The sequence below is a fragment of the Nuphar pumila genome, chromosome 7, assembly GCF_984573655.1.
Source record: "Nuphar pumila chromosome 7, dmNupPumi1.hap1.1, whole genome shotgun sequence".
Classification (NCBI taxonomy): Eukaryota; Viridiplantae; Streptophyta; class Magnoliopsida; order Nymphaeales; family Nymphaeaceae; genus Nuphar; species Nuphar pumila.
The window spans coordinates 111,737,915-111,799,367 of record NC_143255.1 but is presented as its reverse complement, the minus strand read 5'-3'; the positions used below and the strand labels follow the sequence as shown (position 1 = coordinate 111,799,367).

Here is a 61,453-nt window from a genome sequence, read left to right as displayed (position 1 = left end):
AACGTCATGTGAACCTCCTTTAACTAAAAACTCACATAAAGTGTGGACGTACATTCACAAATATATGTCCAACCTTCCTGTTAATATTATATGCAAAAGTTGGATATTCACAAAAGTCTCACATCCGCAAGCATTTTATATAGAACTCCTGTTAATGCAAAGTAAATCTATTTAACATGTAAATGTCTTAAGGTTATTTTGTAAAAGTACTTATCTTCACATGTTTTATGGTTCTAGTTCGGCATGTTCATGTCATACATTTGTGGACATCCTCGTGACATAGAAAACAATGGTGTGATTCTTAAGTTATTTTTTCATATTCAATAACTTATTCTATTTTTTTATTTAATTAAATTTCATATGAGTCTCATTTACCTGCATTTTTTCTTAATCTGGTATGAAAATTTGGTTGTTTATCTTTTATTGTAAAGATGACGAGGGAACAATAGCATGAACTTCAAGTTATTTTTGTATTTTTAATAGCCTATTCTATTTTTAAAAATTTAATTTCACGTGAGTCTCCTTTGCCCACCTATTTACCTCCATCATTGAATTTGGTTGTGTAAAAAATTATTTATCTTGCATTATAAAGATGACAAGTGAAGAAAGTGTCATGGAGGCATAAACACCTATTGGTCGATCAAGGAAACATGTAAGATATGTACATACTATAAATAGGCCGATTGAAATTTCTCTCTACCATAAACCTTGTATAATATACTAAGTTGCTTTCTCTTGAATACTTATTTTTTCATAAAAAATACCCTATAACTGATGGTTCACACATTGTTATATGAAAAAATATTGATACATAGATAGACAGAGAACCTACTCTATGTCCATGAGTATGAGTTTTCGATGTGATTTACAAAAAATGCAACATTAGTAAGATGAGGTCGAGATTGCTGCTATCAAATAAGCCTAAGAAATCACTAAAACTAAAAAAAAAAAAGGTTGTTAAATTTGTTTTTATTATTATGTCTCTCAAATAGAAGGCATATAAAGAGGAAAATGTTAATAAGCAGTCAATGGGTAAGAAGTGTAAGGAGCTCATGACTTTTGATTTCTTGATCATTGCTATCCTGTAGGCTCGGTTAGAGTAAGCAAAAGACATAGTCACTTACAATGACAATTATGAGATTGAGAGAGGGTGAACACCATGAGAGTAGAGAGGGTAAAGGAGAAACCTTAGCAAAAGGAGGAGACCAAGGTTGAGGTGGAGAGAGTAGAGAATGAAGAAGATCTACCTTAATCTAGTAAAAAAGTCAATGCTGATGTGGAGATTTAGAGTGTGGGTGGTGAGAGTGTAAATGAGGAGCCTCAACAAAGAAAGTAGGTCAATGCTAAGGTGAAGTCCTAGAGTGTGGGTGGTGAGAGGGTAGAGGAGGAGCCTTAGTAAAGGGAAGAGGCTGAGGTAGAGGAGATGGCGGAAAAGGAGGATGACCCATTTGAGGTGGAAGATGACACTGAAAATTTGGTGGAGAAGGAGGAGGGAGAAGATCATCCGATAAAGGAGGAAGTACATGCTCTCATTACGAGATCATAGTGGGTCATAAGGTCCAATGATCATGGACATACACTTTCTAAATCTGTTGATGTGTATGCAATAATTGCAAAGTTATTTGTTGGTGTGTAGTAATAACTAGTGTACTTCGATGAATCGATTTTAATGTTATATTCAATAATTAAATTATGATATATAAGCATATTTGAAACATGTTTGTAAGGAAATCAATTATATATTATAATTCATGATCATATATTCAATGATTGACATGTATAGAATAGTTGATTAGTTATTTATTGACGTGTATAGTTGTAACTAGTATACTATAATGAATCAATTTTAATGTTATATTGAATGATTAAATTGTAAAATGTGAGTGCATATGAAGTATGTTGTTTGTAAGATAACCAATTATATATTTCAATTTATGATCATGTATTCACTGATTAATGTGAATGCAATAGTGGATCAATTATTTGTTGATATTATAACTAATATACTTCAATGATTAAATTGTGATATGTATATGAAACATATTTGTAAGAGAACCGATTACATATTGCAATTCATGATCATGTGTTCAATTATTAATATGTATGTAACAGTGAATCCGTTATTTGTTGATGTGTGCAATTATAACTAGTATACTATAATAAATCAAATTTAATGTTCATTTAATTATTGATATGTGATTGATTTCATGCAAATTCTATTGCCATTGCAAGATTCGCAACCATAAATAGTAGATGATCAACAATCATTGTCACATAGGTTCTATTGGTTCCAAGCACATGAGTAGTTTGTAATGATATCAAAGGAACATCACCTTTGAAGATGTGACCCGCATCACATGATTAAAGTGTCATAGAGAGCTAGTAAATGTACAAAGATTTGAAAACTTATGAATGTCAAGTTTTATTAGGAGCAATCAATGATGCATTTGAAGGTGACAGGATTAAGATGTCATGGTTGAGGAGGATATATAATAACAACAAAATGATGAGACTTAAGGGGAATATACCTTGTGCGGGAGGGATGGTCGATTACAGAGAGACAATGAGTTGAGGGCAGGTGAGAAGACCATTCTTCATTCATTTTACGTGCAACTTATGCATGACTTGGTTCATGTTGATGACTTTGCGTGGGGGTAGTTTCACTTGCACACCTATTTTCAAGTTTGACTCAAGTGTAACAAGGCAGAAAAACTTAGATGGCATGCTAGTTTTGTTGAAGGTTCAGAAATTAATATCTTGATTTGATTTGATTTATATGAAAACATGAATTTGTGATCATTGATGCAATTTATGTAGTACAACTTGCCCACTTTGTAGGTTTTGATATGGAAGCACATAAACATTGGAAGACCCCTTAGATGTGACCCAATGCATGAGTTTTCACGTATGATAATGTAGAACATGTTACGTAAGAGAGAAAACAAAGATGAAGAGAAAGAAAGGAAGGGAAATGATGGAAGAGGGAAGGGTCACACTATAGGAAGAACCTGGTATGCAAAGTTGAACATGCTAATCAAAGCTGAAGTGAGTACACATGAAGTAAAGGTTTTTTTATTGTATACATATTGAAATATAGTTATTAATGAATGAAACTTTATTATATAGTAATGTGGTGACCCTATAGAAAAAATGAAGATGATATGTATGTGGTTATCCATGCAATAGAGCTCGTAAAAAAGGACATATGAATGCACAACGTGAATGAAGTCAAAAGATAAATGACAATAGTGAGGTAGCTGGACTATGGTCAACCACCACCCAGTCACCTTCTCTTTAAAACTGCAAAACTGATGCGACAGTGAAGATGACATTGCATACAACTTCAATGTAGGTGTTCTCCCAGAGCATGTAAATGCTTATATGCAATAGTTGCTTGGCAATTCAAACATCAAGAGGGGCAGTGAGATGATAATAGAAAATGCATACTTTGATTACCTTGTACACATTGTCATGACACATAATATTCATAATTTTAGTATCAAACATACACACATATATATATATATATAGATAGATATATAGATATAGATATAAAGAGAAAAGAATGAAAACCTATCCAATGGATGTTTTATTGGAATTTTGGTATTTTTTTCAAAATTCAGATGTGATCTACATGCTTGTTTTTATAGGAATCAGTTCATGGAGCATTTGATTTTGATGCATGGATAGGATTTTATAAGTTTAAAAAATCAAAACCAATGTCATACATTTTTTATAAATTTTTGAGGCTCCAAATACCATTTTTTCTATGCAAAATGCATAATCCAATCAATTTCTAGTAAATCAATGATGTTGAACACATCTATATGGTCAACATTTTAAAAAAACACCAACAATTTTTCATTGGGTAGGTTTGGGACCATTTTCATTGAGGAGGTTTTTATTTCTCTCTCTCTCTCTCTATATATATATATATATGCCTACTTTAATATCATGCACAAAAGGTTGTTGGACAAAAAATACCCTTTAACTTTTTTGTAATTTTTGCTATGGGTTTTTGGTCATTCTGCAAACTATATTTTAGCTGTCAACAAGCAATCTACCCCTACTCAATATCATCGAATACCTTGTGTATGCCCAGTTGCCCATCTTTGCATTTGTCAACTAGAAAAGTTACCAGAAATATGCATATGGCGTTCGTCCAAACCCAAAACCTATCGTTCATCATGGCTACAAGTTTGACTGAATGGTGTTTTTATCAGCAAATTCATGGCATGTTGTAGAAGTCATTGTTTAGCTGTTACAATTAATGGATTGTTTATAAGAGAAATCAACATGAAGGGCTTTACATTAGTTAGAGAAGCCAAACAACTAGGAAGAGAGAGAGAGAGAGAGAGAGAGAGAGAGAGAGAGAGAGAGAGAGAGAGAGAGAGATGCCCATGATGATTCTTGATGGCATGATTTTTAGTAGATCAATGTACTTTTGATGAGTTTCTCGATGAGCAATCCATAGGTTAGGGCAACAAACAAACTGATTTGGGTTTGGACAAATTGATCGGGTTTTCATGCCTCAGTGAATTTTTCAATAGATATATAAAAGGTTGAGCTATGGGAAGGTATATGCACGGACAGGGAAAGTTAGCTTGGCATTAATTGTTAAAAATAAGCAATAGTATGGAAAGAAAATGACCAAAAATCCAAAGAAAAAACTATAAAAAGTTACTTTTCAGGGTATATGTTGTCTTAAAATCTTTTGTGCATGATATTAAAATGCACAAAAGGTTGCACATTGTAACATTCTCCATATATATATATATATATATATATATATATATATATATATATATATATATATATATATATATATATATATATATATATATATATATACTTTATTTACAAATGCAAGGAGGCCAAGCAATTCGGGGAAGGAGTCTGAAACACAGGACTTTAAGTGGAGTGGGAGTTGCAACTGATCAAATAAAAGGTAAAATTGACAATTACAATTATACATGTTGAAATCTCTTAACAACTCTGACATGCATGAATCAATTACTTGCTACAAAGAAAAAAACTTTTAGACTCAGAAAGAGGTGCTCACTAAGAAAGAGAAGCTTCTATAGGTCCAGGAAGAGGTATTTGCTATGAAAAAGAAGCTTTTGTATGCCAAGACAGAGCTGCTCGCTATAAAAAATGAGTGTATGAATGTACTTACAACTACTTAGAATATACATTTTATACTATTGTAATTCTTTATGATTTTTTACAGAAACATGAGATATCATATAAATAATAAAAATTTTACACTGTGTTTGAATACATAGATGCATTGGCAGGATTTGAATGAATGAATATATTGGAAGTGTTTGAATGTATGAATATGTTGGCAGGTTTGAATATATTGATAGAATTTTAATGTATTTTTACATAAACATATTGTGTAAATAACAAAATTTTTATATTGCATTTTAATGTATGAGTGTATTTGTAGGGTTTGAATGAATGAATCTATTAACATGGTTTGAATGTATGAATGTATTTGCGGAATTTGAAAAAATGAATGTATTGTAGGGTTTTCATGTTAAAATGTATTGGTAAGATTTGAATATATTTTTTGCAGAAATATTAAGACATTCACACAATAACTTAATATCTCAAATGATGTTGTTTGCATATCAGAGTGTGCGAACATTACGACATTGATATAGTAATTTAACCTCTCAAATAATGATGTTCATATATCAGTGTGTGCGAACATTAGAACACTCACGCAGTAACTTAACCTCTCAAATGATGATGTTTGCATATTATAATATGAAAACATTAGGACATTCGTAAAATGACTTAACCTCCCAAATAATGGTATTTACATATCAAAGTTTGAGAACATTGAACGTACATTTGTGAATGCACATCCACATTTTATGCAAGTTTTTTGTTAAAGGAGTTTCACATGGTATCTGTGCGAACATCGTGACGTCTACAAATGTGTGATGCAAAACTGTCGAGCTGGAATAAAAAAATATGTGAAGTTAGGAACATTCATAATACACATTTGCAAAGGTTGGACATACATTTGCGGATGTACGTGCATGCTTAATACAAGTTTTTATTTAAAAGAGGTTTTCTTGATATTTGCGCGAATGTTAGGACTGCCGCAGATGTATGAAGTGAATCCACTGAATTCGAACTAACTTTTAAATTCTAAAAGGTTTGCATCAGGCTCGCGAATCTAAAAAAAATTACGCATTTCATATATTAATCTCCTCTATTGGGATTCAAGTTAGCCATGCTTGCAAATATTTTATGATATTTTCATCTGCAAAATGTTCACATGAATCTCTTTTTTATTGAGATGTTACAACCTTTGGATGGTGTACATATCTATCATGCGTACATCAATAGGTTTGCTTGTGCGAATTGTAAAAATATCCTACAAAAGTCTGGAATAAAAAAGTTTAAACATGAGGATTTATGCAAATTGTGAGGCATTTCCAAAAATGGGCTATTTTACAGGAACAGTACAGTCATTTTTCAAAAAATAAAAAGACACATTTGCACGTGTGTGTGTGATAATCAAGCCCAAGCATAAGACTGAACACGTCTCACCTTCACATATAGCAACTAGGGATGGTAAAGCCAAACGAACCGAACATAATGTACGTTTATGATGGATCTTTCCATATAGTCAGATCCATCCCACCTCCAATGTAGGGATGTGAACAATTCGGATTTGGATGTAGCCAATACTATATCCGACTAATGGAATGTTGTTAAACGGATTCGGATGGTGGAAAGCTCATATCAGTTCTGCGTTTTTACATGTAAACGGATTCAGATATCCGTCGAATAAGAATATTTGATCGATTCAGTAACAAAAAGTCAAAACCATATCCTCATCTGATTAGAATTGGATATGATTTTGGCTTACCAAATTCACCTAAACGGAATCGAATTTGGTGGGATATCGAATAAAATCCGATTCATTGACATCCCTAATACGGTCCTTTGATTTGGACCGGCAGAGATTTGCTCCCCTCGTCCTTGAATACTAAGCGGGTCGGAGCTCGAAAAAAATATTTCGTTGATCTTCAGCGTCTTAACTAACAGATAGAGGAGATATTTCTGCTCTGCAACAAAAACCATCGAAGAATCCGACGGCAACTACGAGAAACTCTTACACCCATCTCCTTGAAGCCATTCCCGGACAATTCTTGACCACGGTAGAGAGAAAAGACGGATTCTTCATGTTGGTTAGCCTCAAAACCTCGATTCTTTCTTGTTAGTAATTTCTCTTCTTTCAAATATTTGAGTTTTGAACGTGCTATTGCTCCCCCTTCCGTTTCAGCATTCCACCACTCTCCGTTCAACCCTGCTGATGATGCCTCGTCTACCATCTTGCTCACTGTCTCTTAATTCGACACCCGTTTCAGGCCATCTGCTACGAACCCGCTATAGTGTATGCAATCCTCGTATTTCTCCTCTTTTTTCCTTTATTGATTCAAAGTATCATGTTTGGAAACTGTGAATCTCGGTGACCATGGTAAGAATTTCTCACCATCTGTTCGGAATGTTTGCACCAGCGGCGTTCATCTCTTCTCCTTCCAAAGATTACCAAGACGCCTTGTCGATCGATGTCTGGGACATCTTCTGATTCTAGCGCCGATTTGAAGCCGAAACCATGGTTACTTGTTGGACTTGGCAATCCCGGAAAGAAGTTTGAGGGCACTAGGCACAATGTACGTTTATGATGTTTGCCTATTCATTTTGTTTGAACGTTTTTCTGTTGACGTTCTATGTTTTCCATTGGGTTTACAGACTCCTTTGATGTGTATTTTTCCTGTTTCTGAATGACCCAATTCCAAAAACGCAATTGTTTGGAGAGGGCAATTGATTTTTCTTTTGTATAGAAGGAGAGGATGTTGTTGCAGTAATTTTCTGTACATCCACCATAGTAATGGCGGTGAGGATTCTAATGTTAATGTATTCCGTAGCTGATCCTTGCTTGTTTCTATATTGGTATTTTCATCTTTGTTAGCTCAAATTTTCTTTCAAGAATCTTTTGATAGTTAAATACAATGTGGACTAGTTATAACCCTTCAATTTGTAATTTGCTATTCTTCTTTCATTTTGATGGCGTTTTATTTTTTGTGGTAACTATTTACAATAGGTCGGGTTTGAAATGTTAGATACCATTGCTCAAGAAGAAGGAATCTCTGTTAATAGCATTCGCAACAAGGCTCTTTTCGGAAAAGGTTAGTCTTCTCGGGAACGCCTGTGGTCAATAGCCTTATGCCTATAACTGCTCCTGTTTTTTTACGTTGAACTACTTGCATCCTCTCCTAAGCGAAAATGAACCATTCTATTGTTTATCTTTTATGTATAAAATGCTGAAATTTTTATTTCACTGATGATGAGTGTCACTATCAAAACTTCCAGCCCTTCCTTTTTTTACTATCATGGACTCTGTCCATTTATTTTTGGTAATGTTAACAACAATATTTGTTGACTAGTTGCCGTTCTTTTTATCTTATTTCATTGGTGAGCTTCCATGTGTCTTAATTGTTTTTTGTTGAATACGTATAGGCTTCATTGCGGGTGTTCCTGTTTTGCTGGCCAAACCACAAACTTTCATGAATGCTAGTGGGGAGTCCGTAAGTTAAACTTGTAAAAAATGCTGTTGAGTTTGTCACACTCATCATGTTTCACATTTTGTGGTTTCTAGATGAAAGTCTACATGAATTCTCTATAATAGGAGTCCTATTTGTTACTATGTTCTTGAGTTTTATGCATCGAGTGTATTATCAAAAGCATGTGTTTAATATCTGATTTCGTTGATGAAGGTTGGATCACTTGTTTCATATTTCAAAATACCTCTGAACCAAGTTCTCCTGGTAAAGTGTTTTCAATGTTTGCGGTGTTTTTGACTTTTCACTATCTTAAGGGGCACTCAGTAACCTTTGTCTTTTCTTTACATAGATATATGATGACATGGATTTGCCTTTTGCAACATTGAGGTTGTTACCTAAAGGTGGACATGGTGGCCATAACGGGTATGAACTATCCATATTAATTTCTTAGGGCACATTTGGAAGCAAAAAAAATTCTCATAGGAAAAGAAAAGTTTGCCTATGAGAAGTTCGCTTGTTTGTGTAACATGAGAATAACATAGTGAAAAATTATGAGAAAAATATGTGTCTCTGTGTGTGTTTGTGTGTGAGAGGTGTGGGTCTATCATAAACAAGCACAAAAAATTGAATAAAGCAAGAGATCAATTACTCACACTGCACACAATTTAACGTGGTTCAGATCTGAATGATCCTACGTCCACGACCCTTCACCTTAACGTTTTTCCCTCTCGATGAGGGTTAAGATCCATTAACATATATAGAGTACAAGAGCACGACGACCAAGATCTGTGGCCTACAAGAGTTCACAGTTTGGAGGAGTCCCATTAGGACCTAAACACTTGGATGGTTTCCCATGTGAGGAGTCTTTGTTATGTGAGCGACCCACAATACAATCTTGAGCTAGTTTGCCTTTCTTGGACTCCTTGATGGAGAAGACTTCTTCATTAGTATGAACTTCTTGAATCTTCTTGGTTCCTTCTTGAACCTTCTTGGTGCCGGATCCAAACCCGGTTATTGGATTCAGATATGGTATTCTAACATCCCCCCACAAACGCAACGGTCCGGGAGGGATGTTGAGTTTGGTCCGTAAAAATTGAAATCGCGGGACTGATAGAGCTTTTGTGAGAACATTTATAGTTTGATCTGACGAAAGGAATGTGAGACATCTTGAGTTTGCATTTGGCAACGTGGTCCCGAACAAAGTGTGCATCAATTTCAATGTGTTTGTTGCGACTGTGAAGAACGAGGTTTGCAGCTAGATAGGTCGCAGACACATTATCACACAAGAGGGTAGGCGACGAGTGGATAGGGACTCCCAATTCTCGAAATAGGGCATGAACCCAAGAAATTTCGGTTGCTGCATTTGTGACCGCTCTATATTCGGTCTCTGTGCTGGAATAAGCAATCATATGTTGTTGGGACCAAGATACACAATATAGCCAGAAGTAGATTTGCGATAATCTTGGGAACGAGCCCAGTCAGCGTATGAAAAGACAGAAAGTGAAACAACAATGGACGACCTTATCAGAAGTCCATAATGGACTGTCTCTTTGTGATATTCCAAAATACGTTTCACTGCATTCCAATGGTCGATTGATGGTTGGTGCATGAACCAGCATACGCGGTTAACCTGGAAGGCAAGATCAGGATGGGTAAGAGTCAGATATTGTAGTGCACCCACCACACTGCGATAGAGTGAAGGATCATGAAGGGATGACCCGTATGATGTTAGCCATGCAGATGGAGCCATAGGTATGCTAATCGGTTTGGCTCCAAGTATGGATGCTTGATGTAGGATGTCTATAACATATTTGCATTGTGAAAGAAGGAGACCATCTGCGGTGTGAACTGCTTCAATCCCCAAAAAATAATGTAGAGGGCCAAGATCCTTTCCAAAACTCTGACTTAGGCATGTAATTAAGGATCGAACAAACGTGGGAAAGCTACCTGTGACTAGAATGTCATCAACGTATACCAAGATATAAACAATCAAATGAGGTTTGCACAAAATAAATAGAGAAGCATCGACCTGATATTCAACAAAACCATTGATTATAGGAGCAATACTCAAATGTTGGTACTATGCCCAAAGTGCCTGCTTTAGGCCAAAATAAATAGAGGGCTCGATTGAGCTTACTCCAAAATTCTGGTGGTTGTTCCATATAGACATCCTCATTAATAAAACCATGAAGTAACATATTGTGCACATCAAGTTGGTGATCAGGCCAAGCTGACCGAAAGTCACAGAAAGAACTGCATGAATAGTAGGATGCTTGATAATAGGGCTAAATGTTTCAAAATAATCAATGCCTTCTTCATGAAAGCCCTTGGCAACCAAACAGACTTTATATTGCTCAAGAGATCCATTGGCCTTCTTTTTAATGCGATAAATTCACTTACATCTAATGAGATTCTAGAATGGATCAAGTGAGACAAGAGTCCAAGTCTCATTTTCTAGTAGGGCATAGAACTCAGTCTACATAGCATTACGCCAATGAGACTGGGTTTGTGCTTGTTTAAAGGTAGTGGGTTCAATGTGGGTGAATACTTCAGAGAGGAGCAATAGGTAGAGAGTGTTTGGTTGCTTGGAATACTTTGGACTTAAGTGTTCCATCTGTGCTCGAGTAATCATGTGATGAGTGCGAGCAGGAGGGGGAGGAGTAGGGTCAGGGAAGACAAGTGCGGGTGAGGTGGTGGATGTAAGAATGGCCCACTTGAATCTATGTAGAATGTGAGGATGAGGCATGAGAGAGAGAGAGAGAGAGAGAGAGAGAGAGAGAGAGAGAGAGAGAGCTGCGGCAGCAAAGAGGGACTTTTCAATAGAAGTTGTGCCCTACTTCATGTATATATATATATATATATATAAAATAATAACTGGGTTGGACCAAATATTTGGATCCATACCCAGACATAAAGTTACATGTTACATTAGAGAACCCAACCCAGACTGGAAAACCCGATCCAGTTTATGATACAGTCTTAATACCCTCCCTCAAGTTGTGCATGGTCCTATATCATGGACAACTTGCCTTTGAGATACCAAAACCGCGCACTCGTAAGTGCTTTGGTAAGTAGATCAATAACTTGATCTTCTGTTGGTACATAGACTAAAATAACTTCTTTGTCCTTTACCTTCTGTTGGACAAAATGTTGATCGATCTCTATGTGTTTCGTTCGACCATGGTGGATAGGATTGAAAGCAATTTGAATGGCACCTTGATTATTGCAAAACAGATTCGCAACCTTCACTTTTTCTCCTATCTCTGTTAATAAATGTCTTAACCATGTAACTTCGGCAGTGGCAGAGGCCATGGATCGATGCTCAACTTATGTACTTGAACGCGCAATAGCACGTTGCTTCCGGCTACTCCATGCTATTAAGTTTTCATCAACATACACACAATACTCAGAGACTGACTTTCTATCGTCTGGATCTCCTGCTCAATCTGCATCTGCATACACTTCTAGTTGTCTATGTTCTCCTTTTGCCTTTGATCGACGATAAACAAGCCCATCTCCAAGAGTACCCTTCAAGTACCGAAGAATTCTTTTAACTGCATTCATGTGTTCTGTACGTGGATCGTGCATGAACTGAGAGACTTGATTCATTGCATATACAATATCCGGCCTCGTAAAAGTAAGATATTGAAGCATCCCAACTAAGCGACACTAATATTTCGGGTCCTCATAAATCTCCCCATCTTGAGCGTTGAGTTTATGGTTTAACACGCTAGGAGTATTCAATGGCTTGCAGTTCTTCATTCCTGACTTCTCCAAAAGATCCAGAGCGTACTTGTGTTGGGTCAACAAGAGGCTAGTATTTTGTCGATCCACTTCAACCCCCAAGAAATATCGTAGGACACCCAGGTCCTTTATCTTGAACTCCTGGCTCAATAGGATCTTTGTAGCCTCTATATGCTTACAAGAACTTCCTGTAATAATAATGTCATCTACATATATGAGAAGTAAGGTGCTGACCTGGTGTTCTCGAAAAATGAACAATGAATGATCAAGTTGAGAACGAACGAATCCATATCGTTGTACATCAATGGAGAAACTGTCAAACCATGACCGAGATGCTTGTTTTAGTCCATAAATAGCTCGTCACAACCTGCAAACATGTGTCTCAGGATTGTTTTCTGCATAACCAAGAGGCTGCTCTATGTAAACTTCCTCCTTTAGATCACCATGTAAGAATGCATTTTTAACATCAAGTTGACTTAGAGACCATCCATGCTGAACCGCCAAGGATAACACAAGTCGAATGGTTCCCATTTTTACAACTGGACTAAAGGTCTCGTCATAGTCTTCTCCATATGCTTGTGTGAAGCCTTTAGCGACTAGTCTTGCTTTATATCTTTCAATGGATCCGTCAGGTTTGTACTTGATTTTATATACCCACTTAGATCCTACAACATTCTTATCCGGAGGTCTAGGAAGTATTTTTCAGGTCCTACATTCATGCAAGGCTCCCATTTCTTCATTCATAGCATCTGCCCATTTTGATGACAAGGAGGCTTGGGAGAAATCGATGGGTTCTTCCTGTTTTTCAACATGTGCAACAAATAACTGCATCTCTGTGGAAAAATTCTCATAGCTTACCCATCTTTCAATAGGGTGTCTGATCCTTTCCGAACGTCTGACCTGCTCAGTTATGTGGGGTGTATCCCTTCTCCTGGCATATACCGCCCCTTTGAATCTTCTGTCATCTGGACGAGCAATACAGGGTTTCTTCTGCGATGGGAGGCACAGTAGATCCCTGAGCAACTGTCAACACGTTCCCACTAGGTTCTGCATTGGTTTCCATGGGCTCACACTCATTTATCACAGTGTGACATGGAGCAGAGTTATCCATCTCTAGATGATCAAATAATTCATTCGCTAGCCACGACTGATAGCTTTCTTCTTCCTTAGTAACCCTTGCTTCTTTGTTCAAGATCTGAACATTGCTCTCATCAAAGACAACATTTTTTTAATGCGTCGAGTGTCTGGATCATAACATCGATATCCTTTATACTCTTCAGCATACCCAACAAACCTGCATCTACAAGCTTTATCCTAAAATTTGTTACGTTGGGAACTGTCAATGTGAACATAGCATACACATCCAAACACTCATAGTTGACTGGATTGAGGCTGGGTACCAAACAACACGAAATAAGGAGTCAAATTATTCAACATTTTCATCGGTAAACGATTTATTATATAAACCGCAAAGTGGAAAGCTTCTGTCCAAAGACTTAAAGGAATATGAGTGTCATGCAGCATACTTAGGGCACTTTCAACAATATGACGATGTTTTTTTTCCGCAACCCCATTTTGTTGTGGTGTGTGTGGGCAAGATATTCTACGCCTTATCCCGTTGTTTTGAAGAAATTCAATAAATTCCTTTGATAGATACTCTCCCTCTCCGTCACACTGAAATTGTTGAATACTTGTCGAGAATTGATTGACAACAAGAGCATGAAATAAACAAAAGAATTTGAATACCTCAGATTTGTATTTCATAAAATAAATCCAAGTATATCTGGAATAACTATTAATGAATGTGACATAGTAGCGACTGCCAGACAAAGTGGGTTGTGGAGCAGGTCCCCAAACATCAGAATGAATAAGTTCAAAAAGGAAAAGAAGCTCTTTCATTTATTGAATTGAAGGGAAGTACATGACTCTTACACAACTGACAACTAGAACAAAGGAAACCATCAACCTTATTATATGGACTTGACATTGAAATAAGACCGCTCGACACCGGTTTCTCAAGAGAAGAATTATTACAATGACCCAAACGACAATGCCAAATATTTGACTTATTATACGAAGACAAACTCAAACAATCCTTAGATGAATCCAATTTGAATGGTTGACCAATGGACGATTTTGATCCAGCTCTACGAACAGGTGAAGAAGTCTCTTTGAGGATATACATATTTCCCTTTCGCTCTCCCTCAACGAGCATCTTCTTCGTGAGTGGATCCTTGACACAGACAGAAGAAAGAGTAAATTCGATGCAAGAATGAATGTCATCAACCAATTTAGAAACGGAAATGATATTTTTGACAATATTAGGGGAATGAAAAACATTGGACAATTTTAGGGAACCATCGGAAAGAGGAATATTCACGTTTTCAGTGTAAGTTATTGGATGGAGAGATTCATCTCCAGTTTTAATACTTGCATTTTCATGATAAGGGATAGGTTTCAAAATCTTACCAATATCACCTGTTACGTGGGCTGCAACTCCAGAATCAATATACCAAGTTCCCTGATCACCCTATTTGAAATTCAATCCTGACAAAGCTGATATTAAAAGGCTTTTGACATTGTCTTCATCCCATTGATTTCCTCCAGCTTTTCCCTTGCTCGACGACCCTGTGACATTCATTTTCCCTTTGTTTTGCGGGTTGTGCCAACAATTTGCCTTGATATGTCCCTTTTTGTTGCACAAATAGCATGTTGGAACATTTTTGAAATTGTGATTTCCCGAAAAACTACCTGACGACATGCTAGGCGTGGGCAACAATCCACGCCCCCCTTGATTATTTCTTATCTGTCCATGTCTTCGAAAGTGGCCACGTCCTCTCCCTGAATTTGTCCCTGTAAACAATACTTCTTGGCTTCCTGAATTGTTGCCTACATCTTCTCATTTAATGGAAATTTCATATTGTAGTAATTTTGCCTAAAGATCCTCAAAGTTAGGAAGTGAAGGAAGACACAAGAGAGATGATACCAGCATATGATAATACGATCCAAGCCCGTTTAGCGCTTGTTGAACTTTATCCTTATCAGAAATCACATAGCCCACCATAGCCAATTGATCTGTGATGATCTTCACCTTGTTCATATACTCTGTAACATGTTAGTTTTGGATCATGGATCCGACCCGCACCACATTCCAAGGATCCATCTTGGGATGCGTGGGCGGTGGCATGTTTGTAATTAGTTTTTACTTCTTGTGTAATGTTATACTATGTACAACACTTATAAATATTAAGTAAAAGAGGGAAAACCCTATTGCCGCCGACCCCTCTCTTCTCTCTTTACCTCATCGCTAACCCTTGCAGGTGGATATTTCTGACATGGTATCAAAGCACAGGCGCGGAAATCAATCATCTAGAAGGCCTCTAAAGACCAACATGTGCTGCTAAAGAACGTAGGTTTATTTCTGTCCCTTCCATTAATCAGTTTTGCTTCTTTCCTCCTTTTTCTTATAAATCTTTCACGTCATTCCCGTTTTTTTTTTGTTCTTCTCATTCTCAATATTTCTGGTACGCACGTTACCTTTTTCTGGTTCGCTGAAATAACATACTGTTTCAGTCTGCCGAGTTTTTGTTTTCTCCCCCAAAATATTTCTGATTCTTTCCCTTTTTCTGGTTCGCACGTTACTATTCTCTGTGTAACGTGTGTGTTGATATCTTTTTCAGCACACATTTTGTTTTCTCCCCAAAATATTTCTGATTCTTTCCCTTTTTCTGGTTCGCACGTTACTATTCTCTGTGTAACGTGTGTGCTGATATCTTTTTCAGCACACAACAACATTGTTGCTTCTTTTTCTCTGTGTAACGTGTGTGCTGGTATCATTTTCAGCACACAGCAGCATTGCTGTTTTCCTCTGATATTATTTTCAGCACACAGCATTGCTGTCTCCTCTTCAATACACTGTTTGAACAGTTTTTGGCTTCTCATTCTTCATATAATCCATGGATTCCAAGTTGAACCCTAGTTTTCTTACTCACCTCATGACCCACAAGTTATCTCATGATAACTACTTACATTGGAAACGTCAGATTGTGCCTTTTATTCGCAGTCATGGTCTTTATGGGCATCTAGATGGGCGATCACCCGCCCCACCTACACATATCATGCAAGAAATAACATGTGAAGATGGGAAGGTGAGTCAACTTCGAACCACCAATCCTGCTTATGACATATGGGTACAACGGGATCAGACATTAGTTGCTTACATAACTTCCACACTTTCTGATCGTGTTTTACAAACTATTTCTGATGATCAATCTGCTGCTGAGTTGTGGAATGGACTAGCTCATTCATTTTCTCAGGTTTCTGAATCTCGAGCTTTGCAACTCAAGTGGCAATTCCAATCCATGCGAAAAGGAAACAAATCTATTACAGAGTTCATGGGGGATGTCAAGGTTATTACAGATCAGTTAGCTGCCATTGGAAGTCCTGTATTAGATAAGGACATGGTACTACAGGTATTAGGTAGCCTTGGACCTGAATATCGCATGTTTTGCACAACACTCCAGGTTGTCTCAGTTCTTCCATGTTTTGATGATCTTCAATCTAAGCTTTTGCAATATGAGGTCAGTTTAAATCAGGAACACGCGTCAGATGATACTCATCCTGTGATGATGGCACATACGCCTATTCAAACAGGAGCCTTATTTACTCCTCCTCGTCCAAATGGAACAACTATAAACAAAGGAGGATTACTACCTACACCAGCTGGAGGAGGCCTTGGCTCAGGCAGTGTACCACGAGGGGGACGTGTCCCTACTTGTTTTCTATGCAACAAGCGGGGACATGTTAAAGCAAATTGCTGGTACAATCCTTAGAACCGGAACAAAACAGGGAGGCCAGGGCAGAGGGCAACTCAGACGTTTGCACGCACTCCTTAGGGACAGGTTCTTCCACATGACGTACAAAATATCCTTATGACTACTTTCAATCAGATGAACTTGCGTCAAAATGATGATGGTATATGGTATATTGATTCAGGGGCAGCAACACATGTTACTTCTGATGCAGGTAAATTTTCTCACTTGACTCCTTACACTGGAAATGACACTATAGTCATAGGAGATGGATCTCACCACCCCATCTCTCACACTGGAAATGTCTCCCTTTCTTTGCCTGAATCTCAATTACCCTTGTCAAATGTCTTACTCACACCTGCTATTCAAAAGAATATTCTATATGTGTCTAAATTAGTTGATGAAACAAATTCTTTCTTTGAATTTACTCCTTCTGTTTATCTTAAGGATCTTCACACCAAGAAGACGCTCGCTAAAGGTGAACGGCGCGGGAACATGTACGTCTTTGAAGAATCTCATGTGCCTTTGAAGACGTCGTCTTCCGTAGCCGTGGCTTCTTCAGCTCCTTCTTTTCCAATATTTTTGAGTCGATCCACAGATCATAGTTCTTCATCTAGAGTCTTGAAACTTAATAAGCCAGACTTATGGCATCTTCGTTTGGGTCATTGTAGTCAAGTTTTTCTTGACAAGTTGTCTGCTAAAGGTCTAATACCTGCAGTCAGTTTAGAGTCAAAATGTCCAAGTTGTCATTTATGCAAAAGTCATGTACTTCCTTTTCATAGTATCAATAAAAGAGCAACAAAGCCTTTTGAGATTATATGCTCAGATGTTTGGGGTCCTGCGCCCACTGCCTCTCTTTCTGGATCTCGATACTATGTACTCTTTCTTGATTCTTACACTCGTTTTAGTTGGATTTACTTCATGAAAAACAAACATGAAGTTTTCAAGTTGTTCAAACAGTTTCATGCATTAGTCCAAAACCAATTCAATACCAATGTTGTATATTTCCAGTGTGACGGGGGGGAGAATACATATCCCATGACTTTAGTGAATATTTGAAGGAGCATGGCATTACACGTAACATTTCTTGCCCTCATATCCCTCAACAAAATGGAGTAGCTGAGAGAAAACACAGGCATATTGTTGAGACAGCCTTGAGCATGATGCACACTGTGGGTATTCCCTTCTCTCTTTGGACCAAGGCTTTCCATACAGCTGTTTACGTTATCAACAGGTTGCCCATGACCATCCTTGAAGATAATTCTCCATACTTTGTTCTTTATAATTGTCATCCATCATATGAAGAACTACATCCTTTTGGTTGTGTATGTTATGTTCACATTGATCATTCATTGAGAAATAAGTTTCAAGACAGAGCTGTATAGTGCAAGTTTCTTGGGTATGCAGATGACTATAAGGGATACAGGTGTTATGATCCTCATACAGGCAAAATTCGGATATCTAAAAATGTTGTTTTTGATGATGAAAATTTTGACACTCTAGGTTCGTCTTCCACAGATATACCGGACAGTTATGATCCTTGGCTCAATGACTCACTTTTATATGACTCGTTGCCTTATGAGGATTTATCTTTATTGACAGACAATGAACCATATGCTTTCGATGTGGAACCACATATGGAAGACATTCCTCCTACAACAACATCCTCACGTTTTTCTAGTCTTGTTTATTCTCGTAGAGCTCATCCAGTCAATGATGAGACTCCTCTACGACGTTCCACTCGGATTAGACATCCTATAGATCGCTGGGTAAGTTATAACAATTTCTCTTTAGATTTTCAAACATTTCTAATCAGAGTGTCCCAAGAAACAGAACCTTCCTCTTTTCATGATGCTGTACATTCCCGTGCCTGGGTAGAGGCGATGAATGAGGAGATGGAAGCATTGCATGAATGCAATACATGGGAAATTGTACCAAGGCCAGATAACAAGAATGTTGTAGGGTCCAAATGGGTGTACAAGATCAAGCACAAACCGGATGGCAGTGTTGAGCGCTATAAAGCTCGTCTGGTCACACGAGGCTTCACACAACAGTATGGGCAGGACTACGATGAAATGTTCAGCTCAGTCGTAAAATTGGGCACCGTTAGGATTATCATTGCATTGGCATTACAACATGGATGGTCACTCAGTCAACTTGATGTTAAAAATGCCTTTTTGCATGGTGAACTAAAGGAAGAAGTTTACATGGAGCAGCCACCTGGTTATAGTATGCATGATTCATCCAATTGGGTATGTAAACTTCGATGCTCTCTTTATGACTTGAAACAAGCTTCTCGATCTTGGTTTTAGAGTTTTTCCACGGAGATCCAGCATCATGGGTTCACTAAAAGTGTTCTAGATCATTCATTGTTCATATTCAAAAGTGGTTCAACTATTGTTTGGGTGCTTATATACGTTGATGACATCATTATTACCAGGAGTGATGAGGTTCACATATCTTGGGTTAAGTCTATGCTGATGGCTAAATTCAAGATGAAAGACTTGGGTCCCTTGCGATATTTTTTGGGTGTGGAAGTTGATAGTCGACGTGAGACTATTACATTGAGCCAACATAAGTACACCATTGATATTTTACTTGCTACAGGGATGGAGAATTGTAAACCAAAGCACACCTTGCCTTCTAAATCATAAGCTAAGTGCAAAAGAAGGCACTACTTATGATCCTACTTTGTATCGTCGAGTTGTAGGGATGTTACAATACTTAACATTCACTAGGCCTGACATAGCATACTCTGTCAATCAGGCTTCACAGTTTATGCATGCTCCTACAGATGTACATATGGAAGGAGTAAAAAGGATCCTTCGGTATTTAAAGGGTACGATTGGAGATGGCTTGATGTACACCAAGGACACAACTTATATGTCAGGGCATCGACTATTCACCTACACAGACGCGGACTGGGCGGGTGATCCTGACGAGCGAAGATCAGTTTCGGGGTATTGCATTCTTATCGGCAATAATATTGTAACATGGAGTAGCAAGAAGCAAAAGGCAGTGGCGCGATCTAGTACTGAAGCAGAATATCGTGCAATGGCAGCAGGAACAACCAATGTTACATGGGTGAGACATCTACTGCAAGAATTACAAGAACCAATCTCGTCCTCTATGCTTCTTTGCGATAATCAAAGTGCTATTAATATTGCCTTCAATCCCATCCTTCATTGTCGCACGAAGCATATCGAGATCGATCAACATTTTGTTAGGCAAAAGGTGGAAGAAAAAGAAATTGAACCTGCATATGTTCGGTCAGATATGCAAGTTGCTGACATCTTTACCAAGGGATTATCCACTCATCAGTTTTGGGCACTCAAAGGCAAGTTGAGCATGATCAAAGACCATACTCAACTTGAGGGAGGCTGTTAGTTTTGGATCATGGATCCGACCCGCACCACATTCCAAGGATCCATCTTGGGATGCGTGGGCGGTGGCATGTTTGTAATTAGTTTTTACTTCTTGTGTAATGTTATACTATGTACAACACTTATAAATATTAAGTAAAAGAGGGAAAACCCTATTGCCGCCGACCCCTCTCTTCTCTCTTTACCGCATCTCTAACCCTTGCGGGTGGATATTTCTAACATAACAATCATGCTTTCTTTCTTTAGGAGTTGAAACTCCCTCTTCAAATGCATAATTCTTGCCTCTGAGATTTGAGCATAGGTCTTCGCAAGTTGTTCCCACAACTCCATTGGCGAGCACTCATCTGGAATACCTACAAAAACCTCTTGCGAAAGAGTAGAGGTAATGTAGGCTACAACAGCTTGATCTCATTTTCTCTAAGTGGTGAATTCAAGATTTCGAATCAACCTGTTAGAAGCCTCTCCCTTATCGTCCACAATTTCCTGCACAATAAATTCCGGTGGTACAGAGATCGTTCCATCTAGGTGTCCATAGAGATTGAGACTCTTAATGAAAGGCAGTATCTGCCTCTTCCAGGTCAAATAGTTGTTGTTGCTCAGTTTGTCTGAGATAAGTTGACCTAGAAAACTAGATGGCAGGGTAGGAGAATCCATGAAAACTGAACTGTAAACTGAATGTATCTGACTGCTGCCAGACTTTAGATCTGAAATAAATTCAGACCAGATTAAATCAAGAATAAAGAATAAAGGAATTGGTATTTTAGATCCCGAAGGAATGACCAGAAATCAAGAATAAAGGAGTGAATTTGGATCGGGAAGAAATTAAAACTGATTCGCTTCAGATCTGAAGTAAACTCAGATCAAACCGTGACAGACTAATTAACGTCAGATCTGAAGTGAACTCAGATCAGACCGTGACAGACGAAGAAGAAGCAACAACTAAGAAAACAGATCTAATCTTGATTTCAGACTTGAATGAAACAGATGCAACAACCAAAGCACAATATATGAATCTAAAACAGTCGATGACTGTTTTCATCTTAATACCAAATCTGATATCAGAACACATGTCTGGGCAGATTCAGACTTCAGATAGCCTTTGGGTCCGACAGTCTGATCCAAATCAGACGTGATAAACAAAAGGAAGAAAAGGTAGGTAAAGAGGGCAGCAGTCACGCAGGGTCTAATTAAAGAGAGCAGTAGTCACGCAGGGTCTAATCTATCGATCAGATAGAACATATCTATGATCAGATCTGAACCGATAGTTTGGAAGAAAACAAAAGGTCGATGACTAAACAGAGAGGAGAAAAGAGGATGCAGACAAAAATGGAAGAGGATGTAGACAGAAATGGGGGCATGGTAATAGAAAAGAAGGCAGATAGAGGAACCTGGAAGCAGCACCTGGGACGTTGATCTCGCTGGATAGTCCTGGACGAAACAACACCTGTAGTGTCGATCTCGTTGGACACGCCCTTCGGAGTCGATTCACCGTGCAAAAGAAGCCTGCTCTGATACCATGTAAGAATGGCCAACTTGAATCTATGTAGAACGTGAGGAGAGAGAGAGAGAGAGAGAGAGAGAGAGAGAGAGAGAGAGAGAGCTGCGGCAGCAAAGGGGGACTTCTCAATAGAAGTCGTGCCCTACTTCATGTATATATATATATATATACAAAATAATAACTGGGTTGGACCAAATATTTGGATCCATACCCAGACATAAAGTTACATGTTACATTAGAGAACCCAACCCACACTCGAAAACCCGATCCAGTTTATGATACAGTTTTAATAGTGGACTCCACGACAGGGAGTGGAAGAGGAGGAGAAGGACTGGAGGAGGTAGAAGATATGGGCGACATACCAGAGGGGGGTGAAGTGGCAAGGTACTCAAGTGAGGTAGTTGGAGGGGGATTAATGGGTAATTGAAGGGTCTCTATTGTGGGCATGGGGTTGGTTGAAGGTGGTTGGAAAGGAAAAGTGCTTTAATAAAAAATAACATGGGAGACAATGACCTTTTGATTAGTAGGATTTAGGCATAGATATCCATGGTGATTTGGATTATAGTCACAAATATCAGTATCGGCTATATCTTGGCGAGGTATAATATCAAGATATTATTGGTTTTCTAATAAATTTCAAGAAAATCTTGAAATTTAAAAAATAAAATAAAAAATAAAAAATAAAAAATAAAAAATAAAAAATAAAAAATAAAAAATAGGAAAAATTAAGAAAAAATAAATATAAAGCCCCCTTTTCCTCTTTTTTTTCTTCCTTTCCTTCCTCTTTCTTTTCTTCCTTGCCTTTTTTTTTCTTCCTTCCTCTTTTCTTTCTTCCTTTCCTTCCTCTTTCTTTTCTTCCTTGCCTTTTTTTTCCTTCCTTTCTTCCTTTCCTCTTTCTTTCCTTATTTTCTTTCTTTATTCCTTCTTTCCTTCCTTTCCTCTTCTTTCTCTTCTTCCTTTCCTCATTCATGATGGAGTGCTGGACTGCTGGAGAACTCAACTAGACTACTGGAGAAGTGGAGGATATGGCGCAACCCCTGTTCATGTTTCTCTTCTTTCTTCTATCTGTTTCACAGTTCACTTTCACGTTGACTGCATATGTATCCTTTTTTTTTAAAACTCCCAAATGCCCCTTCACCTACAATTTTAAAAAAAGTTGCTGCTTGGGTTGTGACAACAATATTATCACCAATTTTTTGTTTAAAATATCGTGATATTTTGCCTTTAATATCGTTTGTTCATTTTACAATGATAATATCATGATATTTTCAAAATATCGATGATATATGTGACTATGATTAGGACTGTAGCCAAGAAAAATATGACATGAGGACTTGTAATCTAATTTGTGAGCTCGATAAGGTTTTAGGTATGTGTAACATGCATATCCGAAGATTTTTAGAAAGGTGTAATTTGGGTCTTGGTTAAGTAAAATCTTCATGGGAGATTGATGATCTAGGTTGGGTATAGGTAAATGGTTAATCAAATAGACTACTGTGAAGAAGGCGTAAGGCCAAAACTAGGTAGGGACATGGGCATGAGCCCTATTTCAACAATGTGTTGATGTTTGCGCTCAACTGATCCATTTTGTTATTGTATATGTGGACAAAAAATTTGATGTCCAATCCCATAAACCTTAAGAAACAGATCTAAGGCCTTAAATTCTTCCCTACCGTCAATTTGTAAAAACTTTATTTTTGAGCCAACAACGTTTTCAACATGAGCTTTAAATTTTAAAAAAATAGTAGCTACATCCAATTTATTTTTCATAAAAAATATCCAGGTGAATCGAGAGAAACCATCTACAAAACTGACATAATATTTGAAACCTTGAGTACCAGAGATTGGGGCAAGTCCCCACACATAAGCAAATATCAAATCTAAAGGTTTAGAAATTTCATGCACACTATCAGAGAAGGGAAGTTTATGGTGTTTCCCTTTTTGACAAGCATCACAAATTTAAGAGTAAATACGATTAATGAAAGGCAAACTAAATTTAGAAATAACATGCTGGACGATTCTCAACACTGGGTGGCCCAACCGACAATGCCATTACGAGGTAGTTCGCTCTCCGACATAAGTTGCTTTATTGGGACTGAGTTGGACGTGGTACAATCCATTCTTGGTCGTTCCTCAGAGTATTTTTTTCCCGTTATCTTGAGTGAATCGCCGAACAAATAGTAGTTGTTTCTTAATTTAAGGAACATGTAATATATCTTGTAAAGCAAATTTAATACCAACATTAAAAAAAGTAGAATCACCAATATGAGAGATAGACAAACTTGTCCCGTTACCGATTTTAACAGTATCACTACCTTAATAGTTAGAATTGAGGGATTGAGAGTTTAAGTCTGACATCATATGGTGAGAGGCACCTGAGTCTGGAAACCAACCTTCATTTGAATAATTTGAGGCAGATGTTGATGAGTTGTGGAGCCTGATTCACCCTTTTTGGCCCTGCAGGAAGGGGGGTCCGGGGGCTCCCCCCGGCGCGGGTCCCGCTGCGCGGTCAGCGGGCGGGGGTCCAGGGGGGGCCGCCCCTGGCGGGGGGTTATAGGGGGGCAGCCCCCCCCCCCCAAGAAGAAATTTTTCTGGGGCTTATGTTTGGGACCCGGTTTTTAGTGGATCCGACCCGATTTGGTTAGGGTTAGGGTTGTCGCCCTTGCCTTGTTTATATTCTCGCTTTTCTTTCCCGAGCTTGTAACTGTCTGTTAAGAGTAATAATATTTCTCTCTGAGCGGCCGTGGTTTTTTACTCTCTCTCGGATTTGAGGAGAGGTTTTTTCACGTAAATCTGTGTTCTTGTGTTTTGTTTGATCGTTCTTGTTCTTTGTTTCCTTTTGATTGTCTCTTGCTCGTGGTTTTTCCTAACAGATGTGTGATATGTCATGGGCGATAACTCAGACGCATTCTCTCTCTGAAGAAGGTACCACTGGCAGGCTGTGTGATTTGGTTTTTCACAGTATTTACAGGTAACACCTAGAGTGTTCTGTGAACTTTTGAACCATCCACATTGGCACCCACACCGCGACCTTGAACCGACCCTGTTGAAAATTTCTATCACGTCCTTGACCAAAGTTATTAAAATTGTTATTGAACCTCTAGTTGAAATTTGTTTATGGAGCAACATCATGACTGGTTGTGACGGAGTCGGCTATATGAGCTTCCTCTGAAAGAAGTGGCCTGTGAAGCTGGTTTATGGAGATATGGTCCGAACGTGTAGACATGGAGACTCTAAAGGCCACATTACTCATGGGGAAGAACTCGTAAAATAAATAGAACAAAGTCTTCATCTAGGACACGTTTGTCTGCCATGGCCAACTGGTGGGTGATGGATTTTGCTTTTTGGAAAAGATCATCAATACTTTTCTCTCCTTTTTCAAGTGTATGCAGTTGATCTTTTAACTGCAACATGCGAGATCGAGAGTGAACATGATATGTCTTTTAAGTATTCCCAGACATCATATGAGGTTTTCCGGTCGACGACTTGTGTGTGACTTGGTTCAGATAAAGAGGAGATAGGCCAGCTAAGAAATAGTTGGTCTTGGCATTGCCATTTAATGAACTCAGGAGTGAGTATTTACTTTTCATCTTGCATAATGAATTTGACTGGGCATGACTTTGATCCATCAATGAATCTATATAGGTCATACGAGATCAATAGTGGGATAAATTGAGATTCCCACAAAAACAGTTGTTTGTAGACAACTTTGTGCTCAAGAAATATTGTAAGGTAGTTTGAGCAGGAAGAATAAAACTTATCTCTGAAGTTGAGCTTGATGATGTTGCCTTGATACTATAAACGAGCATAAAAAATTGAATAAAGCAAGAGACCAATCACACAGTGCACACAATTTTACGTGGTTCAGATCTGAATGATCCTGCGTACCCTTCACCTCGACGTTTTTCTCTTTTGGTGAGGGTTAAGATCCATTAACATATATAGAGTACAAGAGCACGGTGGCCAGGATTCATGGCCTACAAGAGTTCATGGTTTGGAGTCTCATTGGGACCTAAACACTTGGACAATCTCATCTCAGGAATCTTTGTTACGTGAGAGACCCACAATACAATCTTGAGTTAGTTTGCCTTTCTTCGACTCCTTGATAGAGAAGACTTCTTGAATATTCTTAGTTCCTTCTTGAACCTTCTTGGTACCAGATCTAGACCCGGTTATTGGATTTAGATATGGTATTCTAACAGATCACATCCAAGAGAAATAGAGAGGTGGGTTGCGGTGGAGACAGGAGAGGAGGAGGGACTTGATGGTAGATTGGTTGGGGGCAAAGAGGGAGGGCTAGATGGAGTCATCTCGGGTGATATGCTTGCGAAGGAGGATGGTGACCATGGCGTGCAACGATGATTGGAGGAAGTGGGCGAGGTGATCAGGCTGCGAGGACTTGCAAAGGTTGAAAAGGAACTTGGCTTGGGCACGCTGGTCGTTGGAGGCAAACATGAGGTAGGTGATGAGGGTTTTGAAGCGGGGGAGGGACCGAGGATGGCAGCCAGCAACTCCGGTGCTGCAATTTCTTTGACGATCCAATCAATCTCTTCTTCTTCTTCTTCTTTCCTCCCTCTCCTCGTTTGGTTCTGGTGGCTGCGTTGCTGAGGGGTTGGCGGAAGAGCGAGAGGGAGACTGAGGGAGGAGGGTTTTTGCAGAGGCCCTAATGCGAAATTTTCTTTTGATAAGAAAAATTCCTCCACCCCCCTAGGTGGAGGAATTTTTCCTATAAAAAATCGTACTTTTTAGAAAAACTTTTTTTTTGAAAAAAAATTGTCTCGTTTGGAAAGGATGTACTTTTTTCTTTCCTACTTTCACTTTTCCTACTATTTTCTCACTTCCAAATGTGATTGTTTAAGAGAACAGTTTAAGGGATTCATTTACTTTGAGCATTTAATTAGGAAGTGTAATTGAAACTTGATATTGCCTTATTTGAATTAGATAAAGTCATCCATGATGGCTTGTATCATCCTTCTCAGTCCTGGCCTTCACCAGTCAATACAGTTGACTTGATCCAAGTGTTAAATTGTATTAATAACTCATATATATATATATATATATATATATATATATATATATATATATATATATAGAGAGAGAGAGAGAGAGAGAGAGAGAGAGAGAGAGAGAGAGAGAGAGAGAGAGAGAGAGAGAGAGAGAGAGAGAGAGAGAGAGAGAGAGAGATTTCATATATATATCTTTGTGTCTATCTATCTATCTATATATATTGTAATACCTACTAGGGGTAAATTAGTCTTTTCACATGTAATACACATATTCATTTGAATATGCTTTTTCCTTTTTCTTCTTTTTTCTTTTCCTTTTTTTTTTATTTTAGTTATTGCATCATAGGAGGGGTCCACCATAGAGTCGTTGGACCCCTCCAACAGTCATATTTATGATCGTTGGAGGAGCTCCAACGTCTCTATGGGAGCCTTTCCTTGGGTCCCATGTGTGCATAAATAAGGAGCTTTGCCCCATGTATTTGTTAAGCTTCTTGAAGCTTTTCTCAATAAGATCTCTTATATTTTGTAGCTCACTTTCTCATTTTGTGTTTGTCTATTGTCACTTTGTGACTTATTGTATTTTTGCCCATTAATGGCCCATTGCTTGTGTGCTTGTCTATTTCCTAGTCACTTAAGTGACATTATCTTTTCTCTTTAGGGTTTCTTGACATGGTATGAGAGCCTTGGTTGTGAAAGCATCATTGGAATACTCTTACGTTTGAGTAATTCTTTAAGTATCACTCCTTTTGCTTTTCAACAAACTCCTCCAAGATGGCCGACAAAGACTCAAATATCGATATTTCATTCAAATTGAATGGAACAAATTATAGAATGTGGGCGCCCCCCATAGAAAACAACCTCAAAGTTAAACGACTTTAGGGGTATGTATGTAGAACCATTCCGGAACCACAATTGAAGCTTACAAAGAAAGAGGAGAATGAAGAAAAGGCCTTGAATGAAGAAGAGAAGGTTAAAGCTATTCAAGAATGCCAATCTAAAGTTAAAGATTGGAAAAGCGTGCATGCCAAGATATTGGCACGGTTCATGAATAATGTAGAGCTCAAAATATGCGTCAATCTTGCAATATTCAAGAAAGCAAATGAAGCTTGGTTCTTCATGAAAGGTATGTGCACTAAAAAAGACCTTGCTAGGCATTTCTTTTTGCAAGAAAAATAAGATGAAATAAGCAAGGGGACATGAGCATTAGAGACTACTATAGTATTCTATCCCCATTATGGGATGAACTTGCTCTTCTCGAACCACAATGGGAAGGAAGTGCTATTGCTCTGAGGCAAGAGCAAATGGAGAGAGAGAGGTTTTTTCAATTTATTCATGGGCTTTGTCTCGAATTTGAACAACTAAGAGGGTCCCTTCTTCATAGGGCTTCTACCTCTCTTAGTGAAATTTTAGCCAACTTGTGTCAAGAAGAAACTCGCTTGACTCTAAAGAAAGATATTGATGAGGTTCATGCGGTATCAAGATCGGAAAACAATATGAGGACATATAAGCCCCCTCATTTTTGGAAATATAACAATGGTGGAGGAAGAAAAATTATTTGTTACCATTGTAATGAACCGGGTCACCTTCGACCGGATTGTCCTAAACTCAAAAGAAAGGTGACTTCCATTGGAGAGTGTCCAAGCAATTCAAGTGAAGAATAAAAATAAGATGGAGATATAAAAGACTCCATTGTACAACTCACCGAGACTCTCTAACAATTCATGAGGATCAATTCTTTCATACCTTCCACCTCCGGTGCCGCTGCGCGATCTCATTAATTCCCGGTATGTCTTCTTGGATTCTTGATTCAGGTGTTTCTTTCCACATGACTCTGAGTGCATCTCTTTTGTTAAAACCAAGTATCAATTCTTTTAAATCCTTTGTTTCCACAGCCGATGGAACATCATTACATGTTGAAGGAATGGGAAACCTTGAAAAAGTTTATGGTCAAAAGACTCAAAACAAAGAATTTCATGTTTCAAAAATTAGAATCATTCCAAAACTCAATTTAAATCTATTTTCGGTCTATCAAATCACCGATTTTGGATTTAGTGTCTCTTTTTCACAAACCAATTGCTACGTGTAGGATCTCCGGTCCGAGAAGCGGATTGAGTAAGGCCATAGAAGAGGAGACCTATATTACATGGATTTTTTGTCTTTGCCATCCAAATCCTTTTGGAATCATGTTCAATTTAAAGATCTTGAGACTTGGCACAAAAGGCTTGGTCATCTTAGTATTTTCAAGTGGTACCTTTTTCCATTTTTGAAAATTTTTTGTAATGGAAAAATATTTAATTGCAATGATTGTATCCTTGGGAAAATACATTCGCTTCCGTATTTACATAATAATTTTGTTTCCAAAATACCATTTGAACTAGTGTATTCCGATGTATGGGTACCGGCACCCATTATGTCTAAAGGAGGTTATTCCTATTATGTTGTCTTTATTGATGATTTTACTAGATATACATGGGTGTATTTTATTAAAAAAAAACTGATATTTTTTTTCAATTTTAAAGAATTTCACGTTCTCATTCAAAATCAATTTCAAAACAGCATAGCTATTTTTAGATTCGATTTCGGAGGAGAATACATGTCAAAAGAATTTCAAAACTATCTTAAACTAAACGACATTATACATCAAAGATCTTGTCCAAAAACTCTTCAACAAAATGTTCTTGCCGAGAGGAAACATAGGCATCTCATTGAAGCAACAAGGACGCTTCTTGTTTTTAAAAATGTTCCAAAGAATTTTTTGGGCCGGAGCTATTCTTACCGTAACTTATCTCATAAATCGTATGCCTTTCTCTTCTTTAAAAAATGTTTCTTCTTTTGAGAACTTGTTCAAAATATCTTTGAATTTTAAAAGATTGAGAGTTTTTTGTTGTAAGAGCTTTGTTCTTTTTCAGGGACAAGATAAATTATCACCAAAAGCTCTTGAATGTGATTTTATTGACTATGGTGAAAATAAAAAATGTTATAGATATGATATTCACAACAATAAACTTTTTGTCTTAAGAAATGTGACCTTTCTTGAAGAACAAAATGGTTTTGAAATTCAAAAATCTAAAGAAGAGATTGATTATTCTTTTCTATTTGACTTATTATCTAAAACTAAGTCTAAAAGTGATTTAATTTGTGATCATACTTGTAATGACAATTCACATCAAAATAATGATTTGTCACATCCAATTATTGATTCTCACAATGAGGATCCTAATGATATGCATGTGTATACTCAGCGTGAGGACAATGAACATCAAAATGCTTTCGATAGATACTCTCAAGACATCTCCTTGGAAGATCAAGTTGAAGAAAGCCAACTTAGGCGATCTTCTAGGAATAGTAGACCTCAAAAATTCGTGTCATGATTCATTTTCTCCAACATATAGAACTTGCCTAATGATGATACATTCCTATATATTCCTAATTTTAAAGACGCTAAGCAACATCCCCATTGGATTGATGCTATGAGACTTTAACTAGAAGCTCTTAATAAAGCAAACACTTGGACCATCGTAAGTCAACCATTAGGAACAAAAGCTATTAGATGTAGATGCGTTTATAAGGTCAAAACTAAGAGCGATGGAACATTAGAAAGATACAAAGCTAAGTTAGTTGCTAAAGGATATGTCCAAGAATATGGAATCGATTATGAGAAAACTTTTGCCCTGGTAGCTAGGATGACTAGTGTACGAACCTTGATTGCTTTAATATCTATTAAACAATGGCCTATCTATCAACTAAATGCTAAAAGTGCATTTTTAAATGAAAATCTTTGTGATGAAGTGTTTATCCTCCTCTTCGTCTCCTAATTTAATTGCTTATACTGACTCTGATTGGGGGTAACCCTGATGATCGTATTTCTACAACAGGTTATTGTGTTTTTCTTGGAGAGTCATTAATTTTTTGGAGATGTAAGAAGCAACAAAAAGTTTCTCTTTCTTTCATAGAATCTAAATACAGAGCGATGGCCACCACTACCACTGAACTTGTATGGTTGAGAATTTTTCTCAAGGATATGGGCATCTCTTTTTCTACTCCTTCGAAGCTGTGCTGCGACAATAAGAGTGCTATTTACATTGCTAACACCTTCCATGAACGAACAAAGCATATAGAGATGGATTCTCACCTATGTCAGAGGAATTCGGCCAACCAGGTGCCACACCCGCATCGACGTGATGCGATGCAGGTGCGCGTGTGGGTGCGGCATCCGGTGCGATCAACCCAAACCATGGTGCAGTCAACGCACCTAGGGTCATATATGTCCAAATTTTGGACTTAAAAAAAAGCGCCCGATGAAATGGGGTTTGGAGGATTAGGGCAAAATATTTTTGTCCTCTCTTCTCTGTCTCCCAACCCCGACATCGGCGATGCCTACTAGCTGCCACCGTCCGACGAGCGCGACGCTTCCTCTCCATATCCAAGGTACACATTCTCTCTCTCCACTCGTCTCTGAATCTCTCGGCTACCTCTCTATATTGTTCCCCTTTTTCATACTGCGTGCCTCTCTCTCTCTCTCTCAACTCAATCTCTTTCCCCCTTACTGTGTACCTCTCTCTCAATCTCGGCTAAACACTGTTGTTGCTCATTTTTGAAAAAAATATTTACCCATTTTAGGGAAAACCCTGTTCGGCTGACTCATTTTCTTAAAAATAAATCTTTTAAGAGTTTTTACATGTAAAAACTATGTAATATAAACATTATACATAATATATATAGATATATTATACATAATATATTTGTTGGGACGTTTCAAGTTTGAATCCTAATCGTATGGCCCATATGGGGGTCTGTCAAAAAATATTTTGCTGCCTTAAGCAACCATTTTGCAAAACATACTGTTGTTAACCGTTAAAACATAAAAATTATATATATATGTATATATATGTATATATATATACCTATATATATATACATATATATATATATATATATATATATATATATATATATATATATATATATATATATATATATATATATATAATTTTTTATATTTTTGCCCTCCTGCACCCCTACACCCAAGTTTTTTTAAAGTGCCGCATCGCTGCACCCACACCTATGTGACATAGATTGCCACTATATTCGAGATGAATTCTTACGGGGCACCATTCAACTACCCTATGTTACTTTAGAGTATCAACTAGTGGACTTCTTCACCAAAGCATTGCCATTGTCTCGCTTCTACTTTTTTCTCAGCAAACTCTCGGTGATCTCACCATGTGTTTGAGGGGGGTGTTAAATTGTATTAATAACTATATAACTATATATATATATATATATATATATATATATATATATATATATATAGAGAGAGAGAGAGAGAGAGAGAGAGAGAGAGAGAGAGAGAGAGAGATTTCATATATATGTCTATGTGTCTATATATATATATATATTGTAATACCTACTAGGGGTAAAATAGTCTTTTTGTATATAATACACATTCATTTGAATATGCTTTTTTCTTTTTCTTTTTTTTTATTTTAGTTATTGCATCATAGGAGGGTTCCACCATAGAGTCGTTAGACCCCTCCAACGTCTTCATGGGAGCCCCTCCTTGGGTCCCATGTGTGTATAAATAAGGAGCTTTGCCCCATGTATTTGTTAAGCTTCTTGAAGCTTTTCTCAATAAGATCTCTTATATTTTTTAGCTCTCTTTCTCATTTTGTGTTTGTCTATTGCCACTTTGTGGCTTATTGTATTTTTGCCCATTAGTGGCCTATTGCTTGTGTGCTTGTCCATTTCCTAGTCACTTAAGTGACATTATCTTTTCTCTTTAGTGTTTTGTGACACCTGGTCCTACACAGGTTTCTTGAACAGATCATTTATGATTGAGCAATTGCATGTCCCAGCAGCCTGACCTAGGCTATTGTTGGCTCAGACCAAGTTGCATTAGAATATGAGTCATTTTAAGTCTTCTAACGGTATTTGGAGTCCAAATCCAAGAAAATTCCTATGGTATCAAGTTTTTTCGCAGTATTCTTTCTCTTTTTATTTGGCGTTATTCATATGCACTGGTTGTTGGTAAATGAACTAAGATCCATGCATAAGACATGCAATACAGATTTGATGTTTTTAGACTACATTTTGCTTTACTATTGCAGCTGTTTGCTGGCAATTTTATTTTCACAAACAAATGCTACTGTTTACTGTCCCCTTTAGCATAATCAGTCCAATAAATAGTTATCCATTTCTTATGATGCTTCATCCTAGTCTGCACTTTTGGGTTGATGGTTGTATGTGTATGTTGTTCTTTATCTTTTGTGGATGTAAAGGTCTATGTCACATAGGCGCAATATGTAGGGTCCTGTGTATAGGGGACACAACATGACATGTGGACACACCATGCGGCATGTTATGACATGTTGAAGCATTACCTTATAACTTTTTGTAATGAAACTTTGAATAATAAAATGAAAAAATATTTTTATCAATAAAAACCAGTGTTGTTAAAAGCATGCTTCGAGGTGCAAAAAGCGCTCCTCGAAGCAAGGCACAGCCTACTAAGCCTCAGTGCACACCTAAAAAGTGCATTAGGGTGCGAGGTGTGTGCCTCATGCACCTCGGGGTGCATCTCACACATGAGGCGCATTCCTCTTATATAAGTTGGTCAAATGGGGTCAAAGGCCCCATTTGACCACTTTAATGCTATTAATAAACAAAAAAAAAGTTTATAAAAAATGAAAGGGAGAAGGGTTTAGGTCATCTCCCCTTCTCTCCTACTCCACCTCCCTTCCACTTCTCCGGCAACCGACCCACTGTTTCGACGGGAGCTTCTGGCAACAAAATGTACTCTCTCTCTCTTGCTATTTTCTTCTTTTTTTCTTTTTCTCCTTTTCCCTTCTTCCTCTTTTTTCTTTTCCCCTTTCTTCCCATCTCTTTTCGTTCTTTCTTCTTTTTGTTTTCCCATTTCTTCATCTTCTGTTTCCCATTTTCTTCTTTTTTTTCTTTTCCCCCTTTCATCCCATCTACATTCATTTTTTCTTTCTTCCTCTTTTCTTTTTCTCCTTTCTTCTTATTCTTCTTTTTCTTTTTCGTTTTTCTTCTTTTTTTTCTTTTTTTTTTTCTTAACCCTCTTCTTGATTCTTCTTCTATGTTTTTTTCTATATTATTATTTTTTCTTCCTTTTCTTCTTCTCTATTTTTTCTTTTTTCCTTTTTTTCCTTATTCTTTCCGTGATGAGCTGGACTGTTGCTTATCTCATTCAAGGATGAGTTGGGCTTGAGCTAAGCTTGGTTAAACATGAGCATGAGCTGAGACATAAGCTCGGTCTATTGGTAAACGAGCTGAGCCCAAGCTCGAATGTGCATTGTTCGGTTTGCTGGGCATGTTTATCAGTGCTAATTGTTGCATGTGAGGCCTGATTGTCTCTTTAAATTTGAGCAATAATGGTTGTATGACATCCTTTTGTGACGTCTTTAAATTAGAGTGAAACACCATGATCTTCGACAAGTGGACAAGCTTATTGTAAAAATCTAACCTGAAAAATCAATAAAATGTTTTATTAGTCAAATGGATTATGAAAAAGTAGCATTTAAAATATTATGAAAAAGAACATAGCATATGCATATTTATTTTTGTTTTTTTTTATTTAGTTGATTTTTTAATATTTTTTTGAAGCTTACGCTTTACGCCTCGAGGCTTATGCCTCACTACGCCTCAACGCTTTCCACAACATTAATAAAAACCAATGTTGTGAATAGCGTTGAGGCGTAGCGAGGCTTAAGACCCGCTCGTGAAGCAAGGCGTAAAGTGTAAGCTTCACCAAAAATATAAAAAAATCAACTAAATAAAAATAAATAAATATGCAACATTTATATGCTATTAATGAATAATTGGATAAAGTAAAGAATTCCAAAGAGAAGCACCCTTTAAAAACCAATAAATAACAATTGCAAAGAGAAGCTAATCCTAGACAATACTTGTCAGCAAATTAATTAAAGGCTGAGGTGACCCTTGAAGAAAGTATATTAAGGAGTTATTACCCAAATGGTGCCCACGTTATGCACGAGTCTGAGCGCAGATGAGAAGGAAAGACTCATCAATTTTCTCAAGCAACATCAAGAAGTGTTTGCATGGACTTACAAGGATATGCCGGGTTTGGATCCCAAACTGGTTGAGCATCGCCTCATTCTGAAGCCAAATGCCAAGGTAGTCAAGCAGAAGTTGAGAAAAATGGATCCTCGAATTGAACAACAAGTTAAGGAAGGACTTGAGGACTTACTCAAAGCCAGATTCATTCGAGCCATATATTATCCGGGCAGGTTAGCAAATATCGTGGCAGTTCCTAAGAAGAACGACAAAGTTTGAATTTGCATCGACTTTCGAGATCTCAACAAAGCCACTCAAAAGGATGATTATCCACTTCCCAACATTGATCTCCTGATCAACAACACGACAGATCATGCTATGTTCTCTTTTATGGATGGATATTCCGGGTATAATCAGATCAAGTTGGCCGCTCGTGACCAGTTCACCACGCCTTGGGGCACCTTTTGTTACACAGTCATGCCATTTGGGCTTAAGAATGCTGGGGCAACCTATCAGCGTACAATGGATGTCATTTTCTATGATCAGATGCATAAAATCATGGATGCATATGTCGATGACATCCTGGTCAAATCCAAGGAAGAAGTGGACCATATTAAAGGTCTTGGTCAAGTCTTCAAGCGACTCATTTTGTATAAGTTGAGACTCAATCCTCAAAAATATGTTTTCGGAGTAGAGTCAGGTAAACTGCTTGGCTTTATGGTTAACAAAAAAAAGATAGAAGTGGATCCCGCCAAAGCAAAGACTATTATTGATATGCCACCTCCGACCAATCTCAAAGAGTTGCATAGTCTTCAGGGACACATTCAATCAATTCGACGATTCATATCCAATTTGGCCATGAGGTGTGAACCTTTCAATCATCTACTCAAAAAATGAGTGAAGTTAGAATGGGGACCAGAGTGTCAACAGTCATTTAAGCACATCAAAAAATCTCTTCTCAATCCACCTGTTCTGAAGCCGCCAGAATTGGGAAAGCCTCTTTTGTTATATGTCTCAGTTAATCAAACCACTTATGACGGATTCTTGACGCAATATGAAAAAGGCAGTCGAGTGGAGCATGTCATCTACTATGTGAGCAAGACCTTCATCGATTATGAGAAGAAATATTATCAAATAGAGAAAACATGCATAGCTCCGGTCTGGATGTGTTAGAAATTGAGACATTATTTATTAGCATCAGAAGTCAAGATTCTATCAAAACTTAATCCTCTCAAGTATATTCTCGAACAACCGTTTCTCAGTGGACGGATTGCCTCCTCTCTGCAACGGGCCAAATTCTGTCCAGACATGATAGATCTTTGGTGTTGATATTTGTTCAAACCACTTGTGAAGAATCTTTCACAAATCACGAGCAAAAACTCATGTAGGGATGTGCAGTAAAACCTCCTGCGAGAACGTTGCTGAGATGTATGCAACCACAACCGGATCATTTTTTCGCCAAGTAGAATATGTTGGATTCTTCGACAAGGTTGTTTTCACACCTTCACCTTCTTTGGACAAAAATCTAAGAGGAGGAACTTCAGATCCATCAAGATGCCCCATAATGAAGGATATGATTTGCTTTTTCCAAGTGATAAAATTAGTCTCATTTAATTTATCAGTGACTAGTTGGTTTAGGAAGGAGGAGTTAATTAGGCTAGAGGAGGCTATGGCAAGAAGAATAAGGGGTTTTACTAGGATCAATTAAAATGGACAATACGAAAAGAACAAAAGCAAGAAAAAGAACAAGAAACACAGATAACCAAATATGATGTCAGCTGCATTTTTTTTTTGCTGCTGCAGAAACAACCAGCAAAATCAGATCGTGAGAGGAAAGATGATTTGCCTCTTGCTTCTTTGATAAGCTTCGACTTTTAAAGCTTTTTCTTTTTCTTTTTAAAGGATATCTTTTTTTATTATATTTTGTCCCTTTTTTTTATTTGGATCTGCTTGTTGTTGCTACAGATGAAATCTGCAGGACTTAACTGTAAGAAGAGTTTTTTTTTTTGAAATGGCTTGGTATTCTTTAGAGAAGATAATGATAAGAGGATATTTGGAAAAAGTTAGGAAGCAACCAGATTAACGACAGATGGATATTGGTTCAGGAAATAGAAGAGGAATAAAGAGAAGAGACGAGGGCGACGACCTGGGTGGATAGACGAAAAAAAGGGATTCTTGGTTTCAAGAAAATAGGGTTTTAGGAGAGATACAAGATTAGAGTTTAGAAAGAATAAAGAAAATCTAGGAATCAGCAAACCTGAAACTTTATCAATAGTGTCAATGAATCTGCAGGGTCTTACTCTTGCCTACGAGAGGGTGTTGTGTGTTCTCCCCGAAACACAAATTCGCATGTTCTGGTGTGTATGGAGGAATATCTTGGGACCCACGATAATTCATATGCCAATGTTGCCCACGATGACTTTATAATAAAATAACATATAAAAAAGGTAGATATGCTTTTGACGAAAATGTCCTCCTATAAGATAGATATGCGTTGGACAAAAATGTCCTCCCGCTCCTCGTTAATAGATTTGCATGTTTCGCTTTTGTTTTTAGCTTGTATTACAACACATGGCTGCCTTCTCGTTCTTGCTTGATGAGTTGTGGAGCCTGATTCATAGTTTTTTCCCTTACAGAAGGGGGGGAGGGGGTCCGGGGGTTTCCCCCGGTGCGGGTCTCGCTGCACGATCAGCAGGTGGGGGTCCGGGGGGGGGGGTGCCTTTGGTGGGGGGTCTATAGGGGGCAGCGCCCCCCAGAACAAATTTTTCTTGGACCCGACTTGTTTAGATTTAGGGTTGTCGCCCTTGCCTTGTATAAATTCTTTCTTTTCTTTCTCTCTTGTAACTGTTGAAAAGAGCAATAAGATTTTTCTTTGGGCGCCCATGGTTTTTTTACTCTTTCTAGTTTGAGGGAAGATTTTTTTTCACGTAAATCTGTGTGTTCCTCTTCTTTGTGGTTTGATTGTTCTTGTTTATTCGTTTTCTTGCTTGAGCGTTTCCTAACACTGCCTTGTGTAGAAATCAGATCAGAGAGTAACGATTTACAATAGAAATCTGATCAGAGAGTAGCGATTTACAGTAGAAATCAGATAAGAGAGTAACGATTTATAGTAGAAATCAAACCAGAGAGTAGCGATTTATAATATAAATCAAATCGGAGAGTAACGATTTACAGTACAAATCAGATCGGAGAGTAGTGATTTACAGTGGAAATCAGATAAGAGAGTAGCGATTTACAGTAGAAATTTGATTTGTACTGTAAATCGCTACTCTCTGATTTGATTTGTACTGTAATTTGCTACTCTCAGATTTGATTTCTACTATAAATCGCTACTCTCTAATCTGATTTCTACTGTAAATCGCTACTCTCTTATCTGATTTCTACTATAAATCGCTACTCTCTTATCTGATTTCTACTATAAATCGCTACTCTCTGATTTGATTTCTACTGTAAATCGCTACTTTCTGATTTGATTTATATTGTAAATCGCTACTCTCTGATATGATTTCTACTGTAAATCGCTATTCTCTGATTTGATTTATATTGTAAATCGCTACTCTCTTATCTGATTTCTACTATAAATCGTTACTCTCTGATCTGATTTCTACTATAAATCTCTACTCTCTGATCTGATTTCTACTGTAAATAACTACTCTCTTATTTGATTTATACTGTAAATCGCTACTCTCTTTTCTGATTTCTACTGTAAATCGCTACTTTCTAATCTAATTTCTACTATAAATCACTACTCTCTCATCTGATTTCTATTGTAAATTGCTACTCTTTGATTTAATTTCTAATGTAAATCGCTACTCTCTTATCTGATTTCTACTGTAAATCGTTACTCTTTTATCTGGTTTTTACTGTAAATCGTTACTCTCTGATCTGATTTCTACTGTAAATCGCTATTCTCTGATTTGATTTCTACTGTAAATCGTCGGTCTCTTATCTGATTTTTTATTGTAAATCGCTATTCTCTGATCTGATTTCTACTGTAAATTGCTACTCTCTTATCTGATTTCTACTGTAAATCGTTACTCTCTGATTTGATTTCTACTGTAAATCGCTACTCTCTTATTTGATTTTTACTGTAAATCGCTACTCTCTGATATGATTTTTACTGTAAATCACTCTCTGATCTGATTTCTACTGTAAATCGCTACTCTACTCAGTTAGACGCTGCCACCATTATTTCTGCTATAAATCGTTCTTCTCTATCTACTCAGTTCGACGCTTGCACCCTGGTATTATGATGAACAATAGACAGAATGCTGATTCTTCTGGTAGTTCAACTATTTTTCACGAATAGACGACGACAAAGGGTGCTCCGATGATAATAGACGACGACGACAAAGGGTGCTCTGGCGGCAGCAGACGACGGTAAAGGGTGCTCCGGTGACAGCATACGACGACAAAGGGTGCTCCGGCGACAACAGACGATGGAAAATGGTGTGTCTTCAAAGGGAGCTCCTGTTACAGCAGATGGTGCATCGTCAAAGGGTGATCCAAAACGCTTAGGGCGACATATTGCGAGGAGCTCTTGTTAAAGCAGAAGAGTTTACTCCTTAGGGCGAAAACGATGATGATTTTAACCAGAGTTACCGAAAGCGCCTAGGTAAAAGGGGAAGCACGCTTCCTCAAAGCACGAAACGTCGCGCTTTCAAAACGCGTTGGGAAGCGTCCCTCTTTTTTGGGAAGCGAGCTTTCCTTTTATGGGAAGCGCATTTTCCTTTTATGGGAAACGTGTTTCCCATTTATGGGAAGCACGCTTCCCCATTTTTTTCGCTTCCCCCTCGCTTCCGGTTCGCTTCCTAGGTCGCTTCCGGTTCGCTTCCTAGGTCGCTTTCAAGACGGTTCGTAATTTTCTTCTAAGTGGTCCCACGCTTCCCCGCCTCCTAAATTTTTGAAAGTGCCTCGCTTCCCGCTCCCGCTTCCTTAACTGGTAACTTTGATTTTAACCCTTTCTGGCAGGAGGACATTTTTGTCCTTTACTCGAAACGTCGTTTTATGACACTAATGGCGAAAAAGGGTACTTAAGTCTTTGCAAACACATCAGACTCCGATGCTAAGTGATGCCGACACACACGGGGAAACGAGCCCCACGTGCTTACATACATGGCGCTCATTCAGACCCGTGAACACGCACCTGCGTATTCCGGGGGGAACTTATAACCTGCTTCGCTCGCCTATGCTCTGATACTATGATAGAACCTGCCTCGGTAATCGTGCCATGTCAAGGAGAAAACAAGAGAAAGCCAAAAAAAACTAAAAAAATGAGAAAAACTGAAAATTGAATGGGTCATGATTTTCTTAGGTCATGCCCTTCTTCTTTATATAATGAAATATGTGCTAAGATGATAATGGGTATATTACAAATACATATACAAATTTATACATGGACAAAAATACCCTTGTCAACATGCTCATATTTCTAACTGTAAGTTTTCTCCGGAACCTGCGAACGAGAAATTAAGAGAAGGAAGAGAGAGAGACTGCAATGAGTCACTGTTTCTCATTATTAGAAATCGTGACCTATTTCATTAATATATAGGCAAAAGCCCTAATACATAGCCTTCACAATAACCCTGATAGGTTGGGGTTATTTACAAGTATGCCATTATGTTGTGGACATGGTACATACAAGTAGTTTGGATCTGGATCCAGATCCGGATCCAAACTTTAAATACAAAACACGTACACTGCACTGTCTAATAGTCTCCCTCAAGTTGTGCATGATTTTGGATCATGGACAACTTGCTCTTTAGAAACCAAAAACGACACTTTGTGAGTCCTTTAGTGAACAAATCAGCCACTTGGTCTTCTGTTCTAATATAATGGGGCTCAATCTTTTTTTCTTCAATCTTCTGCCTGATAAAATGTTGATCAATCTCAATGTGCTTGGTCTTGCTGTGATGAATGAGATTAAGAGATATTTGAATAGCACTTTGGTTATCACAAAAGAGAGAACAACTAGCAATCGACTCTTTTAGCTTTGTTAACAGATGTCTAGTCCATGTTACTTCTGTCGTAGCAGCAGCCATCGCCCTGTATTCTGCTTTTGTGCTAGATGTAGCCACTGCCTTCTGTTTTCTACTACTCCAAGAAACAAGATTGGCACCAATGAAAACGCCATACCCTGAAACTGACTTTCGATCATCAGGATCTCCGACCCAGTTTGCATCTGAATAAGCAATGATGTCATGAGCAGTATTCATGGATCTGCTTTTGGTGTTCAAAAGTCCATCTCCAGCAGTACTCTTCATGAACCTGAGTATCCTTTTTACTGCATCCATGTGTCCCGTCCTTGGCTCATGCATGAATTGAGAAACTTGATTGACTGAATATATAATATCGGGCCTGGTAAAAGTAAGATATTGAAGCATTCCCACTAGACTCCAATATTTGGTGGGATCATGATACAAGTCTCCGTCTTGCACACTTAGTTTCTGGTTAAGCACACTAGGAGTAGCAAGAGGCGTGCAATATTTTATTCCACCCTTTTCTAACAGATCCAGGGTGTATTTATGCTAGGTCAAAGTAAGTTTATTTCCTTGATTATCCACTTCTACTCCAAGAAAGTACCGAAGGTTTCCAAGGTCCTTCATTTTGAACCTTTGATTCAGAAGATCTTTAGTTTCTTGAACATGATTCTCACTACTTCCTGTAATAATTATATCAACATATATCAACAAGAAGGTAGTAAACTCCTTACCTCAAAGAATAAAGAGGGAGTGATCCAATTGCGATCGATAGAAACCATGTCTTTGAATTTTTAGAGAGAAACTCTCAAACCAAGACCGAGATGATTGTTTCAGTCCATAGAAAGCCCGATTTAATCTGCATACATATTCCTTTGAATCTACTTCTGTATATCCTGGCGGTTGTTCCATGTATACTTCTTCCTTCAAATCCTCATGAAGAAAGGCATTCTTCACATCTAGCTGATTTATTCTCCAACCATAATCGACAGCTAATGAAAGAACAATGCGAATTGTGCCCATTTTCACAACTGGACTAAAGGTTTCATCATAGTCCTGTCCAAACTCTTGAGTGAATCCCTTGGCTACGAGACGAGCTTTGTATCGTTTAACACTTCCATTCGGTTTGTATTTGATCTTGTAGACCCATCATGAGCCAACAACATTTCTATCTGGAGGTCGAGGGACAACTGTCCATGTTTAACACTAGTACAAAGCTTCCATCTCTTCATTCATGGCTTGAATCCATTTTTTGGAATTAATGGCTTGATGAAAATGTCTAGGCTCGGTCTCTTTCTCAATCTATGACAAAAATAACTGAAAATCCACGGTGAAATTCTCATAACTGACCCACCTTTCAATAGGATGCCGAGCTCTTTCAGATCGTCTGATCGGAATAGCTACTGTATTAGAAATTGAAGAAGTAATGTCGTTGGATGGATCAAACATAGGCTCTTCTTGTTCAATATCATCCGAAGTCAAGAGTGAGTCCCTTTCTCTTCTCCTATAAACTTGCCCAACAAACTTGTTAATCTTTGGAGGATGTTCTATTTCAAGTTCCTGTATGCCACTGTATCCATCTTGACAGGATGTTCCTTGAGCACAGGAGGAAAAACACTCATTGTTGGTTGCAGGAAAGAGCTCTGCACTGAGCCATGGATCATAAAATAAAGTATTCATATTGGTTTGAGCAAAAACATATTCTCCATCTCCAAAATCATTTTCATCAAGAACTACATTCCTAGATATCTTAATTCGTCAGTTGTCAGGATCATAACACCTGTACCCTTTGTGGTGATCTGCATATCCGACAAATCTACACTTGGATGCCTTAACCTGAAACTTGTTTCGCAGAGAAGAGTCAATATGAACATAACACGTGCAGCCAAAAATTTTTAGTTCATCATAATCAGGATGTTTCCCAAATAGGATAAAAAGGTGATTTATTTTCTAAAAGCTTCATGGGCAGACGATTAATAATGTGAACAACAGAGTGAAAGGCCTCTGTCCAGAGTCCTATGGGAGTATGACTTCCGTGCATCATGCTCATAGCGCTTTCCACAATGTGACGGTGTTTTCGTTCTGCAACTCCATTCTGTTGGGGTGTATGCAGGCAAGATACTCTACGATTTATCCCATTATCTTGGAGGTAATTGATAAAATCCCTGGAGGAGTATTCCCCCCACCATCACATTGGAAATGTAAAATATTACAAGAAAAGTGAGTTTTGACAAATGCATGAAAACAACGAAAAATATAGAAAACTTTCGATTTATTCTTCATGAAATATATCCAAGTGAAGCGGGAGAAATTATCAATAAAAATAACATAATATTTGCTGCCAGAATTAGAAGGATTAGGAGTCGGTCCCCGTACATCGGAACAAACGATTTCAAAAGGCCTTGAAGCTCTCTCATTTATTGAATGAAAAAGAAGAACATGACTCTTACACATTTGACAACTTGAACACATTTTATTATCTGGTCTAGGATCAGGCTAGACTCAGGAATAAGACCATCAGATACGAGTCGCTCAACGAAGACTCGACCACAATGACCAAGACGCAAATACCAAAAATCAGGCTTATTACATTTATTTGAAGATTTCAAATTGAACACATGAATATGCTTTGACGACATAGACTGAGGAGATGACTTCAAGGTAGGTCGAACACAAGTAGAAGGATCCTCCTGAAAGACATACATATTTCCTCGGCGTTTTCCTCTAGCGAACGTCTTCTTCGTTTGTAGATCCTTGACATAAACAAAAGATGAAGTAAATTCAACAGAAGAATTGGTATGATCAACAAGCTTAGAAACGGAAACAATATTTTTTGTAATATTTGGGGCATGAAGAACATTGGAAAGATGAAGTGGGGATTTAGGCAAGGGGATAGAAACATTTCCAATGTGGGTGATGGGGTGGTGTGACCCGTCTCCAGTGCCGATGTTACTTTTTCCAAAATAAAGAGTTAAAGTAGAGAATTTATTAGAATATGGGTTGGATATGGATCCATTTAATAAAGGATCCATATCCATTCCCAGGTTTTGTATTTTAATGTAATATGAGTTACTAATACAGGGGCACTTTTGTCCATGTGTAAATTATTGTAACCCTATTAAGGCTAATGAAGTATTAGCGCAGCCTGTGTGAAGGATACTGGCTGCCGATTCCCAACAATATCAAAGCTCTTTCTCTCTCTCTCGTCTTTGATTTATGCAGGAGTTCTGACATGGTATCATAGCAGCAGCAGGTCTGGGCATAAAAATCTCTTCATCAGGAACGTGAAAAGCACGTCTTCATCTCTTCTTCAGTCAGTCGAGTCTTTCTTATTCAGAGGCTGAGATCCTTCAACTGAGTCCCCTTCATCTTCTTCAGCCGAACCCAACAGAAAGATCCTTCAGCTGAGTCCCCTTCATCTTCTTCAGCCGATCATCTTCTTCAGCCGAACCCAACAGCCCAGTCTGAAGCCCTCTTCTAAACAGGTCGAGTTTCCTGTTTTCCAACCAGTTTTGCTTCATCACCTTCTAATATCTATTTTTCTAGTTTCTACCGTGAAAATTTATTGGTCGAGTTTTCAGTTTTCCATTTGTTTTGCTTCATCATCTTCTAATATCTATTTTTCTAGTTTCTGTCGTGAAAATCTATTCTTTAGTTTCCTGTTGATTCATCATATTTAACATCTAATATTCTGATATTAGTAAAGTCGAGTTCCCTGGTTTTCCAACTAGAAATCTGCCTGTGGTATCCTCATTCATTTTCTGTCAAACTTTCCATACGCTAAAATATATATATATATATATATATATATATATATATATATATATATATATATATATATATATATATATATATATATAGAGCTCTCATTTCTCTTGTCGTGACATTGTGCCGATTTCTGTCAACTGTGTCAGTTTATGATAAAACAGCCAAGTTTCAGCCATTAGTGTTATTTTCAAAAAAAAAAAGGGTTGTCAACAAGCCTACAAATGGATACTTCAACCAATTCAGGTCTTTCTTCCAATTTCCTGAGCAGCTAGTTTCGGAAAAGCTAACTACAAACAACTATCTGACTTGGAAAAGGCAAATTGCTCATTTTATTCGAAGTCAAGACCTTTCAGGTCACTTGGATGGCTCCACTCCAATGCCCCCAGAATTCATCACAACCGAAGCCAAAGAGGATGGATTGTCGAATATTATTCGCAATCCTGCATTTGTTTCTTGGATGAAGCGCGATCAGGCCCTTGTTGCATACATCACTTCCACGTTATCACAAGTACTGATTTCCATTCCTGATGATTGCACATCCAAAGTTTTGTGGGAGAATTTAGCTCAGACCTACTCTCAGATATCGGAGGCCAAAGTGTTGTTTCTCAAACGCGAATTTCAGACGTTAAAAAAAGGGGCAATGAGCATCATTGAATTCTTAAATCAAGTCAAAAGCATCACAGATCAGTTAGCCATGGTTGGATATCCAGTGTTAGATAAAGAAAAGGTATAGCCATGGTTGGATATCTAGTGTCAGATAAAGAAAAGGTGCAGCAGACACTGAATGCCCTGGGATCAGAATATCATGTTCTTGTGACGCCTTTATTGTGCCTACCTACGCTACTCAGTTTTGAAGAATTACGTGCCAAACTCTTTTAGTACGAGATGACTCTGAAAAGCATGTCTGATGCTTCAGCAGGACAATCATCTATGCATGAGGTTCTTGCCACAAGGATAATAGCTGATCGTTCACGAGGAGGACATGGCAGAAGCAAGGGAACTCCAATCCAGGGTGGATGTGGGTTACTACCTACACCAAGTTCCAATGTCAGTTTTTCAAAGAATGTTCCCACATGCTACCAGTGTAACAAACGTGGTCACATCAAAGCCAATTGCTGGTTCAATCCACAAAATCAAAATAGAACACAAAATAATAGAAATGCTGCTACATCAGGAACTGCAGGTACATTTCGAGTCAGTGATGATGCTAAGGATCTTCTCTTATCTGTGATGGCCAACTTGAATCTAAAACAGAGTGATGATGGAATATGGTATATTGACTTTGGGGTAGCAGCTCATGTCACTGGCAATGTAGGTAAGTTCTCTACTTTGACTCCTTATCTTGGTAAATCTAATATTGTAACTGGAGATGGGACTCACCACCCTATTTCAAACATAGGCAATGTCCTCATTCCTTTGTCTGAGTCATCTATTCCTTTATCTAATGTTGTTCATGTGCCAAATATAAAGAAAAATATTATCTCTGTTTCTAAGCTTGTTGACTCTACCAATTCATCTGTGGAATTTACTCCTACTTCTGTCTTTGTCAAAGATCTTTAAACGAAGAAGATGTTCGCTAAAGGAGAGCGATGTGGAAACATGTATGTCTTCAATGAAGATTCAGCCTCCAGTGTCTTGAAGCCCAAGTCTGATCATGTCTCCAAAAGCGTCTTAAGTATATCCAAATGTAATAAGCCAGATCTCGGGCATTCTCGTCTTGGTCATTGTAGTCAAGTCTTTATTGAAAAGTTAGTGTCCAATGGTTTTCTTTCAGAGTCTGTTTCACCTTCATTGAAGGATAAAATGTGTTCCAGTTGTCAGGTCTGCAAAAGTCATGTACTTCCTTTTCATCAAATAAATAAAAGAGCCTTCATGCCCTTTGAAATAATATGTTCTGATGTTTGGGGCCCAACCCCCAATCCTTCCTCTTCTGGAAGCAAATATTATGTATCTTTTATTGACAGTTTCTCTTGTTTTACCTGGATATTCTTTATGAAACATAAATCAAAGGTTTTTCTCATCTTTCGTCACTTTCATGCCTATGTTAAAACTCAATTCTCCCAAAACATTCAAATTCTCCAATGTGATGGAGGTGGTGAGCATTCCTCCAAAGAATTTTTAGATTTTCTCCAAGATAATGGGATACATCATAGAGTTTCTTGCTCGTACACTCCACAACAAAATAGAATTGCTGAACGTAAACATAGACATATTGTGGAAAGTGCAATGAGTATGATGCATGGTTGTAACTTGCCCATTAGTCTTTGGACAGAAGCTTTTCACACTGCCACTCATGTGATAAATCGTCTTCTTATGTCTATCCTTGAAAATCAGTCTCCCTATTATGTTCTCTTTGGTGCACATCCTGATTATGATGAGTTACGAGTTTTTGGATGCACATGTTATGTACACATTGACAAATCCATGAGAACTAAATTTCAGGACAAAGCCTCCATATGCTAATTTGTTGGTTATGAAGATGAACATGAGGGTTACAGGTGCTATGACCCTGCCAATAAGAAGATTAGAATTTTCAGAAATGTTGTTTTTGATGAAAATAGTTTTCTGGAAAGTAAAGCAAATCACAATCGAGAACATGGTGATGCAGTTGGTAATTGGTATGATCCATGGCTTAGTGCTGAACTTATTTCACATACTGCCGAAGATACTATTTTGACCCCTGAAGGCATACATGGTGAGACGGTTTCAGATGGTGCATCACAAACATGTCTGAGATAACAAAGGTAATGTGTATACCAGGAGACTCAGAGAGCAAACAAATGTACCTGCTGAAGAACACGTTGCATTGCCTGATAACAAAGAATCACCAAGAAGATCAGGCAGGATAAGACATCCTATTGAAAAATGGGTTAGTTATGACAACTTTTCTATGGACTTTCAAAATTTTCTATCCAAGATTGAAAAACATGATGAACCACTTGGTTTTCATCTAGCTGTCCAATCCAACAAATGGATTGAAGCGATGAATGAGGAGATCGAGGCACTTTATGAGTGTCAAACATGGGAGATAGTTGGCCGTCCTCCGGATAAGAATGTTGTTGGTTCCAAATGGGTATATAAAATTAAATATAAACCGGATGGTAGCATTGAACGGTACAAGGCACGTCTTGTAGCCAAGGGTTTCACTAAAAAATATGGTCAGGATTACGATGAGACATTCAACCCAGTAGTAAAAATGGAAACTATTCGCATCATACTTGGCTTGGCAATTGAACATGACTGGATCCTTAGTCAACTTGATGTTAAAAATGCATTCATTCATGGAAATTTAAAGGAAGAGGTCTACATGGAGCAGCCTCAAGGTTATACAGAGGGAGACCCAAAAGAGTATGTATGCAAATTAACCAGAGCCTTGTATGGTTTGAAGCAAGCTTCCAGGTCATGGTTCAAAAGCTTCTCCTTAAAAATTCAGAAGCATGGTTTCTTTCGTTCCCAACTAGATGATTCTCTGTTTATATACATGAATGATACCACCCTGGTTTTCTTACTCATATATGTTGATGATATTGTGATAACTGGTAATACTCCAGACCACATTCAACGAATTAAAGTTTTATTGAGTATGCAGTTCAAAATGAAAGACCTTGGGGAACTGAGATACTTTCTTGGTGTAAAGGTGGGCAGACAAGATAACAAAATGTCATTAACTCAACACAAATACACTCTTGATCTTCTGACTAAAGTAGGAATGACAGATTGTAAACCTCTACCTACACCCAATGTTGTCAACCAAAAGCTCAGTATTTGTGATGGTGAGTTATATCCTGATGCAGTCAAGTATCGCAGTTTAGTGGGTATGTTGCAATATCTTACTTTTACTAGACCAGACATTGTATATTTTGTTAATCAAGTATCTCAGTTCATGCATGAACCAAAGACTGGTCACATGGATGCTGTCAAACACATCCTTCGCTATCTAAAAGGAACGGTAGGCGATGGACTTACATATATTCAATCTTCATGGAAGTCACCAAAACATAACATACTAGCCTATACAGATGCAGACTGGGCAGGGGATCCAGATGAGAGGAGGTCTGTTTCAGAATACTGTGTTTTCATTGGAAGAAATCTTGTCTCATGGAGTAGCAAAAAACAGAAGGCTGTGGCAAGGTCTAGCACAGAGGCAGAGTATAGATCTATGGCAGCCACCACTGCAGAAGTGACCTGGATTAGGCATCTACTTACAGAGATGGGGGAGGATATCTCAAATTCGACACTTATGTGTGATAATAAAAGTGCTATACAAATTGCATTCAATCCCATTCATCACAGTCGAGCTAAGCATATCGAGATTGATCAACATTTCATCAGACAAAAGATAGCAGACAAAGAGATTGAACCAGTTTATGTGCCTTCAGAAGACCAAATTGCCGATATGTTTACAAAAGGTCTTACAAGTCACCGTTTCTAGTATCTGAAGAACAAGTTGCACATGGTTCACTCCCATGCACAACTTGAGGGAGGGTATTAGAATATATTAGAATATGGGCTGGATATGGATCCATTCAATAAAGGATCCATATCCATTCCCAAGTTTTGTATTTTAATGTAATATGAGTTACTAATACAGGGGCACTTTTGTCCATGTGTAAATTATTGTAACCCTATTAAGGCTAATGAAGTATTAGCATAGCCTGTGTGAAGGATACTGGTTGCCGATTCTCAACAATATCAAAGCGCTCTCTCTCTCTCTCGTCTTTGATTTCTGCAAGAGTTCTGACAGAATTTACCCGCATTACCTGTGACATAAGTAGCTGCCCCTGAATCAATGTACCAGACTCCTTTATCATCGCGTTTCAGATCAAGTTCAGACAATGTGGCCAAAAGAAGCTCTTTCATATCTCCACCAAACTTTGAAGGGTTCTCCTTTCGTCCTGACGAGCTCTCACCTTTCTGGAACTTTTCTTTGTTTTGTGGATTGTGCTAACAATTGGCTTTGACGTGACCTCGCTTGTTACAGAGATAACAGGTGGGCACGTTTTTCAGATTATAAGAAGGAGAGGCATTCGGGGTGGGTAGTAACCCACGCCCCCCTGGAGTACCTCGTCCTCGTCCTCTGCCTGCACCAAAATGACTATCACCACGTCCCTGGCCAAAGGAAACACTAGTAGCAAGAACCTGTCCACCAGTGTCATGTGACATCCCCTTTAAGGTCATCTCATATTGAAGTAGTTTCGCTTGCAAGTCTTCAAACGCTGGTAAGCTGGGTAGACATAACAATGAGGTCGAAAGAACATGGAATTCTGATTCTAATCCATTCAAGGCTTGCCTGACTTTATCTTTGTCTGTCACTTCATACCCGACAACAGCTAGTTGATCGCTTATGCTCTTGACCTTGTTCAAGTACTCCATGACAGACATGGAACCCTTAGCGAGGAGTTGAAATTCACGTTGAAGAAAGGAAATTCTAGCCTCTGAAATCTGAGATGTCTTCACTAGCCGGTCCCATAATTCTTTTGCTGAGCACTCATCTGGAATTCCCACCAATACTTCTTGAGAGATAGTGGAGATAAGGAAAGCAACTGCAGCTTGATCACGCTTCATCCAATTCTCATATTGGGGATTTGGTATTCGTTGTATAAAATCAGCTTTGTTTCTATCCTTAGTTTCTTGTATGATAAATTCTGGAGGGGCTGAAATTGATCCATTTAAATGTCCAGAAAGACCTTGACTTTTAATGAATGGAAGAATTTGTCTCTTTCAGATCAAGAAATTGGAATTGGTAAGCATTTCAGAAATGAGTTGGCCAAGAAAGTTGGATGAGAGAAAAGTTTGAGAAGAAGAAGAATCCATGACTTAGAACAAGAAAACGAATATTATTGGCGTGTGCAATCAGTATATAAATGCATCAATTTCTCTCTTTTTTTTTAAACAGTAGAGATCTGAGAATTCGGCGTGAATCTGATTATCAGAACTGATACCCGGATTATCAGGTCTAATCTGATTTTATAAAAGAAGCTAAGACTTTTCCTTTTTTTTGTAAATATATAAAAATTGCACACAACAATAGTAAAGCAGAAACAAAAGGAATATCGCTGATGTACAGATCTGTGAGCAGCCGATAAAACCCAAATTTGTGAAATCAAATGGAAAGGGGAGAGACAAATCTGATGTACAGATCTGGAGCAGCCGATAAAACCCCAAAAGATATCGTGAAAGCAAAGAAATCGAAAAAGCTGATTTGGCACAAATTCAAATCAGTTCAAGAGATCAAGTGATTCAATGGACAAAAATATCGTGAAAACTGATTTGGCTCAGACCCAAATCAGTTTCAGCAATCAAATTTGATATAAAGAGATGTGAAGATGGAGGAACGGATTTTTCGGTGTGAGTATTCAGCGTGAAAACTGATTTTTTTTTTTGGTGAAGAAAAATGGGAAGGTAATCAGGCTGATTTGTTGCAGAAAGGAACTAGCAGATTGAAGAAGATGGAAGAAGTACCTGAGGCTCGTATTCCAGCAGAGGAATAGATTGAAGGAAGATCTGAAGATGGAAGAAGTACCTGGGGCTCATATTCCAGTAGAGGAACAGATTGAAGGAAGATCTGGGCTCGTGCTCGTATTCCAGCAGCCACACCGAATAAGGAAAGAGAGGTAGGAAGATCTTGTATGGACGTGTCTGTGTAGAAGAATTTCAACCCTTAGATCAGACGCGCTCTGATACCATGTAAGTTTTCTCCAGAACCTGCGAATGAGAAATTAAGAGAAGGAAGAGAGAGAGGCTGCAATGAGTCACGGTTTCTCATTATTAGAAACCATGACCTATTTCATTAATATATAGGCAAAAGCCCTAATACATAGCCTTCACAATAACCCTAACAAGTTGGGTTTATTTACAAGTATGCCATTATGTTGTGGACATGGTACATACAAGTAGTTTGGATCCGGATCCGGATTCAAACTTTAAATACAAAACACGTACACTACACTGTCTAATACTAACACTCCTCTCAAAGGCAGAGGAGTTGGGCCTCACCCTCTCTTCCATCGAGAAGTTGGGATTCCTCTCCAAGGTGGAGGAGCTCGGCCTCGTCGAGAGAGAGAGAGAGAGAGAGAGAGAGAGAGAGAGAGAGAGAGAGAGAGAGAGAGAGAGAGAGAGAGTACCGTCTGTCGATCACCGAAAATTCTCTTCGGAAGAACGCGTCGGTCACTGAAAAATCTCGCCGATGGAAGGAGGTGGAGGAGGGAAGAAGGGGAGACAATGCCGGATGCCCTAAACCCCCCTTTATCCTTTTCATGACTTTTATAAAAAAGAATTTGTTTTTTTAATAACGTTAAGGTGGTCAAATGAACCCTTTAACCCCATTTGACCACCATATATATGAGGCATGCACCTCATGTGTGAGGTGCGCCTCAAGGTGCATGAGGCGCACACCTCATACCCTGATATGCTTTGTAGGTGCGTATCGAGGCATAGATTTCTGTGCCTCGCTTTGAGGCGTGCTTTTTACTCCTCGAAGCGCGTTTTTTAACAACATTGATAAAAACAATAAAAATCCATGTCCTTGTGTCCTAGTTTAAAAAAAAAAAGTATATTTGTATCTTATATCCTTATTGAAACCATGTCTGTGCCTGTGTCCATGTGACATAGGTGAAGGTCTATGTTGGTATTTTTTGTCGTTGTCACTTATGCAAAGCCTCAAAATATCTAACCTATTTGGTTAAAGTTTGAAATGAATTTTGTTTTTGGAGTGGAGAGTGCAAGTAGAAAGATCTATTAAACAGCGATATATGAAAGGGTGACCTACAAATGAAATTATCGTGAGAAATATGAGAAATAAGCTCCTCATGATGAAGTGGCACGCACACACACACATATAGCTTTAAGAAGTGCTTGATTTTTATGATTACATAAATTAATCCAAACTTCATATTGCTAGTCATTGTCCTGAAGTTTGTTGCTTGATGTAGCTTCAACTTTCAACTCAATTTGATGTTTCCTTTGTAGCTTAGGTCAATTTCTGGTGACATACTCATTCCATCTTCTTTAACATTTTCATGTTATTTCCTCCTTTAGTTTAAATTAGCCCACTGACTGGTGCTTTTCTTACTGCTTGGGATATATATATATATATATAGCTTTAAGAAATTCTTGATTTTTATGATTACATAAATGAATCTAAACTTCATATTGCTAATCATTGTCCTGAAGTTTATTGCTTGATGTAGCTTCAACTTTCAACTCATTCTGATGTTTCCTTTGTCGCTTAGGTCAATTTCTGGCCACATACTCATTCCAGCTTCTTTAACATTGCCATGTTATTTCCTCCTTTAGTTTAAATTAGCCCATTGACTGGTGCTTTCTTACTGCTTGGGTAAGTAAATATTAGTATAAGGCAAACACAGAATATGTTAGACTTGGTATACTTCAACCCGCATCAAGTTATTATTTTTTTTGGGCTTAGGACCATATTTGGTAGCTTGTGCTTTTGGTTGCTCACCCAAGTCCTGGAGTTTAGGTAAGTCAAAACTCATGCTCGTCAAGACATGCCAACTCTTGAAGAAGATATTCTAAATATTTAAGAACGATGCTATTGTGAGTACAAAGGGAGATGGTAGATTGGTAAAACATATTTTCCCCTTATGGGACAATAGATCCAATGTTGTAAGTATCGTATAGTAGCGTACGATGCAGTATGATACGTATCATTACCTTGAGAAATAATAATACAATATATACTCGTATTGTGATACGAGTGTGTATTGTATATGTATCGTATGTATCATACGATACAAGGTGTATCATAAGATACACCTTCGACACACTTTAAAAGGGGTCGACTCATAATTTTTCTTTTTGGGTTTTAAATACCCTTGAGGGCGGACTCCCTCATTTGTGTAGAGGCCATTATAGGGGTATTTAGTATTTATGCACCCTAAGAGTCGTGAGTGCAATTTAGGAGCTGATCTGTGCGCAGGGGAGAGAGTTTTTGTTGTTTTCTCAAGTAAGAGCGCATTTCTACCATTTTTCGTTTTTTGTTTTATTTGTATATGATTGAAATTGAAGGAGGGTAAGCTTCTTTCTTTTTTGATGTTTTTAGAAGATATTACTTTACTTTTAGTTTTTTTTACCTTTAATCATATTTTTTGTGCCCTTATAACTCAAAATTTGTCCATAAGTGTGTTATTGAGCATTGTTTTACATCTTTGTATTGATTAGATTTAGTAATCATGCTCTAGGAGGTTGATGGAGGGTGGAATTCTCGGAGGATGTCTCTCAAAGGATTCTGCATTGAAATATTGTACACCAATTGTCTTGGATAGGTGTTTGAAAGGAATAGTAAAGTGTAACTTTTGTGGTTTTGTAATGCATGGAGGATTGTATAGATTTAAATGTCATGTTGTGGGTCATAACAACTCCATTGTTAAATTATGTACACATCGCATTCCTATTGATATTCGTGTTAAGCTTCTTATTAGTCTTATAGAAGATGATAAAAAAAGGAAAGAGTACGTGCAACATTTTTCAGAGAGAAATTGTCAGAGGTAGTCCTTGATTCTGAAGATGAAGATGATCCATCATCATCTCAAGCCACTGACGATGCAATAAACGAAGAAAATCATTGAGCTGAAGTTTGACACTGACGATGACTTTTATTATATGTTTCTGAACTCTAGCTTGTATGCCTTTCCCTTAGCATGACATTTTGTAACTGGAAAATGTAACTTTAACTTTTGTAATGAGTTATGAAAACTTTTTGACTTTTGAATGTATCATTATTTTGTCTTAACCGATTGTATTTGTGGTGATTAGATGCGTGGTTGTTTAATTTTTAAGAGCATATCTATGTTTAGTTAATCTTATTACATAAATAAATTGTGTTCTTGTATTATATGATTTTTTTTAGATTTTTTTAGATTTTTAAAGAATTCTTTAGTGAAATTTATGATTTTTTACAATACTCTATGATACAATACTTATCTTTCTTTGGGCCCGACCAATACGGGTTACGATACTTGACTAGAACACTAGTTTTCTGGACTAAAATATCTTTCCAGCAGGATGGTGTCATTTTCTGCTATCATCATTTATTTTAGAAAGATGTTTATTGCTTACTTAGAAGAGTCTATAAACATTTTTTCTTACACTCTATCCCTTATGTGCATATAATAATGAGTTGTTATTGTGACAGGATGAGGAGTGTTATTGATCACTTGAAAGGGAGCCGTGATTTTCCACGTCTAAGAATTGGTAACAGAGTTACATTCCATTGTTAGAGTGCTTGTGTAGACTAGATTATTGTAAAGGTGTTAATTCAGTCTCATGGTTCTTTTGAAGGCATTGGGAGACCGCCTGGGAAAATGGATCCAGTGAAGTTTGTTATGCGGCCCTTCACTCGTGAAGAGCGTGAGGAGGTACTCAACAATCCTTGAACAGCAAAAGTTAAACAATATGTTCTTGCTATCTTCAGTTCCATATAATGTGTTCATTGTGTCAAATGCTCGTTCGATGAACTATGCTCATCTGATATGCTGATAACTTATAGAAACTGTTCTTGTACATACAACATTACTGTTTGTTACGCCTTATGGAACATATGGGAAATTAGTTTATCCACGTGAATTTATAAATGCAAAATGTGCCCTTTGGGCATGCCCCTTATACAATAAAATATGATTGCCATACCATTAATGGGTGATTGCTGACAAAGGTTTGGACTGCCTTGGCTCTTGCTGCTGCCATCTTTGATGCTTAGGAGCCATCTGGATATGTTCATGTAAATCATGGGGGTAGCGATTTCTAGTGAATTATCAGATTATATCATCCTAGTGTTACCTGCTATTTGCACGGTCGCAAAGAACTAGGCTTCTGTGGAAATGGCCACGACATGCTTCTAACTGTTGATAATTAAGTATAAGAGTGTCATTCAGCCTTTCTGAGAGCTTAAACAAGGTGATAATGTTATCTGACAAGACTTGAATTGGCAATAGATTTAATGCAAGCCTGAGCAAAACTGCTCCACCCCTGAACTGTATGTTTTGCTGGCAAAGCTTATGGTTAGCATGTTATGTTGACGCCTATGATTTTTCTGATTTCTGATAAGTAAAGTGTTGAAAGGATCCCATTAAGCATTCAGAATTGATTTATGTGCTTATTGAGTGGTGCAGCTGGACTTGACTTTACAGAAGGGATTAGAAGGTGTGGGAATTCTTCTGCTGGAAGGATTTAACAAAAGTGCGACATTTATCAATCAAGCTAAATCATCAAGACTTCTGAGCAGCTGATCTAGTCTCATAGTTGATAAGCAGATCATGCTCTGTTCCTAACCAACATAATAATGCTGGATTCTCCAGCTGCTGTTTGTGAGGCACATTACGAAGATTCCTTTGAATAAGAACATGAGAAAGTGCTTGGGTCTCCAAATTAGAACATGAGAGGTAGCTTTTGATGGAAAGGTATGGTTGGGCAAGCCTATTCATAACAGATGCCAAACCAACTTCATCAGTAGGAATCATTTCATTATGATATAGAAATATCTTGTATTTGCTATTATTAATTCTTTTTTTTTAAGCCTTTTTCTATTGGCTTGTTAAAGACATGATTTTGACGAGGAATACATTGTTCTAATTCTTTAGCATTTTCCTTGGATTTTTTATGATGATGAAAGAAAGGTCTCTTCTCTCTCTCTCTCTCTCTAGCTTACTGTGGTATTGAATCACGGCTATCATGGCATACTTTTGCTTTTGCACAGATTCCGAATCACGACTATCACGGCATACTTTTGATTTTGCACATATTCAACTACTAAAGTTATAACAATACATCTTGGGCCTTCTTTAGCTGTGATTATCTTGCTGTAATATATACTTTTGATTTTCACTCTCTTCAACAGCAATTTGTAACTTAATTGCACGATCAATTCTATGGAATAGTAGCTAGACTATGCTGAGCATGCCAAAAGTTTAGTGCTGGGTTATACTGTAGTATAGTCCTTTCTCAATCAGAGAGAGAGAGAGAATCGTCATTGTTGGATGTCTCTTACCTTGAAGTGGGTAGTAAACCTTGCGGTAGAAACCCATTTTTAACATGATTTTGAATGTTTGTATGGCCTGTTTTCTTCCTCTTTTTTTTTATATTTATTGAGGGGAAACCCCGATTCAGGCGGTGGGGGCCTTGGAGAGATTGACGCTCTGTCAGATGGCCACCCTTATTCACCAAGGAGCCTGTTGCTTCAGCCTTAAGGTAAGATAAAACGGGTTTGGATCTCATCCGGTTTCTAATGAGACCTCCTTTATCACCAAATCCTGACCTTATAGGGTTTGGTATGGGTCGAGTCTGGGTCAAACCCGACCCATTGACACTACTAACCATTCCTAATGAACAACTTCTTAAAAAAGGGTGTGCCCTTTGTCTTCTTGGGTGCATCCATGTAACAGTACAAAAATACATGTGCACACACACACACACACACACACACACACACACACACGGGCACACATGTGTGCGTGCAAACATGAGTACATCAGGCCAGCAATTCTTGACCTACTCCTAAGATCGACTGCACCCTCAACTCTGATCACTCTGCAAGGTAGAACCAAAACCAATGGCCTAGGTTGCTTCTGTCTTAACCTTCCAAGTAAACAGTCATTGCATGTTTCACTGGTTGGGTATTAAAGGACCACGACAAGTGCATGCCAAGGCCATCAACTTTAAACAGTCATTGCATGTTTGACTGGTTGGGTATTAAAGAACCACGACAAGTGCATGCCAAGGCCATGACCTAAAGTTGATGGATTTTTCTTGTTGTACCCCAAAAAGCAGCCAAGGGATCCAGCAAAGGCTTTCAGCTACTATAACAAGGACTTCACTGGAAATCCATTGCATTATTGATCACAGCTTCATGAAACAAAAAAAGTAACTCTAGATTCCTTCCAAGTACCTGGGGGCCTACTATGTCCTCAAGGACTAAACCCAGCTTGATTATTATCGGGCCAGGCTCATTCAACTTTTATTGGAGAGACCTCGGTTAAAGGCCTGATTAGTAGTCAGACTAGTCCGAGTCTGACTACTATCAGGCCCCTGTGGTTTAGGCCCAACTCATATCGGGCTGGGTACCCAATTGCCCATTGGGGCCCAGTCCGATGGCCACCCCCTATCTCGCACACCAAAATTTAAACATCTAAGCCGGTCATTATAAGCTACGTGGGCTGGGCATTGAACCAAGCCAGTCAATCTCAAGCTCAACTGGGTTCAGTGCTGAGGCTTGAAGATCAAATCAGCCTGACCCAAGTTCCAGACCCCTCCATAAGCTTAGATCAAACTATCAGATGAATTCTATTTCCAATTGTACATCTTTTTGGGAGAACACTCACCAGGCACAATTTTTTACCTTCTGGGGGCTACAAGACGTGGGCAGCAAATTTCTGTTGGAAAGGAAATTTCCCTAGAATTGGTTGAGTTATCACCAAAAAGAGGCGAGCTAGGTAGGCCCCTGTCCCTGCCCCCAACCAACTCAACACCACCACGTGCACCTCGTTTGGTGATTCTTTCTTTCTACAACCAAACAAAAGACAATTGTAACTTTTCCTACCTTTCCCTTTCCCTTTGAAGTCACTTCCTCCTTTCACGTCCTCTAGTGCAATCCTCATATTCCTTTCTTTGCGCGTCATGCTCCTTGAGAGTTGTGTTTGGATAGAGGTGGTTGGAGTTGCTTTTCTGACGCTGACTCTCTTTTCTCAGGTTTGTTTAAATGGGAGAAACGTGTTTCCTTGCACAAATGTAGGACATGAAAAAGGCTATTGGTGGTTTGGCAGGCTAGTCAAGGAGTTGGCACATACTACATTATAAAGGCACATTTGTTTCATGGGAAAACGGCCCTTTCCCATGGGAAAAGGGTTGTTTTCCTACAGGGCATAAAACAAATGCAGCCCGTGGGAAAGTGGCCAGTCCATGGACTAAATGAAAACCTTTATGTCTGCTCTATGTTATACTCCTTAACATCAACCTAAAGGCTGGCAACAAGCTGGATGTTGACAGCGATCATGTCGATCGATCAGTACCGTTTGAGCATCGTACAGCAGTGAGAAGAAATTCTAGTAACCTACGGACCCGGATCCGTGAAGACATAATCGATGTGGTCCGGGCTGGTAAATAAAACCCAAGAAAGCGATTTACCAAGCAAGCACATTTCCCATGCAAGTTGAGTTGGCTAGGGGAGGTGGGATGCAATAGATTCAACGATTGATCATCACCAATGCGTCCACATTTGCTCGAGAAAACATAACTGTGTGGAGGTTTACAACTCAGTCAGATTGCCAGAGATTGTGACCTGACACTTTATTTCTTTTTTTTTTTAAGGCAAGCTGGGGTTAGGCGGACCCCCACCAGTTACTATTCAATCGTACTGCTGGGGTTTTGAACCTGTAACGTCCCACCAACCACTCGGAGCGCAGTTGGTGACCTCACTTTAATTCTGGTAAAACCCTTGATCATTAAGCTCTCTCTCTCTCTCTCTTTCTATCTATATATATATATATATATATATATATATATAGGTTTCGTTTAGTGGGAACCTACTTTTGGATCATCTGTATCTGACCTGTATACAGGTTTTTCAGGTGATCTAAAACTAATTACTTTGAAGAGATTATTTTTTTCCGGCTCATAAAAATACATTTTTTCATAAAAAAAAAACATGATCCAAGAGTTCCCACTAAATTGAGCATGATAAACACATCTAACGGTTCAGATCTATCATAAAACACTTCAAACTATAGAGCCGAACGGGAGTGAGAAAAGAGGGCTTAATATGTTCAGTTCTCATATATATATATATATATATATATATATATATATATATATATATATATATATATATATATATATATATATATATATATATATATATAGTGGTAGGTGCTTGATCCATACATGACAGGAACTTTATTCTGAGCATCCATCGCGCAACATTTTTTCTGTGAAAAACACTGAAAACGCTGTAAAATGCATTTTTGAGGATTTAGCAATGCTTCAAAATGCTGCTAAAAGCCCTTTTAAAAATGTTGAGCACATCCCTCGGACCTTTAGCCGTGCTTTTGAAGTGTCAAAAGCACCACTTAATCCCCAACGAAACTGGGACCTTTAGGGGTGCTTCGAAAGCACCACTTAATCCCCCAAAAATGTGTTTTGCAGCATTTTTGCAAAAAAAAAAAAAACAAGTTGAGCGTCATTATAATCAAGTTCCTGTCAAGTATGTATCAAGCACCTACCACTGATTATATATATATATATATAGTAGAGCATAGGTGCTTGAACATTAGGTGTCTGCCATGCGTGCGTCATGGATTTTTCAGTTTTTTTTGTTTTATTTTAAAATTCTAACCATAGAGATGTGATTTATGTACTTGATTTTATAGGGATCAGCTCTTGAAGTGTTTGATGGGGACGCATGGGTGGGTTTTTATAAGGTTCTAAAAATCAAAATCTTTGTAAATTTTTGAGACTCCAAATATCATTTTTTTCATAGAAAACACATGATCCAAGTGTAGATACCTCATAAATCAACCATGCCCAATACATTTATGAGGTCAAAACTGCGAAAAAAATACCGGATGAGCAGAAAAACCCATCAAGCACGTATCTCAAGCACCTAATGTTCAAGCACCTACTCTCTCTCTCTCTCTCTATATATATATATATATAGATGTCTAAGGCTTTTTGTGCCCACCGCATGCTTATTGAGCTTGGATAGAGTTTTTCAGGTTGTTTTTAAAAATCTGACCCTACAGACATGTTTCACATGATCGATTTGATAGAAAATCACACTTGGATCATGTTTCTTTGAGAAAAACATGATTTTTAAGTATTGAATATCTTTTAAAATTGTAGACCATTGATTTTTGAATCTTATATGATGATGGAATCGGACAATCCGAAAGTCAATTGTCACAAAATCAAGCATGTAGATCACATCTGGATGGTCAGATTTTACAAAAATAGAAACAATCTTTTCAAAGCTCGGCAGGCACATGGTAGGTACAAAAAAGCGTTAGGCATCTACCCATCACTATATATAATGTTGTGGTGCTCCAAGAGCACCTACTCCCACATAGTAGAAATCATAGTTGTGGTAGAAATCATGCTTTGGATCATGTATTTTAGACATTAAAATTAGATTTTTTAAGTCATGAAATTTTGACATAGTGTGAGCCATTGATTTTTAAAGGTCTTAAAAACCCTACATGTATGCTATAATCACATGATCCAAAGCATGTTTTCTAATAAATAAAGCTTATAGATCATATCTATAGGGTCTGATCAACAAAAGGAATTTATGAAATTTGAAAAATCTAAAGTTTCTATTAGGTGGGAGCACCCTATATATATATATATATATATATATATATATATATATATATATATATATATATATATATATATATATATATATATATATATATATATATATATATATATATATATATATATATATATATATATAGTGTGTGTGTGTGTGTGGTGGTGGTGGGGGGGGGGGGGGGGGGTAATATTTAGTGCTATTTAAGACACAAAAATATATGAAATTATTGAGCTGAAAATCATATGTTCAAGTTTTATCGACTCAATCTGACTACACAGGTGTGTTCAAGATGATTTGTTTGCTAGGAATTGAACCTTGG

At 37.9% G+C, this 61,453-nt stretch overlaps 1 protein-coding gene across 2 annotated transcripts; it reads left to right on the top strand.

Annotated features, from left to right (window-relative positions):
* The first annotated feature begins 6,961 nt into the window (after positions 1–6,961).
* Positions 6,962–56,409, top strand: LOC149832950 (peptidyl-tRNA hydrolase, mitochondrial-like). Of its 2 annotated transcripts, none has more exons than XM_090014793.1 (10): positions 6,962–7,214; positions 7,310–7,420; positions 7,545–7,700; positions 8,132–8,216; positions 8,548–8,615; positions 8,805–8,855; positions 8,941–9,014; positions 54,967–55,025; positions 55,113–55,189; positions 55,943–56,409. In XM_090014793.1, exons 1-10 carry the CDS (start codon positions 7,209–7,211, stop codon positions 56,057–56,059), a joined length of 804 nt encoding a protein of 267 aa, XP_089870919.1. In that variant the 5' UTR covers positions 6,962–7,208; the 3' UTR covers positions 56,060–56,409. The 2 variants fall into 2 exon arrangements, with proteins under 2 accessions (XP_089870919.1, XP_089870920.1); XM_090014794.1 differs by having other exon boundaries at positions 55,935–56,409.
* The last annotated feature ends 5,044 nt before the right edge of the window (positions 56,410–61,453 follow it).

What these genes read in the sequence shown, in the direction of transcription:
- LOC149832950 (XM_090014793.1), top strand. An exon ending in CTCTGAACCAAGTTCTCCTG is followed by an intron (nt 8,856 to 8,940) that starts GTAAAGTGTTTT and finishes TTCTTTACATAG; the next exon opens with ATATATGATGACATGGATTT. An exon ending in GGACATGGTGGCCATAACGG is followed by an intron (nt 9,015 to 54,966) that starts GTATGAACTATC and finishes TTATTGTGACAG; the next exon opens with GATGAGGAGTGTTATTGATC.